At 39.3% G+C, this 62,747-nt stretch overlaps 2 protein-coding genes and 1 pseudogene across 2 annotated transcripts; all 3 read right to left on the bottom strand.

Annotated features, from left to right (window-relative positions):
- Positions 1-4,571: 4,571 nt before the first annotated feature.
- LOC127431326 (odorant receptor 131-2-like) lies at positions 4,572-5,693 on the bottom strand. The gene is made up of 2 exons (XM_051681724.1): positions 5,667-5,693; positions 4,572-5,525 (listed from the first exon to the last, which is right to left on the bottom strand). Exon 2 carries the CDS (start codon positions 5,520-5,522, stop codon positions 4,572-4,574), a length of 951 nt encoding a protein of 316 aa, XP_051537684.1. The 5' UTR covers positions 5,523-5,525; positions 5,667-5,693.
- Positions 5,694-41,080: 35,387 nt separating this feature from the next.
- Positions 41,081-47,027, bottom strand: LOC127430531 (odorant receptor 131-2-like; annotated as a pseudogene).
- A 3,218-nt stretch (positions 47,028-50,245) lies between these two features.
- LOC127431336 (odorant receptor 131-2-like) lies at positions 50,246-51,223 on the bottom strand. The gene has a single exon (XM_051681735.1). The coding sequence runs from the start codon at positions 51,212-51,214 to the stop codon at positions 50,246-50,248; it is 969 nt and encodes a 322-aa protein (XP_051537695.1). The 5' UTR covers positions 51,215-51,223.
- Between the last annotated feature and the right edge of the window lie 11,524 nt (positions 51,224-62,747).

Here is a 62,747-nt window from a genome sequence, read left to right as displayed (position 1 = left end):
AGCGGTAGGTGTTCGTTATTGCTTCTCTATCTCAAACTCGCTTCAGTCGCCAGCCCGCGCTCTTTATTTCTGACCACAACAGTAGCGCTGATGCTAGGGGATGTGGTCGATCCGAGACCCATGTGGTCCTTTTTTCTTAAATTATGCTGCCATATTCAAGGCTTGTGACATTGTACATGCTGCTGAGACATTTTCTTAACCTGCTTGCATTTTCTTAGCAAAGCTTCATGGCAACAACCTTGTTTCATTGTGTAACATTTAAAACAGGTTTTTATGTAGTTATTAATTATTTAAAATGTATCCATCCAGATTGCTCTTGCCCTGGCTAGAGGTATCTATCAGTCCCGGACAACTGACACGACACCATGTAGTAGGAATGAGGAAGGGTAACCTCAAGCAAAATGCCACAGAGCTTTAGCTATGATGTTCTATACCATTGTTTGTGTGTATATAAAATGAGTAGAAAAATGGGAGAAAAATACTGGCACACTGCTGACTTTCCAATTTAATGAAATTATTTCGACCCGCACAGAACAAACAAAACGTTTCATTTTGTCTGACCTGCAGAAAACCCATTCGGAGTCGAAACATTGACATTAAACTGTAAAGTTATTGCAAGTATTTTTCTCCCTTTTTTCTATGGATATTAATGTAAGTCCTTTCATTAAGATGAACACATGCATTTATTAGATGTGTGTAAACTATCCGTAAGTGTATTTTTTTAATAAAAAATTGTACCCAACTTTTGTTGTGTTTCATAGTAACATAAGTTATGATTTGAAACCTAGATTATCACCCCTTTTTTCCCCTAAAGATGTACCACATTCCTTAGTTGTACAATGAAATTATGTAAAAGACACTTGAGTTTCACATGTTGTATATGTGCATATAAAATTAAATGCCTCTAGAGTGAACTGACTTGCATTTGAGTCTTTTAAAAAAAAAAATTTAAACACTTCCTTAAAACCTTACTTGCTGTAGTAAAACAATACTTACATATTTAAAGGGATAGTTAACCCAAATATTAACACTGTCATCGTTTACTCACATCCCATGAAAGAGGTTAGGAGGTAGACTAGAGGAGTCATGGGTTTGGAACAACATAAGTGTGAGTAAATGATGACAACTTTCATTCTATTTTCATCTTCACAAAACAAAGTCCTGGCAAAAGAAGACAATGTTAATTATTTATGTAAATAGGAATATAACTTAAAAAGTCTGACTTCACATCAAAGAACAATAAAAGATCAAATTCATTTTAAAATGTACTCTTTACTGGAGCTGGAAAAAGTGAGTTTGGGATCAGGTGAGTCAAGTGTTGTTGATGGACAGGAAAAATCTGAATAGGTATAAGCAATGAATTAACGATCAATGTCTGAATCTGAAATAGTATATCATGGAATTCATATCTATTGCCTTATTGGGGGGAAAATGCATTTATTATTTACATTTACATAATGTGGAAACCAATTCTTACAAACAGCAGATCTTGTATAAACCTTAATGTGAAGTATTTATGGTATGTGCTCTTCAGTTTATTGTCTGTAAACATGATTCATGTTTTATAAAGGCAGCTGTGCTGCTATTCTTCTGCATTTATACCTTGGGGTATTTTTTCCAATAACAATTTAAAAACAATACATTATGAGTTGTACATTCTAATTGTGTTACATGAGACCAAGAAGTAACGACTTCTAAAAGTGAAACCTAAGAAAGAATGCAACAGTGCCAGGTGTTTGGATACTACATCATTAAGAACTGTACTCATGCTTTGACAATTATGTAGACAAAAGTTTCAGGTTGGGTTGCACCAATAAGGATTCATTTTAATTTTGTCCGTCCTGATGAATTCTGAACATATCTGTAGATCGTTTGTACACAGGGCCGATCAAGCAGGTTAAGAAAATGTCTCAGCAGTATGAACAATGTCACAAGCCTTAAAAATGGCAGCATAATTTAAGAAAAAAGGACCACACGGGTGGACCTCCCCTCGAGTCAGCGCTGCTGTTGTGGTCAGAAATAAAGAGCACGGGCTGCCGACTGAAGCGAGTATGAGAGAGGAGGGAAGCAATGATGAACACCTGTCGTTGTAGGTGCTCTCGTTAAATGCCGAATTAACGCTCTCCTTCTGTTCGAGAGATCTGTTTGTCCCATGTCTCCGCATGTAAACAATGGGAAAGTGGGTAATCACGTTGCCAACAAGATGAGCCATTGTACTCGCAAGTATAAAAATTATTATTTTTAAACAAGGATTAAAGTTTAGTGCAACAGAATTATCAGATTTCTTGTTGCCGCAACTCACTGTCAGTCTATAAACTTTGTTAAGATTAAAACAGTAGACTTTAACGCTGACCGATGCCAGAAACAACGACACAGTCAGTCAGGTGTTGGAATCCTATTAACTAGAAGCTACTGACATGTAACACAAGCGCATTGTCACCAGGACTTGCACTCTAAAATGGGCTTTTTTTTTTGCCTTTTAAAATATATTAGCCTTGGTCATGTCCTTTCTGCTGATGTCAGCCTCTGTTTGCTTGAAGCGCTTGCTCACTGATCGTGTGAATAAACCACGCCCCGCCTGTTGGCATTTCTGTAAAATGAGACTGTCATCTAGTGGTAGCTGCTTTGCTCACACAAAGCTACATGTGGATCGTGCAAGGCAAAACCAGTAGACAAAAAAGTCTCAAAATTCAAATGAATCAAAGGGAATCTACACAAATAGATGTCAATGAATGTGTGTGTATCTCTTGATCCACAAATGCACATTCAATGCTTCACAAGAACAATTTGTGTTTGATTTGGAACATCTTCATTTGGTTGCACACACAAATTGTGATGTTGTACAAAAAGGAACACTTGTATTTACAAATCTGTCTCTATTTGTACAAATTCCAATACATTTATTTAATTATAAATTTCACAGATACAAGTTGAAATGCATGGTTTTTTTTTTTGTTTTGTTTTTTGAGGGTTGAAATACACATTTGTTAAGATTTTTTAAATGAATGGGTAGATATGCACACATTTATTAATACATTTAGGACTTATCCATTGTGAGTTGTTTGTGTGTGAGTTGGCCATGGTGAAAAAAAAGCTAAACAAAACTCTCAAAATTCTAATGAATCAAACAGAATCAACACAAATAGACATCAGTGAATGCATGCATGCCACTTGATCCACAAATACACATTCAGTACTTCACAAGACCATTTTGTGTTTGATTTGGAACATCTTCATTTGGCTGCATACACAAATTGTGATAAAATGTATCAAATTGACGGATAAGTATGCACGCATTTGTTAATCATTTTGAGTCTAATTTCATCCCATAGTGCTGAAGCCGTTTGAAATGGTTGAATTGCTCCATAGCACATTAAAATAGAAAATTATCATGAAGAATTTAAATGGGTCGCATAAGTTTTGTCGTCTGCGCCACGATATTGAGAAGCGCAGTTTAATGAGGCAGTCATGTGATCCGCCCTGCGCTTTCCTGTCACCGGAGATCACATATGAAGGGAAGCCTGGTTAACGCGCGTCGAGCGTGCTCCAGACCAGAGATACAGTAAGAAAGAGCAGAAAGCTTCTCGCCTGTGATTCTCTGTGGATCGCACAACACTCAAGCGAAACCAGTCTTTAAGCACCCCGCGCTCATCCACGTTCCAGATGAGAGGCATATTTAGCACTTATAAAACGGCAAAAGCAAGATGAATTTGAATATCATATAATTTGTTTCGGCGGCCGCCGAATATTTTTCAATGCAGGAAAAACATGTTCTCACAAAAGCAGAGGATTTAACAGTAGATTTAATATTTTAAAATGTACAATAAGAAAACAAACTGGCATGGCAACCATCTCTATTCACTGAGAGTCTTTGTCCTCTACAGACTCAACAGTCCAGCTGAAATATATCAGTCAATTGCATAATTGACACTCAGTTGGATTGGAAGCATGCTTCAAAAGTTTACGCTTAATAATAATAATTATTATTATTACGATGTTGTTGATGATGATGATGATGATTATTATATAGCTAGTTTTTTTTTTTAATGGACTTCTCCAATCCCACTGTCTCCCTGCGCCTCCCGTGCAGTGCCCTCGCGCCTCACACTTTGGGAAACACTGCTTTACTGGTGTAAGTATCATAAAGGTAGATGTACAAGTATTATATGCCACATTTTTTCCAGTTTTCCAGTGAACAATGTTTTAATTTATTTAACTACAGTTAAAAATGTATGCAAAATTTCTCCACAGTACTTGCAGTATTGAAAAGCAGACCTGATTTCAGGTAGAATGGCTATGAATGAACCAAAAAAAAAATAATAATAATAATAATAATACAATATGGGTATTAGTTTTCTTTTTTCTTTTTAAGATCAACATGTTAAAATGAAAAGAAAAAACTATTTATGGTTAAATTTTGTTTTAAAGGGAAACATGTTTTTTTTAATATGGCATTCATCATAATCAAAATGATTAACACACTTCTGATCCTGATTCTTTTTTATATGATAATTTTGTATGTTATTATTATTTGATATCATCTTAAATTCTTGATGAGCTCACCTCACTAGTTAATGCACATTAACAGACGGCCTTATTTTGCCTGAACGATAGATGAAGTAATATTTGAATAAGGGCCTCAAAGCATCATCTCTCAGACCGTAGATCAGAGGGCTCAGACAGCGTGGCAGAAGTAGAACAATGAGATAATTCAGAATTCTGAGGTTAGCTAATCTGAGATTCAGTGTTCTTTCTATTGTAGTATAGAGGAAAGAGGTGAGACACAGGCCCAGCTGAATCAAATGCAATAACACTGTTCTGTGTGCTTTCCTAGCAGAATCTTTCTCAGATGAAACAGACCGGGCTGTCACCATAATGCTAATGTAAGTGAAAATAATGATTATTGCTACAGACACAAATAAAAGAACATGAAACCCTTGAGTTTTATCTGTTTGCCATTTAGCTGGAAACGTTTTTTCTATTGTGCAATATGAAAACTCTGCTAAATAATTGGGGTTGATGATGAATGTAGAAATAATGTCTATAATGACACTTAGAGAGCTAAGGAACCAGATGATTCCTAAAGCAATGTAAGTCCTTTTTGGTGTGGCGATGTTGCAGTGCCTTAAAGGAAAGCAGATAGCCACATACCGCTCCAGGGACATCACTGCCAGTGTCAGAGGAGCATTCTGGAAAGTGCTATTGGAGACAAACTCTAAAAGAGTACAGACGGCTTTTGTTATTTTAAAGACAGACACCGTCAGGATATACAGGATGATTGTGACCAGCAACAGCACAGAGTCATTCATAAGCATGTGGCCAAAAAGTATATAGCGTGGCGTCTCATAGAATATGGACTTGCTTCCTAGAGCAAAGAGCATGACACAGTTTACATAGATGAAGAACAGGGGTATTCCTACAGCCACTACAGCTTTTGAAATGGTAGGAGCATCAAAGTCATACTTAAAGAATTGCTGATTAGTAAAAGACAGACTCTCATTTGTGCCATTGTCCTCCGCCATAAGCTGAAACACAAGAAACAGAGATAAGAACAGATTACAGTAAAGTCAAACATGGAGTTATGTTGACCATTTTGAGGGAACGCTACTTCCATTTGTCCATTTTGTGAGTGAAATTCTAAAAAGTATGAACAAGATGAAACATACCTCAGACAGAAATGTGACACCCTTCTGCAGTGAGTAACTCAGACATCAACCTGAACACCTTCCTTCTGGTCCAGCTGCATATTCTGCAGACAGGTAGTACACAGTATTCTGCTCCTTCTGCTCCTCCAAAGGCTACTTATATACCCTTTACAGTGGCAGCTAGAACCACATGGGTATGTTTGACTGGATGTATGAGAGTGTAGGTGAGAGAAAGCGAGAGAGAGAGAGAGTGAGAACGAGTGAGAAATGTATGTATGTGTGTGTGTGTGTGTGTGTATTTTATTTTATGATTTTAATGTATACAGCTTTCCCATTCTTACTGAAGTTTACACACTGCATTTTTAACCCTTAATAGTGCACTCAGTTTTTTATAATTTAAAAGGCTAGTACTTTTGAAAAATATGTTTAAAATCATGTACACACACAAGATATCTAGCCCTATCAGTAGCCTAATAAAAGCTGTTACATTTTGGGGGCCACCATGCTTTTCATGGCCAGCCGAAAACTACACGCTTTATCTTGGTAACAGCTTTTGCTTTTGCATTTCATCTTGCAGAAAAATAAAAGTTTCACAATCTAGCCTACTTCTACAGAGTTTGATAGCTTTATTAGTGGTCCATGCATTGAAGCCTATTGTATATATAATGATTTTTTTATTATACACATTTTTTTCTTCCCTAGAAGTATCTAGGCATCAGAAACCGTAAGGTCCAGATATCTCAAACCACATGGTCCGAAATTCCACCCACTTTTTAAGCAAACGAAATTATATGCGCCTGCCCCTAGTTGGCACTGTTATAAGAACATTTACAGTTTCGCTCTTGGCTCCGGAACCATCTCCAATTTACTTTTCGTCTATAAATGTCTCGCCATTTTTAGTTTTCTGGAAAACCTACTTTTTCTAACTTAACCTAGGCCATTTTTCCAATTCGCATGAAATTTGGCATGTTTCATCTAGAGACCTTCCTGACCTAAAAGGATTGTTTTAAAACAATTCATTTGGCAGATATGAGTCAATAAAATAGTTTTATTTTTTGGCTATATGACCTTTATCTCCTATGATCTATGGCTACGTTCCTCCACACGCCCTATGTCTCCGTGGTAACGCGCTCAACAAGCCACGTGATAAGTTGCACGAGTTGACGGTCTCAGACGCGGAGGCGACTAAGATTCGTCCTCCGCCACCCGGATTGAGGCGAGTCACTACGCCACCACGAGGACTTAGAGTGCACTGGGACTTGGGCATTCCAAATCAGGGAGAAAAAATAAACAAGTCCAATTGAGGCGTGAGTTCATCCATCGGATCATAATTAACTGACAGTGGCTTTGAATTTTTAACCGTGTGCAGAACGCAGCATTTGTGTCGCTCGGCATAAACACAGCATAAAGTGTATCATAACAAAAGTGTAGCAATTTCTTTCATAATAGCCACAAAGTGGCACTATCATAGACTAGAATTAAAGACTATAACTACATTACGCCATTTGGAATTTTCTGAAAAAGCTACTTTTGAACTCATTCTAGGCATTTAAAAAAAAATGTTTTTTATTTGTATGACATTTAGTATTAGTATTAGTATTATCTAGAGACCTTCATGACAAAAAGTTTTTTTCTGATTGTTAATTTGTCAATTCGTCTAGCAGATAAGCAGAAAGGGCATGGCCCCATAATGACTGATTGCCTGTATTCTTGAGTGCAATGTCCAAACTTCTCAAAATTTGGTACACATTGTCATCAGGACAGTCCAAGGAAGCATGCCAAAATTAATCCATTCATCCCCTTATGAACAGGGGACACTATAATTAAATAAAATCCAATTAGGGTTGGGTTTAAGTTTAGTGCTAGTACTACAAAACTTGGTACACATAGGCACCAGTATAATCTGACAACACACGGCAAATTTGATACATTTACAATGCTGAGGGCGCTGTATTAAGGCAATTCTCCAAACTGTTCCAAGAAATCTATTCAAATCTATCCAAAGGTATCCAAAGCATTCAAAGAATCTGTTCTTTCAAACTTAGCAATTTAGGCCAAATTTAGCCCATTTTTTTCAATCCTCCTTGGACCTTAATTGAGGTTTGCGGCTATATTTAGAAAAGTATCATTGTCAGAGGCATTGCCAATTCTGCTTATTATAACACTTTTGGGCTTGTTATTTTTTTTCAGAAAGTAAATATGGACAGTCGCGGGTTGCATTTTCAGTATTCAGTCGGCATTTTAGGGCATGCTGTGGCTTGGCTGTCTCAATATGACAGTAAGGCAGTGCTTTAAACTGTAATGATAATTATTAAAGTGCAAGGCTATAGATTAAGAATCTTTGTAGTCCTTCCAAATTTGAATACAGGCATGCATGCAGTGGTCAGTGAAGTGTCTTTTGCTGTCAGGCTATAGCAATTGAGCAATTATGCTATTAATTGGGAAAACAAGTAAACACAATAAAACCACACTGGCATACATTTTGACAATCTGGTTTTCTGGACAAGGGTAAATACAGTAATGGCAGGTTAGTCACATGTGTTTTTTTTAAATGTCATAAATATATAAATTTAGACAGTCAAAAATGGTTTGACATTTTGTTGTTTCATAAATTTGTTTCTTCATAATTGTTTTACTTTTTAAAATTTGCTGGACTGCATTGAATAGCATTTTTGTAGCCAAAACTTTAGTGTATATGGCTATAAAGTAATTGACTTTCAAAAATAGCTTTTCAACTTACTAACTACCCTGAGAAATAGTCAGTGGAGTAGGTAATAAGTTTGACAACTAGCCCTGGTGTCCCCATGAAATTACAAAATTGAAATGTATCTCACCAAGGGGGTGTAGAGTGGTAGAGCAGAACGTTTTCACTTGATGATTATGTGCTACACGGACAGGTTTATCCATTGCGCACCCTACATCAGCGTCTTTACTACTCTGTTGCTTTACCTTTTTGCTTGTAGACTCTGCCCTGTTCGGGGTTTCTTTGTTTTTACAACCGGTGATTCCCCGGAGGTTTTTGAATGATCCATGGTATATTTTTCTCGTTCGTTGTGACAACAAATTTTCAGCTTCACACTACTCCCACACCATACACGCACTAGAGTAGCCGGAGCTTATTTTCTCTGTGTACGGATATGATGTCAACACACGGGAGAATGACGTATGTATGCAATTTCCCGCGTAATCCGTCCCTCTAAAATATAAATAATTATTATATTTTTATCAAAGTGTATTTGGGTAAAGGAAAGACATGGTTTGGAAAATGGATTTTTGTTGCACTCTCTCATTAATAAAATGTTCTTATTTTTACTTAGTTATAGTGTAGCTTTAATAAGACTGGCAACAAAATTATGGGCAGGGGTGTAAAGTAACGAATTACAAATACTCATGTTACTGTAATTAGTTTTCCCAGAAATTTTACTTTTTTAAGTAGTTTATAAATTGTATACTTTTACTTGAGTACATTTGAAGTGCTGTAACTGTACTTTTCCTCTAATTTGAAGAAACATATCGAGGTAAATTTCACATGTCTGCTTACTAAATTCTATGCCTCTATACGTAGTCTGTCACTGAGATTATTGGGTTGTTGTGAGAGATTAATGCAATGGTATCAATAGGGCTAGGAGATAAAACTTGATCTTGATGTTTATCGGGGAAAAAAAAGATGTCCTCTATATCGATGATAAACATTTGAGTAATTTTCTATACTTAACTTATGATCTACATCTAGAACAGGGGTGTTCATTACATCGATCGCGATAGCAAGAACACCACTGGTTGGTTGATCTAGATAAAATATTAAAGATTGAATTTTTATTTCCTGCCGTCTATAGCTGTTCGCTGTTTGATTGACAGACGTGATTGACAGACAGCTTATGTTCGTGTGCTGCGCTTTACATGCGCATGTGTTCCGAGAGCGCTATTGCGGGTACACGCCTAAACGATCAAATACACTTTATAATTCCACCGATGTCCGTCTTGGTGAGGCATTAATGTAAACACAGTTGGTTGTGCCTGTAAAGTGAATGTAAACAGAGGAAAAAAAAATAAAAAAAATAAAAACGTATTTGTATCAAAATGTTGGACTTGAGGTGTAACCAATTAGACCACTGTGTAGTATGTCATAAAAAGGCTATTAATCAAACAACAATAACAAGAAAACTTGAAAACCACTCACTACTTTTGGCTGAATAACTTGAGTAGCTTTAAAAGTGTTAATTTAATATAATAAAACAGTGATATTTTAAATAATAATAATATATGTTTTAACAACATTATTAGTTTTTAATAATACCGACCCATGATGCAGAGAGTGTGTTAATTTGTATAATAAATTACAAGGAAATTAGAAATTATAAAATAATTTATAATTATGCTTAGCCTTTATCAATTTTTTTTCGAATGACTGAAAAGTATATAACTTTGTAGAGCAACACTTCAGGTGGAATAGTCCCATCAGTCACAAATACATTTCAGAAAATTGAGCATCATACATTATTGCGAACTATTTCTGGGCTTAAAAGATTGCACTCAAAAAGAAAAGAACTTAATCAATGTGAAACATTTGATCTCAAATGGAGTACAATGTGGCCCCCCATGTGCTACTTAAAGGGATAATTCACCCAAAAATAAAAATTCTCTCATCATTTACTCACCCTCATGCCATCCTAAATGTGTTTGACTTACTTTCTTCATCAGAACACAAATTAAGATTTTTAGAAGAAAATTTCAGCTCTGTAGATCCTCACAATGCAAGTGAATGGGTACCAAAATGTTGATGCTCTAAAAAGCACATAAAGGCAGCATAAAAGTAACCCATACTACTCCAGTGGTTAAATCCATGACTTCAGAAGTGATATGATAGATGTGGGTGAGAAACAGGTCAATAATGAAGTCCATTTTTGCTAGAAATTTTTCTCTCTGTCCAGTAGGTGGCGATATACATGAAGAATGTGAATCACAAAAAACACAAGAAGAAGAATGTGAAAGTTAAAGTAGATACTGACTGAGCACGGAGGAGAATTTATAGTGAAACATTTACTTAAATATTGATCTGTTTCTCACCCACACCTATCATATTGCTTCTGAAGACATGGATTTATCCACTGGAGTCACATGGATTAGGCTACTTTTATGCTGACTTATGTGATTTTTGGAGCTTTAAAATTTTGGTACCCATTCACTTGCATTGTATGGACCAAAAGAGATGAGATATTTTCTAAAAACTTAATTTGTGTTCAGCAGATGAAAGAAAGTCACACATCTGAGATGGCATATGGGTGAGTAAATGATGAGAGAATTTTCATTTTTGGGCGAATTATTCCTTAAAAGCCCGATGTGGCCCTTGTACAAAACAACTTTTCCCAACCCTGCTCTACCTCCTCTATTGTGTGTGACATAACACACCAAGTGACCCTGCTTTTTTAGTGTTTTTGTATTCCTTGTATTCTTTTGAACATGTTTTATACGCAACAATAACTCGCTTTGTCAGCATTAAGGGCATTTTAGACCCTTCACATACTGTAAATTGATTTTAATGTAATTGTTTCATACATTACTATTTAAAATGGTGATCAGTGTATCGAAAACTTTATCATATTTTTATTTCTGTAATCATGTTGCCCTTTTATTTTATTTTTTGGAATCAGATTCTTGTAGTGTTTATCATAGATAAGTGATGTATTTGAAAAGTTGGCAGTCAAAACTACCTATAAAATATCTATATTTTTTATTCTTTCTGGCAAACAGCCATAAAAGGGAATGTAAAGTACGGTATGTGCGCTACATTTTGAAATTGCAGCATACAGTGTTTATTATAATGGGGCACATTTTTCGCAACTCGGTATTCAATACCACTACTTTTAAATGAGCTACTCTTTTACTCTTACTTGAGTAGTTTTTAGGACTGGTACTTTTATTCTACTCACACTACATTTTTTGAGAAGTAACAGTACATTTACTTGAGTATGATTTTTCAGTACTCTTTCCACCCCTGATTATGGGTCTGTTTCAAAACTTAGTGACCAGCCTTGCTGCTGCATCCTAACTCAAACTGAACCTCATATGTGACTGATTTGGAATGTCCTACATAGGCAGCAATTCTCTGCACCAAACACATACCACTCCTCACATGCACCGCACATTTAAATAAAAGGTGATGCGAGGGGTACGACACAATACTCTAATGGTCACACATAGGCCTATACATTGCACACACATTTTGGGTATCTTGGATTTATATTTTCACCAATCTCATCACATTGCATACTGGGATCAGAAGCAATAAATGAAGACAGCCCATTCCTTAGACATTGGAAGCTAGTGTAAATGGGTTGTATGCCAAAATTATTGTTCTACCAGATAGACTCAGAATAAATTAGAGTAATCTTGGATACAGTGATAGAATAGTTTCCTTTGTCCTTAGCCCCGTCCTATGGTTCAGCGCTCAGATTTTTGCTCGAACTGTAAGATCCTTCTGGAAGACAACAATGGCAGGGGAGAGGAACTTACCCCTACAGCAGGACAGGACTTAAACTGGTGGTGAAGAAGTGGATGGGGGTGAAAACAACGTGCATAACAAGCAATGAAAGACAGTTGCAAAGATTATAAAGCAGATGCTGGATTATGATTGGATGAGATGCCTGAATTGAATGAATCATGTAATGCTACTTCCTGACAGAACTACAACTACAATTAAATTTCTACCAGACAGATTCAGAATAAATCAGAATAATCATGGATATAGGGATAGAATAATTTCCGTTGGCGTAAGCCCTGCACTACGGTTCAGTGCTCAGATTCTTGCTCGAACCGTCAGATCCTGCTGGAAGACAATGATGGCAGTGGAAAGGAACTTACCCCAAAAGGAAATAATGCATAATTAAAATGTTATCCCCCAAAAAGCCCCCCAAAAAACTCAGAACAACAACTCATGTCTTCAGAAAAAAGAAGAAATAATTGTATGAAACCACAGAATATGACTAAATACACATTGACCTATGAATGTGGACATACTTGTGTCATACACTACAGAAGCATGGACTAGCTCGAGGGTTGACAACCTGCCAGCTTGGGGTGGGGGGTGGGGGGGTGGGTTAATCAGTGGCAAGCCAGCAACGGCAAGAGAGATAGACTATTTTATTTATACAAATTCCACACCTGCATTTCAATTTACATCTTGATGTAATCCTTCCTCATGATCACACAGCGTGTTTTATGAGCTGAATGCGAGACTAAACAAAAAGTTACAGTGTGACAAGACCGCAGTATACCCAACAGACATGTGCAGCGCGTGCAAGCTATTCGTGCATCACGAGCCGGCAGCACTTCACGTTTGGTTAATTGCATGAGTAATCACGCCCACTTTGCTTCAGTAAGGCTGCACAGATGACAGCCTACATTCCGTGTTTCATTTGTTTCTTTTTGCTTTCAGAACAGCATGCAGGGGCAGATTTAGGCATGGGCGGCATCTTGCCGGGAGCGTAACGAGGCGCCACACACACAAGTGGGCGCCCTGAAGTCCACCAGCCATCTCATCTCCAACCACACACAACCCCCTGTGACAGCTGCCACATCAAAAATCTGGGGTTCAAAAATCTGAGTCTATTCAAAACATAAATTAAACCTAGAAATAAAGTTAGGATTTTGCAGGTGCAATTCACCAAAAAGGGCTCACTTTAATAGTGTTTAGTCTCCCATTCAGCTGATGAAAACACACTGCATGATCATGAGGAAACATTACATCAAAATGTAGATTGGAATGCAGGTGCGAAAAACTTCATATAAATAAAATAGACTGCTTCCATCTCGCTGTTGCTTGCATGCTAGTGATTACCCCTCTGCGTGATTTTGAAAAATGTATGACATAATAAGAAATATTTAAGATTCCACACAATTTCGTGATCAGTAATCAGAAATGCAAATGTGTGACATTAACTCTAACTCATTTTGTACAAAAGAACAGGTTTTCTTTCATTAAAGCACTTTCACAAGATGCTCTGTGAAAATTCACATGCAGGATCATGATTATATCATAATCATTGGGTTTTGCACAAATTTTTTACTCAAATTTGTCAAGGGGGGTGAGTGTGAGACAAAGGGACCCAAACGCAGAGGAGAACAGTCAATGAGTTTATTAACAACAGAAAGGTTTTCAGCAAAGGCAATGGCAGGCGAACCCAGCACCGGCTGCAGTGGCGAAATGAGTCTGGGAGCAGTCACGCAGTGGGAAGACTGTGTTCGTAGGATGAGTGTGTGCGTTGTGGAAGTCAGGAGCAATCCGAAGGATGTCCGTTAAAGCTGGTGTGATGTGAAGCAAAGCCCAGGCTGAGGTTTCCCCCGACATGCGGGCTGAGATGAGGAATCCTCCTCCAAGGATACTGGGTGGTGAAGACAGGCGAACGCAAACTGGAAGGTAACCACACTTCCCGATATGCAGGAAGAGATGGGCAACCAACAGAAACACGAGAGACCAACCAACTAGACAAGAGAGCACGGTTAACTCTTGACAGGTAAACAATAAAATGGCAAAGAAAGAGAGGAAACACAAGGAATAAGTAGGGAGTGCAATCAGAGTGAAGCAGGTGTAGCAAGTGAGTAAATCATTGGCATGATCAGGGCCTCATGGAAACACTGATCATGCATGCCAGATCCACCTGTTAGACACGAGAGAGGGAGAAAAACAAAACAACAGAATGAGCTGGCAATGATGCCGGAACTGTGACAAAACTGTTATGCTGATTATATAATTTGTAATTAAAAATACCAGATATTGGTACCCTCTGCCCCTCCACCTAGTTTTAATCAGTCTCCTGACCAAAATTGCCAGAGAGCCCTCAACCAAACAACCAGATGCGGGGGGTGGGGGTGGAGTGACGGGGTGCAAATTATAACAAAAGATGGGTTTCATTTTTGAGACGTGGAAGACAGGATGAATACGACAGAGGTGAGGTGGTAATTTGAGGCAGACCAACACCGGACTAATGACCTTGGCGATGGGAAATGGTCTTATAAATTTGAGACCCAGCTTACGTGAGTGAAGATGGAGTGGAATGTCCTTGGGGAACAACCAAACCTTCTGCCCGCACATGTAAGTTGGGGGCTTAGACTGGTGTTGGTCCGCTGACTTCTTAACACATGCGCCAGTCTGTAAGAGGGCTTCTCTGGTGGCTTTCCAGGTCTGTTTTTTTTGCATCAGCACCTCTGCAAAAAGGCATGAATGGATGGGACCTGAGCATCAGGCTCTTGGCCAAGGCTACACTGGAAGGGTGATAACCCCGTAGACGACAAAGGAAAGGAGTTGTGGGTGTACTTGACCCAAACTAAACTATTGCACCAAGAAGATGGGTTACGGGAGGTCATACATCGCAGGGTTTTTTCAAGTTGTTGATTAGTTCGCTCCGCTTGCCCATTTGTCTGGGGGTGAAACCCAGAGGACAAACTCACTGTAGCTCCCAGCTAACAGAACTCTTCCCAAAAATGTGACACAAATTGGGGGCCTCTGTCAGAAACCATGTCGACCGGGAGGTCATGAATGCAGAAGACATGATTAATGACCGATACCGCTGTCTTCCTCGCTGAGGGGAATTTGGGGAGAGGAATGAAATGAGCCGCCTTTGAGAACCAGTTCTCTACAGTCAAAACAACTGTGTTGCCATGGGAGGGGGAGACCAGTTACAAAGTCCATGGCTATGTGCGACCAGGGTCTTGAAGGAACAAACAGCGGTTGGAGGATCCCGGCCGGGGGATTACAGGAGGTCTTATTCGTTGCGTAAACTGTACAAGCGGCAACGAACTGGCGAACATCCCGTGCAAATGATGACCACCAGAAACGCTGTCTATTGAGCGTCTGGGTGCGAGTAGCCCCTGGGTGGCAAGCGATGTTGGACGAGTGACCCCACTGTAGGACATGCATTCGAACTGATCGCGGAACAAGTAACTTGCCTGCTGGCATGTGGCAGGATGCGATGTTTCGTAGAGCAGTGCGAACTTTAGCCTCCACCTCCCAGGATACCATGCCCACAACTCGAGAGGCGGGGAGGATGGTATCCACAGGGGCAGTGGAGGTCTCGATTTCTAAACATTGAGATAAGGAGTTGGGCTTGATGTTTTCGGAGCCCGGGCGATATGAAAGGGTGAAATTAAAATGTGTGAAAAACAATGCCTAGCGAGCCTGTCTAGAGTTAATTCAAATCAAATCAAATCACTTTTATTGTCACACAACCATATACACAAGTGCAATAGTGTGTGAAATTCTTGGGTGCAGTTCCGAGCAACATATAATAAGATTAATAAAGTGCAGTGCTGATGTATATTGATCGTGAGAGTTCAAGAGTTCAAAAGTCTGATTGCTTGGGGGAAGAAGCTGTCATGAAGTCAGCTGGTGCGGGTCCTGATGCTGCGATACTGCCTGCCTGATGGTAGCAGTGAGAGCAGCCCATGGCTCGGGTGGCTGGAGTCTCTGATGATCCTCCGAGCTTTTTTCACACACCGCCTGGTGTATATGTCCTGGAGGGAGGGAAGCTCACCTCCGATGATGTGTCTGGCAGTTCGCACCACACTTTGCAGGGCTTTGCGGTTGTGGGCGGTGCTATTGCCGTACCAGACGGAGATGCAGCCAGTCAGGATGCTCTCTACAGTGCAGGTGTAGAACCGTGTGAGGATGTGGCAGTTCATTCCAAACTTCATCAGCCGTCTCAGGAAGAAGAGGTGCTGATGAGCCTTCTTCAAAATGGCCTCAGTGTGGATGGACCACATGAGTTCCTCAGTGATGTGGACACCCAGGAACTTGAAGCTGCTGACTCTCTCCACTGGTGCTCCATTGATGGTGATGGGGCTGTGTTCTCTTTCTCTTCTCCCGAAGTCCACCACAAGCTCCTTGGTCTTATTGATGTTGAGGGAGAGGTTGTGCTCCTGACACCAGCGTATCAGAGTGTGCAGCTCCTCTCTGTAGGCTGTTTCTTCATTGTCAGTGATCAGACCTACCACCATCATATCATCAGCAAACTTAATGATGGCATTGGAGCTATATGTTGCCGCACAGTCATGTGTGTACAGGGAATACAGGAGTGGGCTAAGAACACAGCACTGCATGGCTCCAGTGTTGAGGGTCAGTGATGAGGAGATGTTACTGCCCATTCTAATCACTTGGCGTCTGCTTGACAGGAAGTCCATGATCCAGCTGCACAGTGAGCTGTTTAAGCCCAGAGCCCGGAGTTTCTCATCAAGCTTGGAGGGCACTATGGTGTTGAATGCTGAGCTGTAGTCTACAAACAGTATTCTCACATAAATTTTCCTTTTTTCCATGTGGGAGAGAGCAGTGTGTATTGTAGATGCAATGGCATCATCAGTGGAGAAGGTTGTTGTGGTAAGCAAACTGCAATGGGTCAAATGATGGAGGCAGCACAGAGCAGATGTAATCTCTGATTAGTCTCTCAAAGCATTAGCTGATGATGGGGGTCAGAGCAACGGGATGCCAGTCATTTAAGCAAGTGATTTTGGATTGCTTTGGTACATGCACAATGGTGGACATTTTAAAGCATGTGGCGACTACAGACTAGGAGAGGGAAAGGTTGAAAATGTCCGTAAAAACACCAGCCAGTTGGTTCGTGCATGCTCTGATGACGCAGCCCGGAATTCCGTCTGGACCCACGGCTTTACGGATATTCACCCGTCGGAAGGATCGGGTTACATCCGCTACAGAGATGGAGAGTGAACTAACCTCTGTAGGTTCGGCCACGAGAGCTCTCTCTGCGAGGGCTGTGTTATTTCCCTCGAACTGTGCATAAAAAGTATTTAGCACATCTGGGAGAGAGGCAGCGGTGTTCATGGCAGAGTTTTTATTCCCTTTAAAGTCTTTGATGATATTAATTCCCTGCCACATGCTTCTAGAGTTGGTGGTGTTAAACTGTCCTTCAATCTTGTTCCTGTACTGGCGTTTTGCTGCTCTGATAGTTTTTCAGAGGGCATAACTGGCTTGTTTATGCTCCTCCGCGTTCCCGGAATTAAAAGTGGAGGTCTGCGCATTAAGTGCCGTGCGAACATCGCTATTAATCCAAGGTTTCTGGTTCGGGTAGATCTGTATTGTTTTAGACGGAACAACATCCTCTACGCACTTTCTGATGAAACACGTTACTCTATCAGCGTAAACCTCGATGAGGCAGACCGGAACATCTCCCAGTCCGCGTAATCAAAACAGTCTTGTAGCATAGAGTCTGATTGCCCAACACTGGATCGTTCTGAGGGTGGGTGCTTCCTGTTTCAGTTTCTGCCTGTAAGCGGGCAGAAGCAGAATGGAAGTGTGGTCCAGATTGATTTAAAATTGACTTTGTTAAAGTCCCCAGTCACTATGAACATGGCCTCAGGGTGCGCGGTTTCCTGCTTGCTTATAATCCCATACAGTTCCTTGAGTGCCCAGTGTGTGTCGGCTTGTGGGGGGATGTACACAACTGTGATAATGACCGCTGTGAATTCCCTCGGTAGCCAGAATGGTCGACACAGAAGCTTGAGAAATTCCAGATCAGGAGTGCAGAAAGACTTGATAGAATGTATGTTCCTCTGATCACACCAGGATTTGTTGATCATAAAACATACACCACCACCTCTGCTGAGACCTGAGAGGTCTTTCGCTCTGTCCGCTCGGTGCACGGAGAACCCCGTGGGTTCGATGGCTGAGTCTGGAATCTCCGCAGACATCCAAGTTTCTGTAAGGCAGCAGTCCCTCGTCTCTCGTTGGAAAGAGATCCGCGCTCTCAGCTTGCAGAGCTTGTTGTCCAGAGACTGAACATTTGCCAGTAGAATACTGGGTAGCGGGGGTCGATTTGCGCGACGTCTTACTTTGAAGAGAACGGCAGCTCTTTTTCCCCTTTTCCTTCTGCGTTTTTGTGGCTGGGCTGCCCAGACAAAGGGCTCCGCTGGCGTGCTTGTAAACAGCGGGTAGGCATTGAGGAATTTGAAGTCCGGTTTACGGTGTGTAATTGCAGAACCAATGTCCAAAAGTGTTTGTCTGTCATAGACAATAAGGCAGACAACATCCAAGACAAAAAAACATAAGAATTGTAAACAAAACAAACAAAAAAACTACAATGTTGTTTCGGAGCTCGCAACACAGCAGCCATACTTGGCACCATCTTGAGTCCAAAAAAAAGGCATTTGGTGCTACGCATGTACTCTAGGTTCTTGTGATCAGTCCAAACCATGAAAGGTATCCCCGAACCCTCTAACCAATGATGCCACTCACCCAAGGCCAACTGGACAGCCAGCAATTCTCCATTACCGACGTCATAATTCTGTTCTGCTGGTGTTAAGCGGTGCGAAAAGAATGCACACTGATGCATCTTTCCATCCGAGGGAGAGTACTGTGAGAGAACTGCTCCAACACCGACCTCGAATGCATCCACCTCCACCACGAACTGACTAGCAAGGTCGGGTTAATTAAAATGGGTGAGGTAGAAAACTAGTCTTTAAGTTTGGAAAACGCGGCTTCAGCCCGCGGAGACCAACAAAAGTCAGTGCGCATGGAGGTGAGATCTGTCAAGGGCGCGGCGAGTTGACTATAATTCCTAATGAACCTCCAATAAAAATTGCCGAACCCCATAAACCTCTGCAATGCCTTGTGAGAATCTGGGGTTGACCGCTCGGAGACAGCTTTTACTTTGGCAGGGTCCATACGCACTCCCTCGGACCAAATGTTGAACTCCAAGAATGGAACCGACTGTGCATGAAAAGCGCACTTCTCCACCTTGACAAACAGCCGATTCTCTAACAGTCACTGAAGCACCCGCCTGACATGTTGCACATGGTCCTGGATATTCTGGGAGAAGATCAGAATATCATCAAGATAAACAAAAACAAAGTGAACGACCATATCTCTAGGCACGTCATTCATGAGCACCTGGAAGACAGCGGGGGCATTGACCAATCCAAAAGGCATGACCAAATAAGTGCCCCCTATGGGTGTTAAATGCCGTCTTCCACTCATCCTCCTTCCTGATACTGACAAGGTGATAAGCATTGCATGGGTCAAACTTCGTAAAGACGGATGCCCCCTGCAAGAGTTCGAAGGCTGAGGACATCAATGGCAAAGGATAACGGTTATTCACCGTGATGTCATTCAGCCCCCGGTAATCTATGCAGGGTCTAAGTGAGCCATCCTTCTTCTCCATGAAGAAAAACCCTGCCCCTGCGGGCGATGAGGAAGGGCAGATGAGACCGGCTGTCAGAGAATCATTTATATACCTGTTCATAGCCTCTCTCTTGGGAGCCGAGAGCGAATATAGCTGTCCTCGAGGAGGAGAGGTGCTGGGAAGCAATTCAATAGCACAGTCATATGGGCAATGAGGAGGGAGGGTCGCGGCGTGGGACCGGCTGAACACCGCCCTCAAGTCGTGGTACACCAACAGCACTCCGGACAAATCTGCTGGCTCATCCTGTGATGAAACACAAGACTGAACATGGGAGACAGCAGAGTTAAGACAGTGTGAAGAACAATAAAAGCTCCAAGCAAGAACAGTGTTGGTTGCCCAATCTATGTGTGGATTGTGCGTTAACAACCAGGGATATCCCAACACTACTGGAGTCGATGGAGACCAGATGAAGGAGAAGAACAATTGTTCAGAATGGTTACAGGAGACGAAGGTGACTGGCTTAGTGGAATGGGTGATGACTGACGGGCATGCCACTAAGTGTGTGAGCAGTGACGGGCTCGTCCATCGGACCCTGGGAAGTTGCCATTTGGAAGCCAAGTCGATGTCAATGAAGTTCCCTTTGGCATCGGAATCCACCAAAGCCAAAACAGTACGACTGTCAGTACCATTCTGCAGCCAGGCCAGGAGAAGTGTGCGAAGTCTGGGGCTTTGTCCAATGGTGTTGCGCTCACCAGTAACCCCCTTACTACTGGAAAGTCTTTTAAAGGGCATGTAGCAGAGAAGTGGCCCGACCGAGCACAAGAGAAGCATAACCCCTTAAAAAGTCGTCGCTGCTTTTCCTTATGTGACATCGGAACTCTACCAACTTGCATGGGCTCAGTGTCGAGGCGAGATTCAAGTGACCTGGTTAAAGGAGTGGGTTGTGGGTGATGATCAGCTGCCCGAGAGGTCGAAGAGCAGCGTTGACGATGATCACGATGCAGAGTCATGTGTTGATCGACTTGGATTTCCATGTCCACCAAATTGTCAAACCGAGGGGGAAGGTCGTAAGGATAAATCTCATCCTCAATACTGTCAGAAAGTCCCCGCAAGAACAGGTCCCAAATAGCGTAATCGTTCCAATCGCAGGAAGCGGCCAGAGTGTGAATCACAATTGCATAGTCGGCAGCTCGTCTATTTCCCTGGAACAGTTGGGATAAAACCCTCCCAGCCTCCAGACCTTGAGCTGCATGGTCAAACACTCTGTGAAGTTTAGAAGAGAAAGCTTCATAGGTGGCGCAGCACTGATGTCAGTAATCCCACATTGCCGTTCCCATTCTCCAGCCCTTCCAGAGAGGAGCATGATAACACACGCAATCTTCATCGTGACTGAGGCAAACGTAGAGGGCTGCAAGGAGAAGAACAGTGAGCATTGCGGAAGAAAAGTGCTAACAGATCTCTCACCTGAAAATGGAGCTGGAGGGAGGATGTGCGCCTCAGGGGCACCACTGGGCATGGGAAGCTGTTGAAGAAGATGGGGGTGTGTCCTAAGAGGGACTGGGATCAGGAGGTTGGTGGAGCTGCTGGAACACCGCGGTGAGTTCCGCAAGCTGCGATGTCATCATCTCCAGCACGCGGTTAGAGGCGGAGATCTGATCTTGGTGCCGTCAAGCAGGGCTCCTTGTTGCGAGAGGGTGGAGTGAAGAGTTGACTCCTCTGCTGGGTCCATATAGGCCATATAGAGAACAGTCAATGAGTTTATTAACAACAGAAAGTTTTTCAGCAAAGGCAATGGCAGGCGAACCCGGCACCGGCTTCAATGGTGAGATGAGTCTGGGAGCAGTAGCCGTGCAGTGGGCTAAGGTAGGAGTGTGTTCGTAGGATGAGTGCCTGCGCTGTGGAAGTCAGGAGCAATGCGAAGGATGTCCATTCAATCTGGTGTGGTGCGAAGCAAAGCCCAGGCTAAGGTTTCCACCGCCACGTGGGAAGAGACGAGGAATGCTCCTCCAAGGATACTGGGCAGTGAAGACAGGTGAACTGGAAGGTAACCACACATCCCGATACGTGGGCAGAGACAGGCAACCAACAGACACACGAGAGATCTCCAACTAGACAAGAGAGCATGGTTAACGCTTAACAGGGCAAACAATAAACTGCAAAGAAAGAGAGTAAATACAAGGAATAAGTAAAGAATGTAATCAGAGTGAAGCAGGTGTAGCAAGCGAATAAATCATTGGCATGATCAGGGCCTCATGGAAACACTGATCATGCATGCCAGATCCACCTGTTAGACACGAGAGAGGGAGAAAAACAAAACAACAGAATGAGCTGGCAATGATGCCGGAACTGTGACAAAACTGTTATGCTGATTATATAATTTGTAATTAAAAATAAACCATTAAATTAGAAAAATGCAAAATAGAAACATTTTCACGAGTGGACTCAAACTTTGTAAAATCAAATACATGTGATTGTTTGTTTGTTTTGGAGGGGAGGGGAGTGTTTGGTGTCGACACAGCCATTGACCAGGAAAATAAAAAATGGCATTCCATGTCAAAAAGGTTGCTGACCCCTGGCCTAGCTTATGTGAATTGATGGGCCCTAGCGAAAGGATGAGCATCATTTGTGCAGAATCTTTGCAGAGGGTGAGCAATGCTTGCAGTGCCTTCGAGCCCTTGACAAGGGGGCACTGATTGTGTAATACCCTTGAAAAGGATACCAAATGCTTTGTGATGCGTATGAATCCTGCAAAGGGAGAGCAATGTTAGTTGAGTACCCTTGAAAAGGATAACAATGCTTTATGATGTGTATGAACCCTGAAAAGGCTGAGTATTGTTGTGAAATACCCTTGAAAAGGATAACAATGCTTTGTGATGTGTCTGAGCCCTTGAAAAGAGGAGAAATATTTGTGCAATATTCTTAATAAGGATAAACAATGCTATTACACATCTGAGCCCCTGAGAGGGGAGCATTGTTTGTGCAATTCCCTTGAAAAGGATAAACAATGCTTTGCGATGTGAATAATCTTGCCTATCGGGACTTTTATTTTGAAGTGCAGTTCCTCTGAAGAACAGGAGAGTGAACAGAAGAGGAGAAATCAGCACACTTGCATACATAACAGTTAGTGAGCCATAGTGTAGTTAAAGGAGTTGTAAAGTAGAAAGTTGCACATTTAGTTTTTTTGTTTTGTTCTGATCTAGTGCCTGACTGATAAGGGCACAAAATCAGTAACGTTTATTTTATGTGTTTATATTTTGTATATTTTTGTCTTCATGTCAGTTAGTTTAGTTTATGGGCAGTTTATGTTGTTTATGTCTAGACGTTGTGTTGTCTCGTTATTTTATTTAAATCAATTTCCCCCAGCAAAATACCCTTACAGTTTTATTTGCTTGTTTTAGCTCTTACGGTGGGTTGGGAAGTCAAAATACTGTATATGAAAGGAATAAAAGGAAGACAATCGCAAACATCATTGACAAAGAAAATTTATTTTTATTCAGCCGGGCTGTTACAGTAAGAGCTTTTCCCCATTTATTTCACTACAGTGGTGTTAATCATGACTGAACAAGGCTATAAATTGTTGATGGACAGTTGTGGCACTCCTCGTAAAAAAATGAAAGCATCAAAAATCCTACCTTCTGAAAGTAAAGACATAGATCAGGAGATGGAAGTCCCTTTTTACAGAATAGAAGAAGAGGACATACGTCGCTCTGTTTGTCTCCAGATTCCAATGGAAAAGATGCTTACATATCAAAGGGAGGAGGCCCAAAAGGCTGAGAAAAGGCTCACAAACATATATGAACAATGGAAAGCTGAGGCTCACAAAACAAGAGAGCAGCTAAAATCTGACATTTCTGAGAATCACCTTGCAATATTTAGAAATGTTGGAGAAAGAAAGAGACAATGTAATGAACGCATACATAAGGATTCAAGGTCACATCACCCCACCTAATGAAACAAGAAGGCAGATTGATGCTTGTGAAGCTACAACAAAGCACATTGTAAAGATAATTTTTGTGAGGATTTCAGGCATTGATGGAGATTTTTGACAGTGAAAGAATAAAAGGGCATCTTTGTGAGCTGCTTGATCGAGATTATGCCCATTCTGTCTATGGTTCCACAGCCTCATGCGGCAGCTCCATGACCAGTATTCCCATAAGTCAACCCTCCATAAGCTTGATGGTGATGGCTAAATGAGCAGAGGCAGCAGCTGAGCTAGTTGCAATAGAAGCAGAATATGCAACAATAATGGAGGAAATGAAACAAAGGGAAATAATACAACTTGTAGAAGAGAAGTAAAAGAGAGATGTTTATGCTCAAAAGGATTACAGGCAGTGAAGGAAGTAAGGGCCGCTACAAGACTGGAAGTGTATAATGAGGACAGTATTCAGTCCACTGACACGAATGTCCGATTGCAGCAGGATATACACATTCCCACACAGGTGCCTGTTTTCATCTTCCATTAGGTCACCAAGCAATGCAATTGCATCATCGCAGTATCTACCATATTTTATCATCTCACACCTAAAAAAAAGAGAGAGAGCGGGCTGTGAGAAACGGAATGTTTGGCTGTTATGCCATCATGGATGCTTCACTTGACAGCGGGGAAAGGATCACGGAATATCCATTAAGAACAGATACTATTAGTTGAACGAATGAATGTGTTTCAGGTACAAGATAATCACAAATTTAATACTGACTGTAGTCTCACAATCTCAATCAGTTAATCTCTGAAATGCTTATTACTAGCATTGCAGAATAAAAACAATATTCTTTATTGTCACAAAATAATAAAATACTTAAATGAACACAGATGCAACAGCACTACAAAAATAATGGGAATTAACAGCTCTCAAAAGATTAAACTCAACAAAACAAACTGTGCAGAGCCTTCAATATTGTAGCATGCACTAAAACCCTCTTAAAGACACAATAACCATATTGCCGCTGTCCATAACATTTACATTCCAAGTAAAAAAACAAATTTGTTATTTATAGTCTTTTTTCACTCTTATGGTTGGAAAATGACACTTCTTACAGTAAATGGCATGTAAAAATGTAAAAACAATTACTCAACCTTCATTGTTTCCTGAGCATTTCATTGCTGCACATGTTTTCATTGGATCTTTTGCCATGTTAATTATCTAAAATACAAAGCACTGACAATTTGAATTGTGTGTCTATAAATATTTATGTACACTTACAGTTCTATAGTGTTATTATTTGCCAAGGTAGACTTTAAAATAAACTTGACACCAAAGAGAAAGTTCACCCTAAAATAAATCATAATTTGCTCACCCTCATACCATACCAAATGTGTTTGATTTGGTATCTGACCTGGACATGAATTCCCAGGCTAATTAATCCCACTCCGGCCCTGTCTCCACCTCCTCAAGCAGATATGTCCTTCGCTCAAGCTGTCCAAGATAGTATAGCACTGAACAGACATCCAATGCCAGAGCCAGCAGCCTTATATGGTGACCCCATTTCATTGAATGAAAGCTTCATTCCAATCATTCGTTGACAGAAAGCACATTTCTTCAGCAGATAAATTGCATTATATAAAGTAGCATGTCGGTGGTCCAGCTTGAAAGACCCTTGAAGGCATCTTTTACAGAAATGATGAGGAAGCCTACAAAGATACATGGAAAGGACTTGACGTCATTTCGGCCAGCCATTCGCTATACAGAGAGGATTCAGGGAAAAACTTGGAAATTGACCAGAATCCAATCAAAAGATGCTGAAGGACTGCATGTAAGGAAGCCATGCTTCATTTGAAAGGGCTTGAAATTCTGAATTACTGTAAAAACTTGTCAGCAAGCAACCCGACTTGGCTGCTGCCCATGAGAATAATCAAAATATGCTAGTACTGATTGAAACTCAAGAGTAAAACACCAAGAGAAGTGATCATTGGGGCAGACAATAAACCCTATGCTGTTTGCACAGATCTTGGATAGAGCATTGTAGGTCCCTCATTGGCACACCAAGAGTCACAAAGTGGTATCAACAAGTGTCACAGAGTAACTATTAAAGAGGTCGCTCCTGTAACACCCGCAGACGTCATCAAGGTAATAGAATCTGATTTCAAAGATGCTAGTGAAAGTGCTCAGGTATTATCTCAAGAGGACATTGTGTTCTTGAACAAATTACGAGATAGCATCAGAAAGAACAGGGACAATCATTTGGAAATGCCCCTTTCCTTCAAGCAGAGACCTTACCTTCCTGATAGTAAGCCATTTGCCATTGCCAGATCTAAAATTTGATGAACAGCCTGACTGTTGTCATTTTATGGTTCAGATAGCACCCTGATGTGTGATATCTAAAGGATGTTGCATCAGTTTCACATTTATGAAGCAGATCGAGACTACCTTCATTTTCTATGGAAGGAAAATTGTGATTTCATCTCACAAACATTCTGCATGAAAGTACATATCTACATTGGGTGTGCCAACTATAGGTTAAAGCATCTCGCGAGAGAATGTGAGCAACTATATCCCCTAGGTTCACAATTCATTCTGAGAGATTTCTAAAAGGCTGATGGAGTCTCTAATGTTAAAAATACAGAGAAAGCCATCAGGCTAGCTCAAGAGGCCCATCAGATTTGTGCCTTAGTAGGTCTTAGGATGGTGTGGCCCCGGTCAACCGGCACGAACATGGAAGTGAAGAGATCGGCGCGGCCTAATCAGCTACACCTGCTGAGGATTAATGATCCTAATCAGCAATGATATAAAGAGCATTACACACAGAGACAGAGGAGAAAGATCTCCACAACCTGTGTTGTTTGTTCTCTCCACAGACTCCAACTGAGAAAACGGCGAACCCAAACAATCCGCAACGATCTCTCCACTCTTCACCAAATCACCGCTACACCCAGTTCTCCAGATATCTACATTCCCCACATCACGTAACATCACCTTATCAACAGAGATTTTCCACACCTCACTATTCACCTTAAAACTCTTCCCATGACATCTGGTGGAGAATGCAGGCAATTGCATGAGTGAACATCCAGGTAACATGCATATTTTTTCCCTTCCCTTTTTTATCTCTCTCTAGTGTTATTGAATCTGGCAGTGTTATTGAATCTGGCATCTGGTCGAGCTTGCAACCAGACAACAACCATTACAGAACAGCTTGTGCATGGCCAAGAGCAGTTGGCAGCCAGCCAGGAACAGACTGCGTGTGAGTTAATCCAACTGCAGACTGTGTTCAGTCACGGTTCTACTCATGAAGTCTACACACATTTGAGGTGATTGCCACCCGGGAAGGATTGGAGCGAAAAGACTGGGCCCGTATTATCGCACCGTATCTCACCGGCAAAGCACAATGGGCCTATTACGCGCTTCCATATTCTGCTATCAATGATTATCCCACCCTACGGAAGGAAATTCTAGCCCAGGTGGGGCTATCTCCAGTGTGTGCGGCCATGCGCTTTCAGGAGTGGAACTATGATACTCACATGACAGTCCGGGTCCAAGCCACCCACCTGTCCCATCTCGCTTGCTTGTGGCTGCTTCACGGAGACCCAAATCCAGAAAAAGTGGTAGAAGGAATAATAATGGACAAGCTGCTTCACTCGCTTCCTCCTCCACAGCGGAAAGCAGCCGGAATGTCTAATCCAGCCACATTAAGTGAGTTGATGGAAGCGGCTGAGTTGGTGGATGCCATGTTCGCTGGAGAGAGAGTCCCGATGTTTCCCCTGAGGGGTCCGATGGGGCATCGTGCACCGGAGGGCAACTCAAGAGGGGAACACCGTGCAGCGTTCGGTGGGCCGCTGGAGGAAGCGATGCCTATGGGTCTGAATCCTCCAGCTTAACGAGCTTGGATGACTAGATGCGCTCTACACCACTCTAAACACCGAAATGCTCCAATATGGGAAGTGATATTTGATGGAAGGTGAGTACAGGCTGTATTAGACTCTGACAGCTCCATCAGTCTTGCTCAGCCCAGCCTGGTGTTGCCAACAAAAGCTAGCAAGGAGGTGATTCCGGTAACATGCGTCCACAGAGACACCCGATTTGTCCCCTCTACCAAAGCTGTTGTTTCTGCAGATCCAGGGAGCTGGGGCTACTTCCTGACCTTCCGGTCCCTCTGCTGCTGGGTTGAGACTAACCAGGGTTCGACTCCCTGCTTGCCTCTACAGTAACCCCAGCGGCCCAGAGACAACCACGAACACAACGCAGAAGACCCCGTGTGTTGCCGGTGATGATGGCCACAGACAGTGAGCGGGAAGGTGAGTTTCAACCCCTAACAGTGTTTTCTGATCTGTTTCAGCAGGTACAACATGGAGAGTCCTTTGTCAAGGAAAAACAGGAGGATGACCGACTGAAACACTGTTGGGCCCAAGTTAAAGTCATCAATGGAGTCCCATAACAAGACAGACCCCTCCCTTCCCCGCACTTTATCATAGACCAATATCTGTTATATAGTGGGGCCAACAGGTGGTGGGAAGAAAAGCATTTTCTGGTGGTTCTGTCAAAAATGGAGGCTATCATCACGTTAGCACACTCCCACCCAATGGCAGGACTCTTGGGGCACAGAACAAGGCACAGAGGATAAGGGACCAGTTCTGTTGGCCGGGGCTCGATGGCGATATAAAGAGGTACTGCCAACACATCACACTCCAACGACTGCCACCAAACCCCCTCATTCCCCTGCCCATTATCGAGGTGCCTTTTGAACACATTGGCATGGACATCGTAGGGCTGTTGCTTAAGTCTGCCCAGGGTCATGAATACATCCTGGTGATAGTAGACTATGCCACCCGATATCCCGAAGCAGTACCACTGAGGAATGCGTCTTCTAAAGCCATCGCAAAGGAGTTGTTTCTATTTATCACCAGGGTGGGGGTTCCAAAGGAGATCCACCCCGTTCATGTCCAAGCTGATGGCTGATCTGTGTAATCTCCTGTGGATTCACCATCTCCATACCTCAGTGTATCACCCCCAAACAGACGGGCTAGTAAAGTGCTTCAACCAAACCCCGAAAAGGATGCTCAGGAGGGTGGTCACTGAGGATGGGCATGATTGGGACCTCATGCTCCCGTATGTCTGTTTGGAGTTTGGGAGGTTCTCCAGGCCTCCACAGGATTCAACCCCTTTGAGCTCTTGTTTGGCTGGCAACCACAAGGTCAGCTTGATGTGGCAAAGGAAGCCTGGGAACAGCAGCACTAGCCTCATCGCTCTATCATTGAGCATGTACAGGACATGCGGGAGCGGACCCACAGGGTCCTCCTCCAAGAGGTCCAGCGCGCCCAGCAGAGAGTTTACAACTGCCCCGCTCAGACACGTGAGTTCAGCCGGGAGTCCGGATCCTTGTCTTAGTATTGTAGGGCTGTACTGGTTGTTTAGATCAGTGTTACTATCAGAAATAATTAATAATTATTTCTTTAGTTATTAATTAATATTTAAATTAATTAATTGAATCTAACTCATTAAAACCTCATATGGGGCTCCAGTAAATGTAGTGCGCTACGTTTAGGAGCGGGTTTGGTTATTAGCAATAATTAATAATTATCAAAGATAATTATTAATTATTAAAATCAATAGAACATTGAGGAGAATCAATGTTAGCTTTTTTAATCCTTTAAATCAACAATTATCAAAGATAATCGTTAATGGTTAACATCGATGAAACATTAATTAAAAATTAACACTAGCTTATTGATCATTCAAATTCAACAATCATCAAAGATAATTATCAATTATCAAAAAACAACAGAATATTAATAAGGATTAACATTGACAGGGAACCACCCTGGAATCAGGGACTAATAACCAGATAGTATAACAGTCTCAATATTAGATTGTTTTCTTAGGAAAATCGACATCCGAAGAATATCGATTTTCGGGAAAAAAACAATGAATGAAAGCTTGAATCTGAGCACTAACTTCCCGTCAGCATGACACAGGCGTATGCAAAACAAACCAAAACACTTCTCTTTGTAATATAAACAAAGTTTATTTTATGCAGTAATATCAATTAATAATTAATACAATGCAGTCAATAAACTTCCGACTTACAACTACAATCTAAACAGTGATATGATTAGATATGGAAATCAAAATAATCCTATAACACATGAGGGTGTGTGTGTTTGTGAGGAGTCGCGTGTGTGTGTGTGTGTGTGTGTGTGTGTGTGTGTGTGTGTGTGTGCGTGTGTGTGTGGTTTTTACGAGAGAGAGAGGGAATGCCCTAAAGCCGATTTCTCGATCGTGGGAGAGAAAGCAGCTGTTAGTTTATCGCTCAGAGACGTGTGGACGTCTCGTAAACAGTCCCGCATTCTTTGATTCTTTAATGGATAAACTCAGTTTGCCGGTCTCACCCGCGATGGCGAAAATGCACAACAGCCCACTGTGGTTGGACCACAATACAACAAATCTCATTCGTGATAATTAATACCCTGAGTATTAATAATGAGCGGACATGGCGGTCCGTAAACTGTACAAGCAAAAACCTTGAAACACAAGAATAACACACTATAATATTCTATCTCTGCCCAGACGTAAACCTCTTACTTGAATCGTATGAGGACGCAGAATGTGTGTTCATCCGTCCTTTAACTCCAACTCGGTTCCTTGAGGCTCGTGTGATGACGGGAGGCCGTTTCCTCGCTCTGTCGGCGGGCGTACGGCTGACTGCTTCTTGGCGGGCTGGCGGAGAAATCAGAAATGTCGACTTGATTGAAGATGGAAGAGAAATCTTTAACCTCTTCACTCCTGCAGGCAAACGGATGAAGATGCGGATTGCTCAGCGGTCTCCTTCGGATCCGTTAGAGTGTTCGGTTGATCACAGAGTAATCTCAACTCGTCCAGCGAGATGGAGATTGTATGGCCACAGTTTCAAGTCGGACGTTACTTCCTTGTGCCACGAGGTTGCACCTGAGAGCAGCGATGAGCTACATCTATACACGGTGAACAAAGTTGCTGGAAGCAAATCCCGGAAGCATTTCAGAGGTATTTCTACTCCTGATGATGTCGTGGTTTGAGGGACATTCTGTTGTGTGCCTCATCCAATAGGAGTTGAGAGTTCGATCCTTTAGTGAGCAAGGCTTCATGGGATTTGTAGTCTGTTTTGGACTCCCTTTGTTTGATTTTGGCACGATTTTTATCAGTAAGATTTACAACTTGGTATGTGGGGGCCTGAGTTAGGTTTTATGACTGTGTTAGGCCTGCCTTTGTCTTCTATCTGAATACATGAGGCCCAACAGTATCTACTAATACTAAGTTTTATCTTGGCAGGGACCCTATATCATTGTCGAACGGGTGGGGCCCGTGACACACAAAGTACGGCAACCTGGTCAGAGGAAGACGGAACAACTACATCATATCAACCTTCTGAAGGGCTGGCTGGAACCTAATGCTCATCTGGAACCTAACGCTCGTCTGGCTGCCCTTGTCACTGACGAACCCCCAGTGGTTGAGGTAGGCGAGCAACTGTCCCCCTCACAGAAGACCAAATTACACTGACTTATCCACAAGTTTAAGAATTTTTTTTAGACAGCCCTGGACAGACTCACATCATATCTCATGACATCCATACACCAGAGGGAACCATCATCAGGCAGCGACCCTATTGAATCTCGGAGGCTCACCGGCAGGTCATTGAGGAGGAGTTCAACAAGATGCTACTTCTGGGGGGTCATCGAGGAGTCCAACAGTCCCTGGTCTAGCCCGATTGTTATAGTCCCCAAGCCAAATGGCACCTTTCTGTTCTGTAACAACTTCCGGAGCTCAACAAAGTATTCGTGTTCGACGGGTACCCTATGCCCCAAGTGGATGAGCTGATAGAGAGGTTGGGAAGAGCCTGGTTTATCACTACCCTGGACCTTACCAAAGGCTACTGGCAGGTACCACTAACTCCATCAGCTAAGGAGAAGACAGCCTTCAGGACCCCCAGGGCCACTGCCAATACCAGGTCTTTCCCTTTGGCTTACATGGGGCATCGGCCACTTTTCAGAGTATGATGGACACCATCCTAAGACCTCACAAGACATACGCAGTGGCCTATCTCGATGATGTGGTCATCCACTTGGAGACCTGGGAAGACCATCTTACCCATCTCTGGAAGGTGCTGGAAGATCTCTGTCAGGCGGGACTCACAGCCAACCCCCGCAAGTGTCGTCTGGGACTTAACGAGGCATGATACCTGGGCTTCAAGATTGGCAGAGGTCTCATCATGCCACAAGAAGCCAAAGTAAAGGCAGTTCAGGAGTTCCCGTGACCCGCGACCAAGTCTCAGGTGTGTGACTTTCTGGGCTCGGCTGGCTATTGTCGATGTTTTATTCCCCACTTCTCCTCTCTGGCCATCCCTCTTACAGACCTGACAAGGAAAGGACAGCCCGAGAAAGTCAAGTGGACGGAAACAGCAGAGCGAGCATTCCAGGCCTTGAAGCAGGAATTAACATCGGAACACCTCCTTCACGCCCCTGACTCTACCTTTCCTCATACAGACCGATGTGTCTGAAACAGGACTCAGCACTGTCCTATCCCAGGAATTTCAAGGGGAAGAACATCCCATCATCTATATCAGTCAGAAGCTGACCCCGGCAGAGACTAGGTATGCAGCCATCGAGAAAGAAGCACTAGCCATTAAGTGGGCAGTCCTGGAGCTAAGGTATTACCTACTTGGGCAAAGATTTACTCTACCTACAGATCATGCTCCCCTACAATGGAAGGCCCGGGCCAAGAAGTCGAATGCCAGAGTCACCCGCTGGCTCCTGTCGCTCCAGGACTACCACTTTTCGGTGAAACTTTGGGCCGGAGCAGCTTTCACGGATGGACTTTCACGGATGTATCCACCGCTGTCAGATCTGGTAAGAGACAATCCCACCCATGCTCTCTCCACTGCCTCATCCAACCGAGGGACAAGGACGATGCTTGGGGGGCAGGGGACCGTGGTAAGTCAGCCATGCATACGCCCTGGACAACCGCCACGACAACTGCGGAAGTGAAGAGACCAGCGCGGCTCAATAATCTACACCTGTTGAGGATTAACGATCCTAATCAGCAAAGAAATAAAGAGTGTCTCTCATGGAGACGGAGGGGGAAGATCTCCAAAACCTCTCTAATCTGTTGTTTATTCTCTCCACAGACACCGACCGCAAAAATGCTGAACCCAAACGAGCCACAACGATCTCTTCACTCTTCACCAATTCACCGCTACACCCAGTTCTCCAGATATCTACACTCCCCACATCTCTGGAGGCATCACCTAACACCACTTTATCAACAGAGACTTTCCACACCTCCACACTATTCACCTTTAAACTTATAAATAAACACCTGCCCTCCGGGGATATTGCACTTACCTGCAGACTTGTGTCTGGTGTTCACTCTTCTCACGACACTGGACATGTTTTTGTCTAATGACAAGGCAGTTTTAGAGAGCATGACCAGTGCTCATATCTAAAGCTTGAAAATGAACAAGGTATCATCCATATTGTTTTTTTTTAATTTATTTATTTATTTATTTTTTTTGGCATCACACACTAAACACAGAATACAATATTAACCATAAATGCCTCATTCAGAAATAGGCTGCGTTTCACTCTGTTGAGCTGAAGCAGTTGTGGGCATCATTGCACTTGTGCACTTTTGCACCACCTGTTGTGTTGTGTATGCAAAATGCCTGCACAGAAAAGGTGGCAAGATCACAAAAAAGTGATTTAAAACAACCTGAACATGTCAGACATGCACTCCACCTCAAAATTAAAACCAAATGCAACCATTACGGACACACATTTATTAACAAACAGTTGTAAATTTCATTGTTTTATTAAAAAGATGATACTGTGTCCTGTGATTCATACTGGGTTGTTGTGGCTGACCATGGTGCCCCCTCAAAAAAATAGCTGCATGACACCCCTGGTTTTCGGCCATAAAAGCTGAGGGTAAAACCTTGTTGAAACACCAGTGATGAACACAAATGACAAATTCTCTAAAATATTAATTATAAGATGGTGTCAAAAGCATCACAACACACTCCACTAACAAACTAAATCAATCATACTATTAAATTCATACTATTAAATAATTATTTACAATAAATCTTTCACATGAACATTAGCAATAAAAACCAATGACATATTAAATTAACCATGCGGAAATAGTTAAATGAAAATGATTTGGTTTGCACACTTACCTGAGAATTAAAAAAATAAAATAAAATAAAAAAATACAAATAAAAAACATAAATAAATGTAAATGTCATAGAAGTGATGTAGTAGATGAAGGGGACAAGGGATTACAGTGAATTGACAATTTTAAATATATGATCTAATATCTGAAAACAACATAGTCAAAACATATCAATTAATTAGCCTAATAAAAGGTGATGTATAGAAAGAGGGACATGTTTGTCACCATATTTGATGTTATTGTTCAATAGCCTACCACTAGGTGTCAGAAGGCACACAGCAACAGATGATACTTCCCCTTTAAGAGCAAATGTAGACATATGAAATAAATCAAGAAAATCTTTGTGATTTAATGTGTGTTAGGTGCCAAGCAAAACACAAGAAGCATCATCTTAACTTAATGAAGACAACCAGACTGGTGTATATACCACTAATATCGGTGTACACAGAGCACTCTTGTAAAATGAAACATTGCCGCTGAGCATGAACGTCAAGGTGAGTAAAACTATGTATAATCCAAATATGAAGTGACTGTTTGCTTGAAAAGCGAAGGCATAGCATGTAACATTATTGTGTGTTCCCCTCACATGCCAGTGAGTGAAAACAATGAGCATAACAAGCAATGAATGACAGCTGCAGAGTTTATAAAGCAGATGCTGGATTATGAATAGATGAGATGCCTGAATTGAATGAATGGTATAATGATACTACAAGTTTTCCTGACAGAACTACCACTAAGCTTCCATTTCTTGCAGCTGTCTGCAGGGCTTGACATTAACACCCACTAAATGTGGGTAGAAATCTGCAGTTTCTGCAGACTCTTACTAGTCTCTTCGGCGGGTGGCCACAGCCAAAGCAAATTTAATTGTATTCATGTTGCATTTAGTTCTTTATAAGCAGTAAATATGCTTCTCATATCTGACATCTGACACACCAGCGTGCTCCAGAGGTAGATTCACTGTGCCAGAGCTCTGAGATGGTGCAGAGTGTGTGATTCAGTTGTGTGATTCAATCAGGCTTTACCAGAGATTATTTAGCAGAGATGGGCCACTTCTATTAAAATGAATGGGAGAAGCTGGAATGCCCAATAGCAGCCAACAGTTAACGGATGTAAAAAAGAAGTCCCGCCGTACTGGTAAAAGAGCCAATCGCCTTTTAGATTCAGACATCGGCTGTCAATCAACTCGACAACGTGCATTCACAATTTATGATACCTTGTTGTCAGATTTTACTGCTGATTTGAAATATGTCCTTTGATCGTAATCTTGACCAACCGTTTAGGAGATTTCGGTCTTTTCCCATTCAAGTAGATAGGAGCTGCACTGGCATAACTGGAAATAGTCTCCCGAGAGCGTTCCAAAGATGGCCGACTTGCTAGAAAGACTTTGGCTTCACTCAAAGGACCTTTTTCACAGACTGTGATAACGCGTTTCCACCTTATTTAGCAGCGTAAATCTAGCAAACTTTTTTTATATATTTAGTGTAAGTTTATAACATTATCCTTTGTGTTATATTACCCTGGTATTAGTTTTAAAAAATGAATTACCACAGCTGCGAGGGGGTTTCGATTACAGCTGCTGAGAGAGTGACAGCAAATTTGGCATCTTCTCCCATCTGACTGTATTAATCCACTGCTCTCTATTTTTTTTTTCTTCTGGATAGTCATTCAAATGTAATAGGGGATTTTTTCCTTTGCTCTTGGAGAAAATGGTTGAGTGAAAATGATATTTGCTGTGGTCTCCCACTCACTCCCATTCACCTCTGTCGAAGTTTACCCTGCAATCGTTTACTTCTGCGTTCCAAAACCCAGAGTGTGAAATAGGTCTATATTGCGGCGGCTGGCAGAGACCACAAAACTTATGTGACGCATTTGAATTCTACAGAGAATATTCTAGTATAAAGCGCTATATGGAGGAAGTCGAATGTCTCAAACTGCTAGACTGCCCTAACGAGGTAAATTATAAACAGCACTGACGAGGTAAAGAGACAACAGTCTATAGAAATGAGTAGAGATGCTGGCACACTGCTAAACATTCCAGTTTATTGACAACATTTCGACCCGATTTGGGTCATTGTTAGGTTAAACACACTAATAATCTTTTTTGTGTTTGACGTGACAAAGACCCAATTTGGGTCGAAACACTGTCAATAAACTGGAAGGTTTAGCTGTGTGCCAGCGTCTCTACTCATTTCCGTGAATTCAACTTGTAGCTGTGCACCTGCATTCCTTTTAGATGTGTGTATACTACCTCTAAACCAAAGAGACAACAGTCTGCCATGTATCAACATCGATTACAAGGTTTTTAAAATACACATCATCATCCAAACTAAAATATTTACTGCAGTAACACTGGAATAGATACATATTAAATCGATAAAACATCATTTTTATTATTAATAGCCTTATAATTCTCTCATCATTCACTCACCTTTATCCCTTAGGACTTTCTTTCTTCCATGAATGGAAAAAAGATTCATATATTTTTCTATTTATGGAAAAAGGTGCAATGAAATTAAATGGTGACTGAGTTTAATCAATCTAACATCTTTTTATACATGGAATTATGAACTGTGAATGTTAAAGTTTTCTAAACCTGTTTAGGCTATTCTTTTATCATGACAAATACTATAGTTTATTTTAGACTATCTACAGTACATAAGCCTAAGCACAGTAATGTGGAGCCACCCATGGTCTTACCTGTGGTTATGGCCTTATTATTAAAAATGCCACCATTAAAACATAAAAGAACAAAGGCAAACTTTCATTAGGGCAAGTACAATTATGTATGGTAAAAGTTTTCCACCTGTTCTTTCCTACTCCTGTTCTAACTGGTCATGTGTGCCTTCAGATATTCTAAGACATGATTCATTAGGCCTGTGTCTTGCTGAAGTCATATCATTCTTGTTCATCTAAAATGACCAAAGAAATGCATGCCTAGCATTTTGGCTAGTGAAAATGCTGAGTGGCTAAATACTTTGGAATACCACTAGCCACAGTGGCTGTTGAGCCAAAAAATGTATGTCAAGCCCTGGCAGTTCTCTCCCACTCTGTGCAAAACAGATGAATGTCAAACCGTACTTTCCTTACAAGCGCTTGTATGTGGGTGAGTAATATGGGGCCGATGAGCAGTGCTGTCTTTTCTGCAGTTGATTTAAAGATGGCACTGCATGACTTGATGATGTTGTTTTGTGATGTGACAATTACTCCCAGCTCTGAGACTATATTCTCATCCGTTTATTTTTGCAATTCCATTTGGTGATGCTAGTGGTGCAGAAGTGAAATACTTCAGCTTTAAAGCTGCACTATGTAACTTTGTGCTCTCTAGTGACATCTGTGGTTGAAATTAAAAATTGCTAGCAATTTGCGGAAGAAAACTTTAGGTCAGTTGTGATTCGGCACTGCTCTTCTGTGCAGATGTGTGTGATCATGACTTAAAGATACTCAGAGCTGGAGTCATAACATGCAATTTTCATGTTGATATTATGTTATATGATTAAACATTTAAAACTGAAATATTACTTTCTTTGATGAAGACAAAAACACTGTTATTTACATATTTTGAATGAATTAATTAATTAATTTTACACTTATAGAGCTTCTCTGACACTACACTCAAAGCCCTTTTACATAACAAACCACCACCAGTTACCAGCATATTTTAATATGATTATTCAAGTGTTTTATCTACTGTTAATATTTGTATTGTACTACATGTATCAATATAATAGGTGAAACTTGTGATATGGGTGATACGAGTTCAATGGAAGACTTAATTATTTTTATATTATATTGTACAGCCTCAGCTGATAAGGCAAGTGAACAGTAATACTACAACAGTACGTCTATGCAATGCACACAATAACACCGTAAACTAAAAACATGAAATGAGGATTCAATAACGATGGAGATAAAAAAAGCTTTATTAAGCATGAAAATAATATACTTTAATATGCAATATAACAATTACAAAAAGTAAATTTCAGAAGTCATACATATTAGTAAACATGTTACAGTAACTTCACCGGACAATGTAGATACTTTGCGATCGGTTAACACACGAGTAATATTTGGTTGATAAAAGTATGACAACCAATATAAGCTTCAATAACCCTACCAGAAAACATATCCAAGCATTATAACAGGTAAACAACTTTGGCAAACGGATAATAGATATACATCCACCCAGACTGCAGCGATGCTGTCCAGAACTGTGTGAGTTTGACTGACTTGAAGTGAAAACGATGTTTCTCCTGCCACAAAACACGTGATAGCTGGTTCTTCTTTTCTGTGTTTACAGACATGATGTAATGACACAAGGATGAATGACATAAGCCAGCCATTTCGTGCCAAATCCGACCTGATGGCTCAAAATAAAAATATTTTTTTAGGCTTAACAAAGTGAATCAGGTAAGGTAAGGACATCATTTGAACACTGATTGTTTATGTACTCAATCAACAATGGCAATTTGTTCATTCTTCACCCAAAAAATCTTACGTAGTGCAGCTTTATTGTTAGTTTTGGAACGGCAAAAAGGTTTTATTTAGAATCTTTTTATCTGGCTACAAACAACCCTTTAGGGATTTTTTGATTCAACAAAGAACATTTAGGTCTTCCAAATGTAAAGTGAGTCTATAGAATCTTTTCTTCTAAGAGTGAAGGTCATTACATCATATCATACCACAGCTACCTCACTGCAGGCATAGAAATTAATTCAATATTATCGCAAGAAATATGAGTTGATGATGATTAAATTAAATGTGAGAGAAAATAAATCCTCAATCAAATTACTAAGATTGAGAATTTGTATTTATGAAGTGGATAAATGTAACCACAAAAAGGGCAAGAATATAAAGGTACCTCTGAAAATTTATGAATTGCTATTTTCCAACATATTAGGTCAGACATAATACATTTCCATGTTTTTTTTTTTTTTTTTTTTTTTGCTTTTATTTTAAATGTTACAGCCTGTAGAAACTCTAAAAAATAACATGGAAAAACTCTAATAAGTTTCTGTGACTGCCTGTGACTGTAAGATCTCAAAGGTCCATGCATGGAGGCCTCCATTGTAAACACTGTGAAGTTTTCCATCTATGCTATGACAATATGCAGTTTTCCCTTCATGGACTCACTCATTCTGTTCTCATGTTATCTCACTGCCTCAGACCAGCTAACCAATAGTTTGAAAGACAATGCTGTGTATAAATTATATACTTTAGGTTTTATGAATGTAGTTACACATTTTTCCATTTTCCAGTGAACAACATTTTATTTATTTAAGGAAAGTAAATATAAAAAATAAAAATGCATGCAGAATTTTCCACAGTACTTCTGTAGTATTTGAAACCTGATTTCATGTAGAACGACTATCAACCAAACAAAAATACATAGTTTTAAATATAGGTATTCAAATACCACAAGTTTTCTTTTTTTAGAATCAAAATATTTAAATGAAAATTATATTGTTCTATTTATTGACTCGATTCCTGAAACAAATTATAGACACTGTTGGTCCTAGTATATTGTCCATAATAAATGAAAATTTGGTCACAGGGACTGTACCAGAGTATTTTAAACATGCAGTTGTGCAGCCTCTCCTTAAAAAACCTAATCTTGATAGGACAGTTCTTTCTAATTTTAGACCTATTTCTAAATGACCTTTTATTTCTAAAATCATAGAGAAAAATGGTACTTGCTCTGTTACAGACTTTTTTAGATAAAAAATAATATTCTTGAAGTATTTCAGTCAGGTTTTAGAACTTATCATAGCACTGAATCAGCACTTTTAAAAGTTTTTAACGATATTTTCTTAACTCTTGATGCAGGAAATCTGGCGATTCTGGTGCTGTTAGATCTTAGCACAGCCTTTGATACTATAGATCATAGTGTTCTCATTTCTCGCCTTGAGCGGTGCGTGGGTATTTGTGGAAATGTTCTTAACTGCGTCAAATCATATATCTCAAATAGAAATTTCTCAGTTTGTCTTGGAGAATTCACATCTGTCTCAGCCCCTCTTATTTGTGGCATTCCTCATGGCTCTGTTCTGGCCCCTGTGTTATTCTCTCTGTACATGCTTCCTTTAGGAGTATCATTTCACTGTTATGCAGATGATATCCAAATGTACTTAACGCTGAAAATGAATAACAGGAATGCATTAGATCCCCTGCTGGCCTGTCTAAATGATGTGAAATCATGGATGTCTTTAAACTTTTTGACTCGAAAACAGAGATAGTTATGTTTGGCCCTTTTGAGATGGCTGGCTCTGTCAATGTTAATTTGGGACATTTGGCCCCTTAAATCGTCAGTTAAAAATGTAAGCTTTGTATGTGACAGCGCACTTAAATTCGATAAACAGCTAAATTGAGACTTTTATCTAAGGTAAAGCCTTTCCTGCCTTTTAAGGATTTTAAAAAGGTTATCCATGCTTTTATTTTTGCTCGCCTGGATTATTGCAATTCCCTCTATATAGGAATTATCAACACTTCCCTAGCAAGACTGCAAATGGTCCAGAATGCAGCAGCCAGACTGCTGACAGGGGCCCATAAGCATGAACATATTACTCCTGTTCTACACTCTCTTCACTGGCTGCCAGTTCAATTTAGAATTGATTATAAAATAATTATTTTCGTTTTTAAATCCCTAAGTGGTTTAGTTCCTCCCTACCTTGCTGACCTGTTACATATGCACAATCCTTAGAGATCCCACAGATCATCTGATCAGCAGCTCTTGATAGTCCCTAGGACTAAATTGAAGATGAGGGGCGACCGTGCTTTTGTGGTAGCTGCCCCTAAACTGTGGAACAGTTTACCTATTTATATTAGATCAGCATCAACAATACATAATTTTAAAACTAAGCTGAAAACATATTTTTTCATCTTGGCTAGAGGTTGTGCTTTGTATTTCTGTATTATTTGTGTGTTCTATGTGTATTATATTGCTATTTTTACCCTTTTGTATTGTACAGCACTTTGGTCAATATCTGTTGTTTTAATTTGTGCTTTATAAATAAATTTGAATTTATTTATTTATTTATTTATTTTTTAAAGACGTACAGTGATGGGATCCAAAGGGTTTTACAACTTGTAGCCACACACTCCTGATTCTAATTCATGTATTCATGCATGTTACATTATTATTGAATTACCTCATATTTTTTATCAGCTTTTCTCCACACAGTTAATGAACATTAACAGAGGGCCTTACTTTTCCTGAACAACTGCTGAAGTAATATTTGAATAAGGGCCTTAGAGCATCATCTCTCAGACCGTAGATCAGAGGGCTCAGACAGCGTGGCAGAAGAAGAACAAGAAGATAATTCAGAATATCTGAGGTTAGCTAATCTGAGATTCAGTGTTCTTTCTATTGTAGTATAGAGGAAAGAGGTGAGACACAGGCCCAGCTGAAACAAGTGCAATAACACTGTTCTGTGTGCTTTCCTAGCAGAATCTTTCTCATATGAATCTGACCGGGCTGTCACCATAATGCTAATGTAAGCAAAGATAATGATCACTGCAACAGTCACAAAATAAAGCACATCAAACCCTTCAGATTTATCGTTCTGCCATTTGGCTGAAAACAATATGAGTGCAATATGAAAACTCCACTAAATAATTTGGATTGATGATGACTGTAGCAATAATGTCAATAATGTTATCTAGAGAGCTAAGGAACCAGATGATTCCTAAAGCAATGTAAGTCCTTTTTTGGTGTGGCGATGTTGCAGTGCATTAAAGGAAAGCAGATAGCCACATACTGCTCCAGGGACATCACTGCCAGTGTCAGAGGAGTGTTATGGAAAGTGCAGTTGGAGACAAAGACTAAAAGAGTGCAGATGGCTTTAGTTATTTGGAAGACAGACAGAGTCATGGCATAATGATGGTGGTGACCAGCAAAAGTACAGAGACATTCATAAGCATGTGGCCAAAAAGAATGTAGCGTGACGTCTCATGGAATATGGGCTTGCTTCCTAGAGCAAAGAGCATGACACAGTTTACATAGATGAAGAAAAGGGGTCTCACTACAGCTTTTGAAATGGTGGAAGCATCAAAGTCGATCTTAAAGATTTGCTGATTAGTAAAAGACAGACTCTTATTTGTGCCATTGGCCACACCATAAGCTGAAACACAAGAAACAGAGAAACAAAACAGATTACAATATAGTCAATCATACAGCTAGACTGACAATCATGCCCAAAGCATTTTGTGAATTTGTGAGTTCTGTTATAAAAAGTGTAAACGAGTTGGAACTGACCTCAGACAAATGTGCAATCTTTCTGCAGTGAATAACTTAGACATTAACCATCCCTCTGCTAAAGCTGCAGACAGATAGTACAAAATATTCTGCTCCTAATGCTCCTCCACACTAAAGACTACTTATATGCCCTTTACAGTGGCAACTAGAGCCACGTGTGGTAACCACATGGGTATGTGTGACTGGGTGTCCATTTCATCCATTCAAGGCAGGATGTCACATTTAAATGGTGTAAATGTATACAATTTATCAGTTACAGTATTTGTTGGCCAAAGCAATGTTTTGATTGTTTTGTACGCTTTTCTATTTTTGCTATTTCATTAATCATTTTGTGCCTTAGATTGTAATGAATTCCTCAGTGTAAGTTCTTATTATTCCATTCTAGGCCTATATATATGATCGCATGAGTTGATGTTGATTAAATTTAATGTGAGAGAAAAGAAATTCCTGAACAAATTATTCAGATTGAGAATTTAAATTTATGAATCGGATACATTTAACTATGTGACATAAAAAGATGGCATACAGATTTGACGAGGAGGAGGCCGGGGCCGTGACTACGCACGCCCAGCCCCCAATCAGGCTAATCAGCCGAGGAGAGGGATAAAGGCATCCGGTTGTGGCAGTTCGAGAGAGAGAGCCACACGCAGCTGCCGTGTGTGTGTTTGTGTCTTTTTGTTTAAATTAAATATTACTTTGACTGTTCAGCCAGTTCCTGCCGCCTCCTTGCCCATTTTAAACCCTGTTACATTGGTGCTGAAACCCGGGAAGGAGGAGGGATGTGCTGTTGTGGAGTCCTCGCCACTAACGTCCGCCCAAAGGAGCAGCCGCAACTATCCACCGGGGGACGGAGTCGTCGCTGCCGGCCGCCTGGACGGCGTGTCTGGGAACCGTCAAGCCATTTTTTTTTCTCTCTCTCCTCTCTTTCTCTCACTGTCACTCCGCCTCACTCTTTCCCTTTCCCCTTTCCCCTTTTCCCTCTCCTTGTCTCCCTCCCAGGTCTCGAGAGAGGAAGGGAAAAGCCTGCCGGCACACGCAGCCAGAAGTGCAATGCACTTGCAACGCACTGCAATGTTCAGAAGTGAACATAAACAGTCTTAACAGACTGAATAAGGATGAAATTCATAACTCAACTTTGCCATGTGTATGCGTGTGATTGTGTATTTATCCCACTGATATATAAATAGAACTGGATTGCCCATGACGTCATAACAGTGAAGCCACTGCGCCACCATATTGCTATGTCCAAACATTCCAGTGTCCCTATTGACTTAATAGGAAATCATCTAATTTCAGTGAGTAAACATTAGTCATTTAATCACCCATTTTATATCTGAAATCTGCATGTACATCCCTACAATGCAAACATCCTACACATGTAATTATTTATTTAAAGTCGTGAATTTTTCATGTTTCTTGAAAGCCAGAGCGAGTTATGTAAATCTGTCCAAACAGTATCCACCACTAACAAACTTCATCGGCGAACAGATCAGCTGAATGTAAACAAGTTCACTGAAACTAAGGTAAGATAGAAACAGACATTTTCAGACTTATTTATTGTGAACATCGAAGTGTTTGTTCAGAGTTACTTGTTTTATGTTTTCCTCAAAAGTGACATTTTCTCGCCGTCACTTGAATAAAAGTGCACGCTCACTCTCCCTCTATCACATGCATAGCGGACACTCAGAAAGGGAGACATGCAAAGCAAAGTTGGTTAAAATCACATTTAGCAGATGCTTTTATCCAAAGTGACTTACAGTGCCCTTATTACAGGGACAATCCACCTGGAGCAACCTGGAGTTAAGTGCCTTGCTCAAGGACACAATGGTGGTGGCAGCTGTGGGGATTGAACCAACAATCTTCTGCTTACCAGTTCAGTGCTTTAGTCCACTACACCATAGAAAATTAAACTGATATGTTAAGTTTAAATGGCAAACGAACACGTATTTATGACATGTATCCATGTATGACTACAGAGAGCACTTCAATATTAAAACAAGCAAATCCCGGGTCTTTAAAGCAATTTTGAAATCCCGGTCTAACTATTTTAAAGTCCCTTTCTGGGGTAAGGACATATTATCACCCTAAACAAGCAGATATTACAGCTTTTCCTACTTGCATTACAACTTGTGGACAGTTTTGCCACTTCCTTTGGTGACTGTTGTGCTGCACTGATAGACTGAACACAGGTGAATGATCTGACATTGCGATCGGCGTATATCTTCTCCCTCGCAACGAATATTATCCATAACAAGATACTTCAACATTAAACATGATTGTCACTAGAGGGCGAAATGCAACTGTCATATCCATAGGTTGGAGATTGTTAAACGGAGGTGTTTTCGCCTGTCAGTCATTGATGCTCTATGAGAGTTTGAGCATACCAAGATGGCTGCTTGAACACTTCCAGTGGCTTCACCTCCTGCAGACAGTTTACCGTTGCATCAGCGATCCAGTTATATATATCAGTGATTTATCCCCTTGGGGCTTGCCGTAGAAAGCATTACAGAGCTTATGTGAGAAAATTAGTTGCGTTCAATAAACAGACTGTTCCGCCTGTAATTGCTCTGTTTTCTTCATTTTATTGTCAATTATCCTCCTTTTAGTGTATTAATATCATGGTGTCGCGTTGCACATGGTGTGGACAGACAGATTGCTTATCGCTGGAATCTTATCGTGTTGCATCTGGTTAGGACAAGGTATAAGAGGTTCATAATATTTTTCTAAATATAAAGTGTGTTTTTGTATATTAAGATATGCCTATTTTGAATATTAATACTGTATAATGTCATTTAGTTAATATTATTTGGTCTTGTATCTTAGTATTTGTATTAGAACATCCACATTTTTTGGATCACATGATGAATGTAATTTTCATACGTATACGTAATAACGGTTAACTTTTGAATAAGATGAAGAAGAAGAACAAAGGAGGTAGAATTAGACAGTCTTTTGACCGTGAAATCATTTTTAATTTGAAGCTTGTTCATGTGTAAATAGTTTAATTGTTTTTGTATTCTGACAAACGGAAAGTAAACTGTTACACTGCAAGTTTATGGCTTCACGCGTGCAATTCTTATGTGTCTAACCTCCATGGAAATGGCGGAGTTATGAAAAATGGCTTAGACCACCATTACAATAGTTTTCAGTTACTGATACCATTGTCGAAATTCAATATTCACAATCAGTCATGATTAATTTAATCCAAGAGTGAAAGTGTCCAATAACAAGATGGTTACTGAGATTAAGCAAGCAGTATTCAGCTGGTTATGTGATTCTAAAATGACAGAGGCTGAGAAAGAATGGTAGATCCTTTGGTAAAAATGGGGAAAATAACATTGTTTTGCTTTTACAGCAGCACAGACTGTGTCATAATGACAGAAGCAGAGAAAATAAAAAAATAAATAAACTTTTTTTTTTGTTTCTTTTTGCCTTTGGGTAAACATAAGTTCCTGTGATAACCTGCGACTGTAAAGATCACTGAGGTAAACATTGTGAAGGTTTGCATCTTTGCAATGACAGTCATTAGTTCTCCCTTCATGGACTCACTTATTCTGCTGTTCTCATATTACCTCACTGCCTCGGATCAGTTAACCTGTAGTTTGAAAGACAATGTAGTGTAAAGAGTGTAGTATTGGTTTTATAAAGGCAGTTGTAAAACATCACATGCCACATTTTAAGAGTTTTCCAGTGAACAATATTGTAATTTATTTAAAACAATGAAATATATTTAAGGAAGAGCAAAATGTTTGCAGAATTTCTCCACAGTACTTCTGCAGTATTTCAATTACAGACCTGATTTCAGATCAAATGTCAATTTGACAAAATAACAATATTTTGTTTTCATATGGGTATTAAAATATAAAACATTTTTCAATTAGCATGTTTATTTGAAAAATTGTATGGTTCTTTAAGGTGAACTTATTTTGTATATGGCATTCATTATGATCAAAAGAGCTTGTAAGACCCACACTTTTGTTTCTAATGCTTTTTTTATATTAATATTGTACATGTTACATTATTATTTGATAGCATCTCATATTCTTGATCAGCTCTTCTCACTAGTTAATGCACATTAACATCAGAACATAGATCAGAGAGCTCAGACAGCGTGGCAGGTGAAGAACAATAAGATTATTAATATGAGGTTCATCTTTTTATTGTAGTATAGAGGAAAGAGATAAGACACAGGCCCAGCTGAATCAAGTGCTAAAACACTGTACTGTGGGCTTTCAAGGCAGAATCTTTATCAGATGAAACAGACCGGGCTGTCACCATAATGCTAAAGTAAGAGAAAATAATGATCATTACAGCAGACAAAAATAAAAGAACATGAAACCCTTGAGATTGTTCTATCTGCCATTTGGCTGTAAACAATTTCTCTAGCGTGTAATATATAAAGTCTGCTAAATGATTGGGGTTGACAATTATTGAAAAAATAATGTCTATAATGACATCTAGAGAGCTAAGGAACCAGATGATTCTTAACGTGACACAAGTCTTTTTTTGGTGTGATTATGTTGACATGCCCCAAGGGAAAGCAGAAAGCCACGTACCACTCCAGAGACATCACTGGCAGTGTCAGAGGAGCATTAAGCTGGCAATACACTAGCCAATTTTTCTAGTGATTTTTAGGTGACATCGCCCGCCAGGCAAGAGAGATGAAGCGCGCGTTAGCATCTGCCAGCGGGAGGTCTTTATCACTTGACTGCCGGGACTCCCTGCTGAATTAATGGTTCCAGCAACGGAAAATCACATCAAAATTGTTAGAAAAAATCATTCTGTTACCAAGGCGTAGTCTTGTGTTTTCGCCAAATGACCAATGAGCTTCTTCTGAAAAAAACAGATAAGACGTCTCACTGAGCGTTTTCATCGTACTCAATGCTATGAGTGCCCATGCCAGGAAAGCAATAACAGTGATTATTAATTTAGCCCAGCTCCCGTAGATTATGCATTTATATTGAACTGTGTTTATTCACAAACATATATATAATTATTACATCATTAATCAAATAATCTATAACCATTTGATTCTATTTTAATGCAGTCATTATTAATTGAATGAGAGAGAGATTTTAGTTGTGATCTGATTATTATCCATGTTTTTATATGGTTTGTAAAAGTAACCATTGCATACAACATATCTACCTCATGTAATCATTGAACTAAAACATCAAATGTATTTATTATTTTATTGTTATATTATGTGACTATGTGCTGTATTAGGCCTTGTGTGTGCTCTTTGTCTTTCTCCGTGCTCTGTCCTAATTTTCTGCAGATGGTGAGGTCCTGCATTCCAATAATGTTAGGGAGAAGGCCTCCAGTCCTGGGAAGGAGATAACACCTACCAGTTGCAATGTCTAAATCATTCAGTGTTTGGATTGTTTCTGGTGCCCTCTAACATGTGATTTTGCCATAGTCAAAAACCTCAAAGGATTTTAATTGCTCTCCTTGGTACCTTCTTGATGTAGAGAAAGAGTAGTCATAACTGATAGCTAACCCATGACATCTGCACATAAGTTCTGTAAAACCAATGTTGGGAACTTGATTAATGTTATGGTGAACTAATTGTTGTTTGTATGAAGGTGGAAGCAGACCATATTTTTAACCCTCTGGGGTCGACGGACACGCCGGTGCGTCCTGCTGGATTTTTTCCGCATAACAGCGGAAACAACTTAAAATACTCCGTCATTTTTGGGCATACAGATAAGTGTATCATTAGAAACCATAAAGGGTTTACTTTTATTTGTGTACACTCACAATAACAACAAAACCTTGTGCTTTTGTAGAATAAAGTAAATAAACAGGGTGCGCTTTCAGCCGTCTCTGTCTCCGCGAGCATCTTTCTGAAAAACGTCACAAAAATGAAGTGAAACTCCGCGAATACTTATCAGACAGACATGAAACATATGTCTAAAGAAAGCTTAAAATGTCTACTTTTAAATAAAACAATTCAAATTTAAAACAAATATTTTCCTGCAATGTAATCTGTATGAAACAAAGCGATGTACAGTTTCTCCTGGCTCAGCTAATTATCTCTAATGAGATCACACCCACCAGCAGAGCGCACTATTCATACGGTAATGTGCTGAGACGATCAATGCAAATGGTAAACGGCCCCAACAGTGCTTTAAAAAACATCAAGTTCATTCACTTTTCTGCGTGTTTGGAAGATGGCACGCTACACAGGTGAGGAAGCTCTACAGATGGTACTGGATAGTGACAAAGAGTTCACATTTTCCTCAGAAGAAGAGCGGGAATCTGACGATGAACGTTTACATTTTGAAGAGCGTCTTGTTCCAGCCGAGGATACAGTTCCAGATGAGTAAGTCATTTAGTTTTACTTACATTAGTTGACATGCTATTTTATATAAACATGTACATATTTTACTAGCTGGACTATTTCCAGACTTGCCAGCCAGTATTCAGAGTATTGACATTTGAAATATGTCCTAATAGGCAAGTTTTATTTGCATTTAAATGTTGTTTCGGTTAAAGTAGGTATTTAAATTGTATGCTGTATGATATAAATATGATATGTAATATGATATAAAAATAATATGAATGTTTAGATTATATTTTAACTAGTGTTTATGCTGCCTCATTATCATCAATCGAAGCTTGTGCTTGCAAATATCTGTTCGGGTGTAAATGTGTAAAATGTGCTGTAAATATATATTTGAAAATCAGCATATTAGAATGATTTCTGAAGGATCATGTGGCACTGAAGACTGCAATAATGATGCTGAAAATTCAGCTTTGATCGCAGGAATAAATTGCATTTGACAATATATTCAAATAGAAAACAGTTATTTTAAATTGTAAAAATATTTCACAATATCACTGTTTTTGCTGTATTTTGGATCAAATAAATGCAGCCATGGTGAGCAGAAGAGACTTCTTTTAAAAACATTAGAAAATCTTACAGATCTAAAACTTTTAAATGGTAGTGTAGGTCTAAAGTAAAGTCTTTATGTAAAGTAAATGTATAGTCAGATTACTTCTTTTAATAAACATTCATTCTCTTTCAGGGGAGGGGTCTTTGCCTCCTCAGGTGAGAATCACATCAATATTCATGATCATCCACGCCTCCTCACATATGGCCTTTCTAACACTAAAAGTGTCTTACAAAAGTGAAATGACTATATTGTTTTGTATGAATGAGTGATCAGGATGGTTTGCACATCATTTTATAGCAAAAACTCTAGGCTACAAGATCCAGTCCTCAAAAGTCTTGTGAAAAAATGTTTAGTATGTGTTATATGGCCTTATTTCAGTGACTTAAATTTTTTTAAATAAACGTTATTTTCTCAAAAATACAAACATGTACATACATGTTGCTTACATATTATTGTAGCCCCGTTTGTGCTGAATACAGTGTTATCAGACTTTAGCCATTAATATGTTTTTAAGCAACTGAAAAAAGCACAAATGTCAAGGCATGTCAAAACTTCTCCAGGGCCCAAAACACCCTCAGAACCCAGAGGGTTAATTTAGAGCAGTGATTAAACTCACTTTCTGTTGTTGTCATGTTACTTAACTGCCTTAGACCAGCTATACAGTAATTTTAAAGGCAATGCTGTGTGTCAAGAACATTAGTATTCTAAGTATTATTAAGACAGTTGTAAAACAATCAAATGAAACATTTTTAGAGTTTTCCAATGAGCAATGTATTAATTTAATGAAAGTTCAAAATGTATGAATTTCACCACATTATTTCTGCATTAGGCTGTTTGAAAAGCAGACCTGATATAAGGTAAACTGTTAATAAACCCAACAAAAATGCATAGTTTAAACATGGGAATTAAAACATTACAAATGTGCTCTGTTAATGTATTATTTTATTATTATTTTTTTTACCTAAGAGCAACACATTTACTAAAAACTTATTTGATTCTATTACTGTCTTTTTAAAGTTGAACATGTTTTTAAATATGGTTTTCATCATGATCAAAAGGTTTTTACAACTTGTAAGTCACACATTTCTGATTATTATTATTTATATAAATGTTTTGTACTATAGTAATATTATGTGTGTTACACTGTTATTTGACACCATCTCATATTCTTGGGCAGTTCTTCTCCACACATTTAATGCACATTAACAGAGGGTCTTACTTTGCCTGATCGATAGAAGAAATATTTGAATAAAGGCCTCACAGCATCATCTCTCAGACCGTAGATCAGAGGGCTCAGACAGCGTGGCAACAGAAGAACTAGAAGATAATTCAGAAATCTGAGGTGCTTGAAAATTGAAGAATTGCCTTCACTCATCATGTACAGTGTTCTCTCTATTGTAGTATAGAGGAAAGAGGTGAGACACAGGCCCAGCTGAATCAAGTGCAATAACACTGTTCTGTGTGCTTTCCTAGCAGAATCTTTCTCAGATGAAACAGACCGGGCTGTCACCATAATGCTAATGTAAGTGAAAATAATGATCATTGCAACAGACACAAAATAAAGCACATCAAACCCTTCATATTTACCTGTCTGCCATTTGGCTATAAACAGTTTCTCAAGTGTGCAGTATGAAATCTCTGTTAAATAATTGGGGTTGACAATTAATGCAAATATAATGTCTATAACAATACTCAGAGAGCTAAGGAACCAGATGATTCCTAATGCGACGCAAGTCCTTTTTGGTGTGGCGATGTTGCAGTGCCTTAAAGGAAAGCAGATAGCCACATACCGCTCCAGGGACATCACTGCCAGTGTCAGAGGAGCATTTCGGAATGTGCAGTGGGAGACAAAGACTAAAAGAGTGCAGATGGCTTTAGTCATTTGGAGGACAGACAGAGTCATGGCATACATGATGGTGGTGACCAGCAAAAGTACAGAGTCACTCATAAGCATGTGGCCAAAAAGAATGTAGCGTGGCGTCTCATGGAATATGGACTTGCTTCCTAGAGCAAAGAGCATGACACAGTTTACATAGATGAAGAACAGGGGTATCAGTGCAGCCACTGCAGTTTTAGTACTGGTGACAGCATCAAAGTCTACCTTAAAGAATTGCTGATGAGTAAAAGACAGATCCTCAATTGTGCCATTGGCCCCTGCCATAAGCTGAAACACAAGAAACAGAGTGACAAGAAGAGATTACAGGTTACAGGCAATCATGCTGTTATTCTGACCATATAATTATATAATCCAGTTCCTTTTTGAGAGGCAACTTTTTCCATTTGTCAATTGTCTGAATGAGTTATATTTTAAAAGGCTGAACTAGATGGAACAGACCTCAGACAAAAATGCTCTCCTTCAACAGTTATAAGTCAGGCATCAATCTTCTTCCTGATCCAGCTGCAGATCTTGAAGACAGACTGTACACAGTATCCTGTTCTTGAACTTATATAGCTTTTGCAGTGGTAGCTAGAACCAAATGGAGTAACCACATGGGTATTGGTGAGAGAGGGAAAGAAAAACAAAGTGTATGTGGTTTTGCCTACATTTGCCCTGAAGTATAATAAAACCTGAAATCACCTACATTGTGGAGACTATCCAATGGTCCCCACTACCAAAGTGTCTTAATAAACATAGTTTAATATTATCTTATTAAAAATCTAAAAATAGTACTTGAGTACTTGAGAAGGGCTATATGATTTTATTATTATTATTATTATTATTATTATTATTATTATTATTATTATTTTTTAATTTTTTTTTTCATATTTGTTGCTTTGTTGAAATTGGGTTAAACAGTTCTCATTGTTTATATGAAATACTGTTAATTTTAATAAACATGCCATTTTGTATAGGCTACCTTATCATTGTTTGCGCTCCCATGTCCTTATGACCTACATGTCATTTGTGACACTATGCAAGACTCTTAATGTCTCAACATTAAATTAGAACAAATTTTGTTTGCTATACAAAACCATGGGGCATTTTTTATTATATATATATATATATATATATATATATATATATATATATATATATATATATATATATATATATATATTATTTTTATTTTATTTTTTTAAGCACATATCTACAGTTAAATGATATTAATTATTGATGCCTAACAGCAGAATTGATTAATAACAAGAATTTATAGAAAATAAATGATAAATGATGTTATATTGTATATTGAGCTGTAGGAAATATGCTGTATATTTAATAATACTATCAGTTGTATAAGACAGAAAAAGTTATTAAAATTCCAGAATTATTTGGCTGTGCGCACACACACACACACACACACACACACACACACACACACATACACACACACGTTTATACACTGGAAGCGGCAATATTAGGTCGTTTATAATAAGTGACCTTATTATATTGTTATATATTTTATGTACTGGTCTGTAGCCATGCTTTAAAACTGAGAATGTTGTGAAAACAGTCCGAGGAAATGTTTAATTCAAGTCAGAGTTTACGTCATTCAATGAAATGTCAATGCCATTTCTCGGCTGAACTGAAGCGATGGTGACAATGCAATCACGACATCTCAGGACTCACTGCAGCCAAATAAGGTCCATTTCCTTCAGAGAGCATGCTCACGAGACACAACACGCTGTAAAAGACAAGGCTGAATCCGGCTTCTTAATTGCCAGCTTCTTATTCAGTAAATGGATTGAGGTGCTCAAGTTCTTCTTCACCACTACACAACTCAATCTCTGGTGAGTAAAATCTGAATATTTACTCACAAGTGGTTAATAAAATACATATTTTAATCGCATAGCACGAAATTTATTCGCATATGTGAGTGATTTACTCGCTATGTAGAGGGCTGTATAAGAAGAATTTCAGTCAGGATTTAGGCTGCATCATAGTACAGAGACTAATCTTATCAGAGTTACAAATGAAATGACTTGCTCTTTCATCTGATCGTGGATGCATTTATCTTTTAGTGTTTTTAGATCTTAGTGCTGCCTTTGACACCATAGATCATGAAATTCTCTTGGATAGGCTTGAGAATGGCATTTGTGGATAAGCATTATCTTGGTTTAGGTCCTATTTAGCCGATCACTACCACTTTGTCTATGTAAATGAGGAACTTGTCAGATCAAATTAAAGTTCAGTATGGAGTTCCACAGGTATCAGTTTTAGGGCATCTGCTTTTCTCCTTATATATGCTTCCCCTGAGAGACATTATCAGGAACCATGGAATTAGTTTTCACTATGCCGACAATACCCAACTTTATATTTCTTCAAAACCCCACGAATTTCACAATTTTCCAAATTAGCAGTGTATAAATGATATCAAAGATTGGATGGCTAGAAATTTCCTTCTACTCAATTCTGGCAAAAGAGGTACTAATTATTGGAAAAAAAACCCCTCTACAAATAAGCCGCTAAAATATAATTTGACTCTCGATGGATGTACTGTTACGCCGTCTTCTAAAGCAAAAAATGTTGGTGTTATATTTGATAGCAATCTAACCTTTGAAAAACACATTTCCAATGTTTTTAGAACAGCATTCGTCCACCTCAGAAATATTGCTATGTTATGACACGTGCTCTCTGTTTCTGATGCCGAAAAACTAATTCAGACATGACCATTGATTCTCCCAAGGTTATCTTTCTCCATTAACCAACATATTATGGAGTTTTTCGTTCCTTGCCAAAGTCAAATTTGGCTGGCTCACTGGGGGTCTAAATACAAATATTAATTACATATTATGGCACAATCAACAATCAAATTTCATCAAATTGCACAATGACGACTAAGACTTCATTTCCTGTTATAGCATAATTATCTGTAGAGCTGCTTTGAAACGACATCATTTGTGAAAAGCGCTATTCAAATAAAAATTACATGACCTTCTAAATGTTTAACTTCCTTTATTAAATTTCAGCCCTTCATTCTATTTCTTTTATTTATTTTTGCATCTTAAAGCTGCACTACGTAAGATTTTTATTGATTTTTTATTTTTGGGGGGCTACAATTAGCAAAAGTTAATTATTGAATGAGTGCATAAAAAAATCCATGTTCAAAACCCTGTCCTTGTCTTACCCCCAGTGGCAGACCTATGGGACAGGCAAGCCAGGCAATTGCCTGGGGCCCCAAGCTGGGGGCCCCCTGCAAGCAACAATAACAGTTGTTCACTCCAACGAGTCTTGAAACCAATAATTGGCTATGCTTAGCAGACTAGAATGACATTTTCGAAAATCCCCCTACAGGGGCCCACATCCTTTTACCTACAAATTCAAGTAAGAGCAGAATTAAAATGTTGCGACAGTCACAAAATTTTCATGAGATCAGGTTGCATGTTTTGAATGTTCAAAATTCTGTGACACCCCCCTAGAGGGGCCCCCATCCCCTTAGCTACTAATTCAAGTAAGAGCGGGATGCAGGAATCATGAAAAGGACGTCCGATGTACCAATCAGGGGCGGATTTAGTGATTTTGGGACACTTGGCAAAGTACAGGAATGGGGGCCCTCTTCAATTACACACATTTAGGTCGATTTTCTCATAAAGTGCCTTCTCTACCTGCTCTGCTGTCCACCTTATATTTTGAGAGTTATATGCCTCTTTCCAAAATACCTACAAATGCAAATATAGCAAGTCTGATGAGTCGAGATTAATAGTCACATAGGGTGACCATACAACCTCTTTTTCCTGGACATGTCCTCTTTTTCGGACCTTAAAAAAGCGTCCGGCCGGGACTAAATTTGCGAAAATGTCCGGGATTCAGCTTTAGTTGCATTATGATGTGCATCTGGTCTAATACTTCATTGTGTGTGTGCGCATACATGCATTGCTTTAACCACTCTCTGTAAGTCCCTCCTTCTCGCACACCAATTGGTTGATAATAAGAGACTTGCAGCAACTATTGGCCAAATTCCTGCCTGTCAATCTCTCCACGAATGTGCAAAGCGCTGTTGTGTCAAACAGTTGCTTGACAGTAGCAGCAAATGACAGCTGAGTGGAAACAATGACCAAATGAAGTGCAAATTTACAGAAGATTTGCACAAAAAATTCTCATGCTTTCGTCCAGGTCGAGATCCGTGGGAAGCAGAATGTATGACATATAAAGCTGGCACTTATGTGTCAGTTGCTAATAAAGGTGCAAGTGATTTAGAAGCACACATTAACTCTGCAAAGCATAAAGGGTCAGCAACAGGTGAAAGTTCATCAGGTAAATTAGCGGACTACTTTTTGCGACCAGGTAAAATTGTTATCACATTGCTTCATTTTCCATGGCCATTCAAAGTAATAGTAAATTAAATGAAGGTACACTCATGGCATCAAATATTTTATTTTAGTACATGGATATTCAAAAGAATGTTGGACATTTTTATTTATTTATATATATTTATGTTATGCTAATAGAGTGTCTTTTTCACTGTATTAAAGTTTGCATTCATAAACTCTTAAAGATTTTCCCGTCAAAAAACATTAAAGAACTGGCAGCAGGGTTGCCATCAAGTTACTGTAAAATTAACGGTGTCTTGCTGTTGCTGAAATGAACAGCTAGATACTGTTTTTACAGCTACAGTATACAACTGTAATTTAGCAGCATATAGCTGTCAAATTACATACTATCTACTGTTGTTGAAATTAACAGCATGCACTATGGCATGAAGAAATTACTTCGATTTTTTACTATTTACTAGTTTATTTTGACGTTGTTTTTGTTGTAGTCTAAGTTACTTGGATTTTAATGTAAAAGTATTTGTTAATTGTCACCACTGTTGTGTTTTGTATGCCGAGAGTTGATATCTATGTGTCTTGATAACAACTTGAGTTATGCTGTAACTTCATCAAACTTGAGTTATGCTGTAAGTTAATCAAAAACATCAAACAATCAATTTGCTGATATAATTTTGCTGAAATATCCTTCATTGTTTTTGCTTTTATGTGTAATGCATCACTATTGCCACATATACTGACATTTGCAAGGTAGAATCAGACATTCAGGCTGACCTTAGGTTTTGTCTTCCAAGTAGCACAGTGTAACAACTTGTCTTTTACTTAAACGTAAATTTACTGGCTGGAAGAACATAATATAATATTAAAGAAGGTCCAAGGTGCCAGCTCAAGAGATCACTAATCACCATAATGGTGACTTCAGTCAAAACACAACTATTGATAACAAAACAACAACACTAATTAAACTAAGACTTCTATTAAGTCTGAATAAATAATTTTGTACGTGTTTTTTTTTTTTTTTTTTTTTAATTTTTTTTACAATTTTTGTAACTCCAATGCATTTACCAAAGCATACATACTTATTCAAGCGCAAAGGCTTATGGGTATTTCACCATTATAACCCACAATGCAGTGCTATACTCTTATTTTACTGTGTACAGATTGTTGTACTTGTTTTTGTTTTTTGTTTTTTCATAAAAAATACACTGTTCAATCCTGGCAAAATTGTACATTTAATATGTACATTGCTTCTAAGGTTGATTTTTTTTTTATTTGACTTCTCATTAGACAGCGAAAAAAAAGGTGTCCTCTTTTTGGAAAACCAGAATATAGTCACACTACACATCACAAAACACAACATCAAAATATAACAATACAAAAATTATTATCAAGAATACGATTTTTGCCCTAATATCAAAGGTCTTCCTAGAAAAAAAAGAAATTATGATCAAACATGAATTTTCTTGATAAAAAAATATGATCGTGCCTGGTAACATGTGCATGTAAAATGGCTAGAAATAGCATTTTAGATTAGCGTAAAGCTGACAATTTACACAAGGTTTATTTATATTTCTTCTGCTCCAAACTTACTTCAAACTTACTTCTCTGTCTGCTCATATGAATGTAACACATCATAAGAAAGTGTTTCACCACTGTTCAAATGCACTTTGGATCGCATCATTTATATGTATAAATGTTTTCCATCTGAAAGGACTAAATATTAAATGAAACAAATGCAAAATAATCTCTTCAGTAATCAAAATACTTTTTGAATGTAACTGTATTCTAATGACCAATGATTTAAATTGTAACTGTAGTGGAATACAGTTACTTATATTTTGTATTTTAAAAACATAATCCCGTTACATGTATTCTGTTACTCCCCAACCCTACATATATATATATATATATATATATATATATATATATATATATATATATATATATATATATACAGGTGCATCTCAATAAATTAGAATGTCGTGGAAAAGTTCATTTATTTCAGTAATTCAACTCAAATTGTGAAACTCGTGTATTGCACACAGACTGAAGTAGTTTAAGTCTTTGGTTCTTTTAATTGTGATGATTTTGGCTCACATTTAACAAAAACCCACCAATTCACTATCTCAAAAAATTAGAATACATCATAAGACCAATAAAAAAACATTTTTAGTGAATTGTTGGCCTTCTGGAAAGTATGTTCATTTACTGTATATGTACTCAATACTTGGTAGGGGCTCCTTTTGCTTTAATTACTGCCTCAATTCGGCGTGGCATGGAGGTGATCAGTTTGTGGCACTGCTGAGGTGGTATGGAAGCCCAGGTTTCTTTGACAGTGGCCTTCAGCTCATCTGCATTTTTTGGTCTCTTGTTTCTCATTTTCCTCTTGACAATACCCCATAGATTCTCTATGGGGTTCAGGTCTGGTGAGTTTGCTGGCCAGTCAAGCACACCAACACCATGGTCATTTAACCAACTTTTGGTGCTTTTGGCAGTGTGGGCAGGTGCCAAATCCTGCTGGAAAATGAAATCAGCATCTTTAAAAAGCTGGTCAGCAGAAGGAAGCATGAAGTGCTCCAAAATGTCTTGGTAAACGGGTGCAGTGACTTTGGTTTTCAAAAAACACAATGGACCAACACCAGCAGATGACATTGCACCCCAAATCATCACAGACTGTGGAAATTTAACACTGTGTCAAGCAACTTGGGCTATGAGCTTCTCCACCCTTCCTCCAGACTCTAGGACCTTGGTTTCCAAATAAAATACAAAACTTGCTCTCATCTGAAAAGAGGATTTTGGAACACTGGGCAATAGTCCAGTTCTTCTTCTCCTTAGCCCAGGTAAGACGCCTCTGACATTGTCTGTGGTTCAGGAGTGGCTTAACAAGAGGAATACGACAACTGTAGCCAAATTCCTTGACATGTCTGTGTGTGGTGGCTCTTGATGCCTTGACCCCAGCCTCAGTCCATTCCTTGTGAAGTTCACCCAAATTCTTGAATCGATTTTGCTTGACAATCATAAGGCTGCGGTTCTCTTGGTTGGTTGTGCATCTTTTTCTTCCACACTTTTTCCTTCCACTCAACTTTCTGTTAACATGCTTGGATACAGCACTCTGTGAACAGCCAGCTTCTTTGGCAATGAATGTTTGTGGCTTACCCTCCTTGTGAAGGGTGTCAATGATTGTCTTCTGGACAACTGTCAGATCAGCAGTCTTCCCCATGATTGTGTAGCCTAGTGAACCAAACTGAGAGACCATTTTGAAGGCTCAGGAAACCTTTGCAGGTGTTTTGAGTTGATTAGCTGATTGGCATGTCACCATATTCTAATTTTTCGAGATAGTGAATTGGTGGGTTTTTGTTAAATGTGAGCCAAAATCATCACAATTAAAAGAACCAAAGACTTAAACTACTTCAGTCTGTGTGCATTGAATTTATTTAATACACGAGTTTCATAATTTGAGTTGAATTACTGAAATAAATGAACTTTTCCACGACATTCTAATTTATTGAGATGCACCTGTATATATATCTGGGGGAAAAAAATTAAGAGACCACTGCACAATTATCAGTTTCTCTGGATTTACTATTTATAGGTATATGTTTGAGTAAAATTAATATTTTTGTTTTATTCTGTAAAGTAAGAAAATGACAACTGGTCAAAAAACCCAAAAAGATGCAGTTTTTTAAGACCTCGAATAATGCAAAGAAAACAAGAACATGTTCATTTTTAAACAACACAATACTAATGTTTTAACTTAGGAAGAGTTCAGAAATCAATATTTGGTGAAATATATAAAAGCGCTGAGACCTTATTGTTCTTCTAAGGATTATTATTAATGCCCAAGCACTGAAAGTGCGGAGACCCTATTGTTCTTCTAAGGATTATTATTATTATTATTATTAGGGCCCAAGCACTGAAAGTGCAGAGGCCCTATTGTTCTTCTGAGAATTATTATTATTAGGGCCCAAGCACTGAAAGTGTGGAGGGGGCTCTTTAGCACCCCCTAGAAGATAGGCATGTTCGGGGGGCTCTGTAGCACTTCCCTTTTGACCAAACATTGTACACATTTAGATCTCATCAAGCTGTACAACTTTCACACTGACAGTCATAAGCTGTTGGCCATTTTGCACTGTTTGAAAAATGCATGCTTTTGAATTTGAAATACTCCTTCTAGGGATTTCACGTTACAGGTACCAAATCTGGGTGACATCATGCCAAGACACTGACGATGCTAAACTGTGAACAGATTTTTGATGTATGGAACGTGTTGCCATAGCATCGGGATAAAGTAACGTCAAAAAATGGGAAAAAGGAAGTGTCTCATATCTTCTGTGTGTATTGTGTGATTTACATCAAAATTGAGCCAAATGTTTGTCCTTGCAGGCTGATTACATTAATGTGGCTATTGTGGGTCATGGTCATAGCGCCACCAACTGGCAGAAGGAAGTGTGGCACTTTTAACAGACTTTGAAATATCCCTCTTATGTTTACCTGAATTTTTAGAATAATGTCAAGACAGTGCAGATTTAAAATTCTGAAGAGATTCTTGATATCTTAAACAGTGTTGCCATGTCAATGCATTAAATGTCATTATTCCATTTTATGTATATTCACATATTTTTGAGGTACTTGGCATGCTTGAATGTTCATGATATTTTTCACACACATCAGAGTTGTCGGCCATTAATCTTGGGCAAAAGTTAACACATGGGCATGGCTGGAGAGCTCTGAAGTGGCACCTTTTGACAAAAGTGGTGGGGCCAGTTTCTTCTAAGGTCACCAAACTTGCAACATATATTGTTCTCATGAAGCCGGACAACTTTCAAAATTTCAGTTATTAGCTCCGCCCAACAGGAAGTCGGCCATTTTTGATTGAATGTGCATTTTTTTGAAAATTGCAGGCCCTGAACTTTTAAATACTCCTCCTAGGGGATTCTTGTGACTGGCACCAAACTTAGGCAGTATTATGCCAAGACATTGAAGATGCGAAATTGCGAACTTATTTGTGATATATTGAATGTTGTTGCCATGGCGACAATAAATTAATGGCACAAATGTGAAACAGGGAGTTCCTTATATCTTCTGTGTGCATTGTATGCTTTTGATGAAAATTCAGCTGTATGTTTGTTAATGGGGGCTGATCACATTTATGCGGCTATTATGGGTCACAGTCATAGCGCCACCAACTGGCACCAGGAAGTAAGGCAATTTTATCAGACTTTGAAAATCTTGTGTTTACATAAATTGGTTCAAAATTCTTTGGAATAATGTCAAGACACTGCTGATGTAAAATTGTAAAGGGATATTAATTTTAATTTAATTTATAAAATTAAATATATTTGATATCTTAAATACTGTTGCCATGGCAATTTATTGTGCAAGTGAAAGCAGTTTTTAAAGTGAAATAAATAAGCTATAGAAGTCTAAGTTTATTGTAATGAAAATGTACTGCACATACTTTTTATTTTTTTATATAAATAAAATATAATAAAAATTTAACTGATGTCTAACCCAGTTCTGAGTGGCAATAACTTGTTTAGACTCAGTACCAGAAATATCCAATAGAGGGCAGCCAAGCTCCATTGTTGTATGATTCCCAAAATACCACTTCTCTGTCCTTCCAGGATTTTGCGGATCGTGTCTTGAAGGGACCCCTCTTTCGTACATTATTTATAGTCAAAGTATGTAACTACATTCATCAGTTAACCCTTTTGCACGTAAACTCTAAATTATTTAACTGATCCCCCCAGCATGAGTTTTTTTCGGCAGTTATTATACAATATATCAAATTTTAAACTCCAGTGTGACGCATCAAGCTTGACACGTGACACTCGGCAGTCACTTGACGGTTCACAGCTGACTCGTCTTGCTTGGAGCTGGAGGACAGAGTGTAGGCAAGTGATGCAAGTCATGTTTCGCTTTTTTCTTCACTTTAAAACCTTCCTAATTGTTTTAAAACATGTATAAACAATAATAAATGTTTTAACCAATGGTTTATATTGACATTTATTATTTAACATGGTAAATTATACTCTCTTTTGATAATTGTACACTTGTAGCACAAATGCTAAGACACATCTCTGGTGACAGTCAAACAGCTGCTAAGCTAACAGGAATGTTGCAGTTTTGTTTTCTTACACTTCATCTTCCGATCATCTGGCAATGGAATGTCTTTATGCTCAGAGATCGGAGATATCAAGTAGGAATATCCCATATCCGATTTGAATGGAACCCAGCATGACTCCATATTTCCTTGCAGGAATGCAGAAAATTTGCTCACCTAATGCTAAATGGAGCCATTCTCTCTGACATTTGCAGCTCGCATGCATGAAAGTTGGGGTTGGGGGGCATTCCTGAACTTGTTGAAACAGGAATTTATTAGCCTAATAAAGAGGTTGACTGGCACAAAGTATTTTATGTATTTTGAAAATACACAAATACCAAACTTAAATGTATTTAAATACAAATTACATTAGATTTTTTTCAAAGACTTTAAAATACAAACAACAAAATAATATTTTGTATTTCAAATACACATTTCCAGGAGGGGTAAAATTGCTGGTAGCCCTCCAGCAGGAAGAGCTTACCTCCTCCACCTCCTTTGGTGTGGTGTGTGCAGGGCCGTTTATAGGCATAGGCGAACTAGGCGGTCGCCTAGGGCACCACCTGCTGGGAGGGCGCCAAGCAGGTGTAAATAAAACTATAAATAGATGCAATTAGCTAAAGAATTTGTGTGTAAAATCTGTGACAAGCGCCAATGCGAGACTGAGTTAAAAGTGACTAAGTGATTAAATCATAAAATAATATGACACCTTGAACCTAAAATTGAGTTCTATTTTCTTTTCTTTAGGCAGCATAAACTTTATTACCAAAACGCAATACAAACACATTCGATAAGAACACACATTTGGCAGCATTTTTTTGGGAACACATGGGAATTTATTAGGCTTATTTATTATGATTATGATTATTATTATCTTTACATTTATAATTGTCTTTAGTTCTTAATTTGTAGGCTATTGGTAATTTTTCACCTGTTTTGATTCTTGCATGATGGCAAATGGGGCCTTTGGAGACGGTAAATGTTTGAATTCTGGGAGGTGGTTATATGTAAGATTTTTTGATTACTTCGTTATTTTAATAGATTTTTCAATTTGTTTAATGTGCAATTTGAATTAAAAAATGTATTTTTTTTTTTAAGTTTATCGTGTTTAAATAAATGAATTACATTTTTAAAGCAAAATCAATAAAGCAAAATATTCACTGACCCTCGGCAGGGGGGTTGACGATATAATCAGATATCGCGATATTTTTTAAGGCGATTATCTTAAAAAAAAAAAAAATTACATATCGCCCAGCCCAAAAGGGAAGTTAAATTTCTCATGAACAATTGTAAAATTAAGTAATTTTATGGAGACCCGCACAAACACGTGTACTCAATTCCATATTACAGCATGCTACCTATTAATTTTTGCATATTTGTTTTC

This window comes from Myxocyprinus asiaticus, chromosome 40 (assembly GCF_019703515.2).
Source record: "Myxocyprinus asiaticus isolate MX2 ecotype Aquarium Trade chromosome 40, UBuf_Myxa_2, whole genome shotgun sequence".
Lineage (NCBI taxonomy): Eukaryota > Metazoa > Chordata > Actinopteri > Cypriniformes > Catostomidae > Myxocyprinus > Myxocyprinus asiaticus.
This window is presented reverse-complemented; position numbering and strand designations above follow the sequence as displayed.

Coding starts and splice junctions, on each gene's coding strand:
- LOC127431326 (XM_051681724.1), bottom strand. CDS start 5,522: ATGGCGGAGGACAATGGCACAAATGAGAGTCTGTCTTTTACTAATCAG.
- LOC127431336 (XM_051681735.1), bottom strand. CDS start 51,214: ATGGCAGGGGCCAATGGCACAATTGAGGATCTGTCTTTTACTCATCAG.